At 51.4% G+C, this 70,859-nt stretch overlaps 2 protein-coding genes and 1 non-coding gene across 5 annotated transcripts; 2 read left to right on the top strand and 1 right to left on the bottom strand.

Annotated features, from left to right (window-relative positions):
* Nucleotides 1-14,234: 14,234 nt before the first annotated feature.
* On the bottom strand, nucleotides 14,235-50,444 carry LOC116749844 (cytochrome c oxidase assembly factor 8). The gene is given in 7 exon segments (XM_032624642.1): nucleotides 14,235-14,550; nucleotides 14,552-14,561; nucleotides 17,657-17,703; nucleotides 17,705-17,747; nucleotides 25,626-25,693; nucleotides 26,420-26,617; nucleotides 50,197-50,444. Coding segments are annotated over 7 exon segments (705 nt in total). The 5' UTR covers nucleotides 50,440-50,444; the 3' UTR covers nucleotides 14,235-14,454.
* TRNAE-CUC lies at nucleotides 18,181-18,253 on the top strand. The gene has a single exon. It is a non-coding gene; the product is annotated as a tRNA-Glu (tRNA).
* On the top strand, nucleotides 50,425-55,883 carry BAG5 (BAG cochaperone 5). 3 transcript variants are annotated; one of them, XM_032624639.1, is made up of 4 exons: nucleotides 50,447-50,688; nucleotides 51,118-51,152; nucleotides 51,678-51,810; nucleotides 52,153-55,883. In XM_032624639.1, exon 4 carries the CDS (start codon nucleotides 52,181-52,183, stop codon nucleotides 53,522-53,524), a length of 1,344 nt encoding a protein of 447 aa, XP_032480530.1. In that variant the 5' UTR covers nucleotides 50,447-50,688; nucleotides 51,118-51,152; nucleotides 51,678-51,810; nucleotides 52,153-52,180; the 3' UTR covers nucleotides 53,525-55,883. The 3 variants fall into 3 exon arrangements, with proteins under 3 accessions (XP_032480528.1, XP_032480530.1, XP_032480529.1); XM_032624638.1 differs by lacking the exon at nucleotides 51,118-51,152 and having other exon boundaries at nucleotides 50,506-50,688; XM_032624637.1 differs by lacking the exons at nucleotides 51,118-51,152; nucleotides 51,678-51,810 and having other exon boundaries at nucleotides 50,425-50,688.
* The last annotated feature ends 14,976 nt before the right edge of the window (nucleotides 55,884-70,859 follow it).

Raw genomic sequence — 70,859 nt, 5'->3', positions numbered from 1 at the left:
AAATGCACGCATCTTAAGGAGACCATCTGATGGGTTCTGATAAATGCTCATACCTGTGTAACTGAAAGCCCCATCAGTAAATGGAAAGCTCCCATCACCCCACAAAATTCCCTCATGTGCCTTGTCAGGCAATCCCCCAACCATTGTTGTATACCGTTGTTTCCTTTGGTTTTACTGTAGATTCGTTTTGCGTGTTCTAGCACTTCACATAAACGGAACCATACAGGAGCTACCTTTTTGTGTGGCACCTTTCACACAACTAGTAGATTTGCACTCATCCGTGTGGTTGCATGTTTGTTTGTCCCCAGAGATGGGAACCTGGGCTGCTTCCATTTTGGTTAGCATGAATAAAGCTGATCTAAACTTTCTCATACAAATCTTTGGGGAACCTGTATTTTCATTTCTCCAGTGAATACCTAGGAATGGAACTGCTAGGCTATGGGGCAGGGTTATGTTTAGTTTTATAAGAAACTTCCAGACCTGCTTCCTACGTGACTATTTTACACCCCACTAGTGTTGTATGAGCATTCCACACATGGCAATTCGCTATACCAGAATCCTTGAAGAGACGGTCTGGAACAAAGGACAGCCAGTACCGCCCAGCAGGTACCACCAGGGGTGCCACACTTGGATTATGGGGGAGGGTGGTGCTGGCTGAGCAGAGGTGGTTGCTGGAAGGCCTCAAGCCTCCTGCAGGAAAGGGACAGAGTTCCTCAGTGACAGCCCAGCAGCCAGGTGCAAAGTCCCATCACAAGACATCCTGTACGCCAACGATTCTGCTGTTCAAAAAGCAATGATTAAAAACACTGGAACATGCGCTCCAAATGTGCAGGAACTGGAGGTGTGGTGAAGAGTGAGGAAGGGACACCAGCTGTCATCTCTGGGGAGAAGGCAGGTAAGGGGTAGGGTAGGTGGCCTTATGACCACCCCCCGCCCCGCAGAGCCAGCTTACAGTTTCCAAAGATGGCAGCTTCGGTACGTCCCTCCCATTCTTCTTACAAAGTGACTTTGACACTCCTCCCAACAAAAGGGGAAGTCTCTGCCCCCTCCCTTTGAATCTGGACAGGCCTGTGATACAGTGGAAGTGACACCGTGTGACACTACGAGCAGCTAGGTCTTAAGAGATGATTCTGCCTCTACCCGGCTCTCCTGGGAAGCTCCCTCTTGGCACCCGGCTGCCATGCTGTTGGGAGGCCCAAGCAGCCTCATGGGGAGACCACGCAGAGAAGCCTGTGTAGACAGTCAGCTGACAGCCAGCATCACCGTCAGACATGTGCCAGCCCCCAGCCCTGGTGTCACCCCAGCCTCTGAGACACGGAGGAGCACAGATGAGCCACCCCGGGTGTGCCCAGGCCAGACCCTTGACCCACCCTTGACCCCATGAGCACAGAACACTCTGTCGTGCCGCTGAGCTTTGAGGTGGTTTGTTCCCTGACGTTATGGCGGTTCCCCCAACGTGGCCCCATTCCTCTAGTGCTCATGGCCCTTTGGGAGGCCCTGACACCTGGGGACGGAGGGGCACAAATTAAGAGTGCAGCCCCTGCAGGACCCTCCATCCCCACAGCTGAGGTGAGGTCATCCTCGCGGCACACCCATCCTGACACACGTGCAGCAGGAGGCTGGCACAGAAAGCGCTGAAGGGGGAGGGAAGGAGGGAAAGAGGAGGAACTGAGTTCAGTCCTGAACTATGGCCTGTGAGGAGCCACACCGTCCCGCAGTCAGGAGAGCAGGACCCAGCCCCGCTCCACTCCAGTGCCGGCTCAGTCTATCCACCTGTCAAGGGGGCATAAACACTGTCCATCTGGCCCCAGAACCCTGTGAGGAGCTGATGGGTGAGAAAGGGGCTCATGAGTGCCAATCCCATGTTCCACCCCAATCCCTACGGGGCAGCTGACCGACGGCAGAGCCTGGGGGCATCTCCACCCCCAGGGGAAGGGGCTCAGCCAGAGTCTCTCCCACGGCGACCACACCATGCGGCGAGATCCCTCTGCTCCTCTCTCCTTCTGGGGGGCGTCTACAGCAGTGCCCAGAGCTCGAAGGGCTGCAGGAGGTTCCAGGCCTGGGCTGCTGTCCCGGCTGCCCTGTGCCCCCAGCCCCCAAGGTCACAGGTGGATTCATGGCCTCCACTGACCGTGTCGTTCTCTCGCCTCCCTGCCCCTGTCCACCTGTCTCCATGTTCTATGGCCCAGCGCAACTGGCCTCCTCCAGGCAGTCCTCTGGTCCTTCTCTCTCTCAGGGACTCTGCTGCTTCAGCTCTGCACTCCCCACGCAGGTGTGCCCTGGAGGCAGGTCGCCAGGTCCTTCCAGGGGGAGATTCTCTTGACCCTCCCCATAAGGCCCTGCTTGTGCAGAATGCTGACAGCCCAGAAGCCCACATCTTGGCCACCCCCCCCCTTTTCACCTGAGACAGCTGCAGTCCCGGGGGTGGCGGTGGACTTGCTCAAGGACGCAAATCTGGGGCTCCTCAGATGGCCAGATGGGTAGCTTATTCGTTTTTGGACAAAAATAGCCACGCAGGTGCCCAGTCTGTCCCGGAATCAGCACAGGCTGCAGGCCCCCTCCACCAACAGGAGTCTGTCTGGGGACTTCAAGCTCTGGAGGCCTGATGGCGCCGGCCTCGTGCGTGTGCCCAGACGCGCCCCCTAGGACTCAGCCTCCTCCCGTCCTCTCCACGGCATCAGCCTCGTCTGGTAAGACCAGGCTGTCTCCAAGCTGTTATGGGCACTCTGGGAGCACAGACCCCACCTCGATCTCTTTCCAGCCCCTCCTCCTTCCCACACACCCCAGGCCTAACTCAGGTTCTTGGACACAGTGATTCTCAGTCAGTGGGGCTGAATGCATGAACAAGTGAATGAACAAACGAGGAAACAGTCAACACCCCAGGTGCTGATTTCACACGCCCCAGGTGGGAATCCTAGTCGGCTTCGCCCTTCCCCTGCTCCACCTGCGGGTGTCCCTGGACGTCTGGATCCCACCATCAGGCAGGGGGCTCTGTGTCCTGTGGCTTTCTTCCCTCTGCCTCTGTTCGGGGTGTGATCAGGCCTCAGCTTGGCTCTCTTCGTAGGAGCAGAAATGGCTGCACCAGTTCCAGACATCACACCTTTGAACCTCACAGTTCAGAAGGAAAGAGACCCTCACCTTCCACCCATCAGCAATGCCCTGGGCTTCACTGGGATTCCACCTCCCAGGTCCCAAGCCCCCCAGGACGCACCCCTAGCCAGGAGAACACCTCACACTGCTTGGCTTTGCCTATGGGGGCTGCCCTGGGAACATGCTACCGCAGGATGGGGGATGGGGACTGGAGGCTGGGGGCAGCTGGTCCCCTCTACGGGGGCTCTCTGAGCTCACACAGGCCCGTCTCCCCGGGGTGGGGGTGGCGTACAGTGGGGAACCTCCAAGCAGACCTTCTGCACGCAAGCCATTGGCTCAGCCGGTCAGGCTTGTTGAACCTCCCAGGCCCCATGAACCACCCTCCAGACTGACTTCCCCCTTTCCTCCCCCAAACCCCCGGCTGCCAGACAAGACTGTGTGTATACGAAGTGCAATCGTGAGCACTGGTCACGGTGGTTTTCCCTCTCTTGGTAGACTTCTTGGTCCCCATGTGATCTGGTGCATTCACAGTCACCTTTGGGAGAAGAGGGTCAATTATTTCCTCCTACCAGAATCACCTGCGTGTTGGCCCAGCTGGGACCACGTGACTTGAGAAAGGGAGCTGGGGGCGGAGGCTGGCCAAAGCTGGGCTTAGAGGGTCTCCCCCAGGAGCAGAAGCAACACACTCCCACCCTGCCAAGACGTCTGTTGCGCTGGTCACCTGTACAGAGAGAAAGGCCAAGCCTGAGGAAACCGGCGAGCACGGCAGACCCAGGCCGCCCACACCCAGGGAGGGCTCTCAGCCCTGCCTGCGTTCGGTGCCCTGGGATGGGCCTCTGACGGTGTCAGGCCCCACTCAGCTCTGCGGGACAGAGTGGAGAGGGGACAGGCGCTGAACAAGGAAATGTGCAAGTGGATACGTCACGGCCACGGGCTAAAAAGGAAAACACCCGGCCTTCAGAAGATCCGGGGTGAGCCCACCTGGGCTGGGCTGACCTGGTCCATCTATGCTGCACCCTTGGCCTCTACCTTTGTTCAGCACCCGTGACCCCCATCTGTAGAGAAGCTTGGCAACCACAGACCACCCTTATCCCATGTGCTGGCACACCCTTTCCCCAAGAGCCAGCCAGGGCAGGGAGCACCGTCCCACCCTGCAGCTGGAGACACTGAGGCTCGAGTGTGGAAACTGGCTGCGAGGCCTCAACTCAGGTCTAGTCCTTGGACCCAAGCCGAGTGCCCACTTGGGTGCTGCAGTGAGGAAGACTGAAGCCTTTACCCACATTCTCGCCTCTGGAGAATAGATTCAGGAAGAGGCTTTTAGCAGGGCCTCTGGAAATTTTCATCTATCGGTTCATTGTAGAATCTGCTGATCCATCAGACATAACTCTCTTTCTCCTTTTCCAGGGCTGCACACCGACCCAATCTCATCCAAAGTGCCATGCGTCCCTCCTGCTGTTCTCCTCGCTAACCCTAAGTCTGGAGACCGTCAGCGTGTGACTCCCATGGCTGCCGGAACAAGAGACCACAAACCTGGGCCTTAAAACAACAGAAGTGTATTCTCTGGAGGCCAGAACTGGAAGCCAAGGTGTGGGCAGGGCTGGTTCCCTCTGGAGGCTGTCGCAGGCCTCTCTCCAGCCTCTGATGTCTCCCAAGGTCCTTGGCTTGAAGACACATCACTTCAACTTTTGTGTCTGTCTGTGCATGGCCTTCCCCTTTGGGTTTCTCTGTCTCAAGTATCCCTCTCCTTTCTAAGGACACTTGTCAAGGGACTGAGGGCCCACCCTAAATCCAGGATGATCTCATCCTGACATCCTATCTTAATTACTTCTGCAAAGCCTCTGCTTCCAAATCAGGTCACAATTCCAGGTACGAAGGGTTAGCATGTGGACACATCTTTGGGGGGTCACCAGGACGGTCAGGCTCTTCACAGAACCAGGAAGCTAACATGAGCCACAATGTTACTTAAAGTTGTCCAGTAGCCACAGTAAAAAAGATGAAAAGAAGCAGGGGAAATTTACTTTAATAAGATATATACAGGGACTGCCCTGGTGGCACAGTGGATAGGAATCCACTTGCCAATGCAGGGGACACGGGTTCGAGCCCTGGTCCGGGAGGATCCCACATGCCGCGGAGCAACTAAGGCCATGTGCCACAACTACTGAGCCTGCGCTCTAGAGCCCTCGAGCCACAACTACTGAGCCCGCGCTCCACAACAAGAGAAGCCACTGCAATGAGAAGCCCGCACACCGCAACGAAGACCCAACACAGCCAAAAATAAAGTTAAATCTTAAAAAAAATAAGAAAAAGATATATACATATATTGTTGTTGTTTCTTCAGCAAATTTTATCAGAAAAATTTTTAAATTATTTTTAATTGTGGCAAAATATACATAAAATTTACTATTAGCTACTGTAAGTGTACAGTTCAGGAACATGAAGTACGTTCACATTATTGTACAACCATCACCACAGAACTTCTTCACCTTCCCAAACTGAAATTCTATACCCATTAAACAATAACCTCTCCTCCTCCAGGCCCTGGCAGCCACCGTTCGACTTCCTGTCTCTATGAGTTTGACTACTCCAGGTACCTCATGTAAGTGGAATCATACAGGATGTGTCCTTTTGTGTCTGGCTTATTTTACTTTATACACTGTCCTCGAGGTTCATCCATGTTACAGCAAGGGTCAGAATTTCCTTTTCTTTTCTTTTTTTATAAATTTATTTATTTTTGGCCGCGTTGGGTCTTCGTTGCTGTGCGCGGCTTTCTCTAGTCCCAGCGAGCGGGGTCTACCCTTCGGTGCAGTACGCAGGATTGTCACTGCGGTGGCTTCTCTTGTTGCGGAGCACAGGCTCTAGGCGCGCGGGCTTCAGTAGTTGTGGCTTGTGGGCTCTAGAGCCCAGGCTCAGTAGTTGTGGTGCACGGGCTTAGTTGCTCTGCAGCATGTGGGATCTTCCCGGGCTGGGGCTCGAACCCGTGTCCCCTGCATTGGCAGGCGGATTCTTAACCACTGCGCCACCAGGGAAGTCCTCTTTTTATTTATTTATTTTTGGTTGCGTTGGGTCTTTGTTGCTGCGCTAGGTCTTTCTCTAGTTGAGGCAAGTGGGGGCTACTCTTCGTTGCAGTGCATGGGCTTCTCATTGCAGTAGCTTCTCTTGTTGCAGAGCACGGGCTCTAGGCACGCGGGCTTCAGTAGTTGTGGCTCGTGGGCTCTAGAGCACAGGCTCAGTAGTTGTGGTGCACGGGCTTTGTTGCGCCACGTCATGTGGGACCTTCCCAGGCCAGAGATCGAACCCATGTCCCCTGCATTGGCAGGCGGATTCTTAACCACTGTGCCACCAGGGAAGCCCCTCTTTTCTTTTTAAGGCTGTTTAATATATCTTACTGAACCCAATATATCTAAATTTTATTTCAGCATGTACCTATATAAGAAATTATGAGGTAGTTTGCATTCCTTTTCTCACACTAAGTCTTTGGAATCTGGGGTGCAGCTTATGCTTACAGATAGCTCAGCTCAGACAGGCCACATCTCCAGTGCTTACAACCATGTGGCCATGGCTGCAGTGCTTCTTGCCAGACATCCTGGGAAAAGCCGGAGTGGCCGTGCCTGGCTTGGAGCATCTTCTGGATCCCCTCCCCGCTCAGTCAGGTACTGACTCACCTGGATGGCCCACCTGTCCTCCTGGGGACACAGCCTTTTGCATCCCCCTCCTCAGTTCTCAGCTCTGTCCTGCCCCACCTGCTAACCAGCCCACACTCACACATTCCAAGCTCCCCTCTGGGACCACAGAAGGAAGAACATGCCTTACGGCACCTCCTAGGCCAGCACTAACAGAACTTCTGCGACAGTGGAAATGCTGCACATCTGTGATGCCCAACACAGTAGCCACGAGCCACACGTGGCTACTGGGCATTTGACAGGGGCTAGTGCAACTGAGGGACTGAGTTTTCAACTCCACTTTATGTTTACTGAAATGTAAATAGCCACACACGGCTAGTGGCTCCTGTACTGGACAGGCCACTTCTCACCGCCTTCCTGGCTGCCCCTCTGGTCAGAGCCACCCGAGTCCCGGCAGTAGCCTACGTGGGGTCCCCCCCTGCAGACTGACCTGGCCCCCCGGCAGAGTGATGAGGCCATGGCCTCCCTTGCACAGAGTCCTCGGTGGCTCCCTGGAGCACTCAGGGGAAAAGCCAGGGTCTGCGTGCTGGCCTGCCAGGCCCTGGCGTATCTCCTCGCACCCTCCTCCTCCGTGGTTCCCGCTGTGCCACCACGCTGGCCGTCCTGCTGCTCTTGGCTCTGCCGGGCACACTGCAGCCCCAGGGCCTTAGTCACTCTTGCCAGATCTGGGTCAGGTGCCCTTGCCATCTGCTCCTTCCCAAACTCCCTAGTCGGCTTGCCATTTTCCCACAGCACCGAGCATCTGCCGTGATTTACTCTTCACTGCATACACGTCTGCCCCCTCTAGGATTTCTGCCAGTTTTATTCACGGACGACCCCCAGCGCTGCAGCAGTGACTGCAAGCCTCCGCGCATTGCTGACCTAACAGGACACCTTGGAACATGGGCTCCGCAGCATCCATCCTCCCTGCCAGCATCTGATAGGCCAGGGGGCGGGCCCAGGACCTGGCCGGGCCAATCAGAGCAGACCTGATTACAAATTGCCCCTGGATGCAGGGGCCTGCGCTGGCCTGAGCCGCCTGGCCCTGTGCTCTGAGGGGCCCCAGAACCCTCCAAGGGCCGTTCTGAGGATGCTAGGAAGCCACCTGAATAATGCTGCAAGAGCCGTGCCTGGCAGACAATAACCCTCGCTCACTATTACTGTTATTATTATTCGGTAAAGGGGTCCAGGGCGCTACAAGTGCAATCATTAGCGCACTTGTGTCCAAGGCCTACTCTGCACCAGGCAGCATGGCGAGCACCGGGCGGGGCGGGGGCGCGACGACAGGGATGAAGGTCATCTCCCCAGGCCGGGCAGTCATGTCCCTTGGTGACCTCTGGGACCCATGTCTGCATGACCAGATGTTCAGATTCTGGAGTCTGCGGCCAGATGCAGCAGGACCCTGGCTGATGCGAGGTCTTGCTTTCTACGTAAAAGGCCCCCAGCCACGGCAGGGGAGCTGGGTCTGTGCCGGTGGCCCTGCCAGGTGTCCTGCTACATCCCTACCAGAGTGGGTGCTCCCCAGGCCAGGGCCATGCTTGACATATGACTACTGTGGCCAGGCCTGGGAGGCACCAAGGACACATTAGGTTGCTCTGCTTTCTTTTTTTTTTTTATAATTTATTTACTTTTGGCTGTGTTGGGTCTTCATTGCTATGTGCAGGCTTTCTCTAGTTGCGGCGAGCGGGGGGCTACACTTCATTGCGGTGGCTTCTCTTGTTGTGGAGCACGGGCTCCAGGCACGCAGGCTTCAGTAGTTGTGGCACGTGGGCTCAGTTGTGGCTTGAGAGTTCTGGAGCGCAGGCTCAATAGTTGTGGCGCCCGGGCTTAAGTTACTCTGCGGCATGCGGGATCTTCCTGGACCAGGGCTCGAACCCATGTCCCCTGCATTGGCAGGTGGATTCTTAACCACTGCTCCACCAGGGAAGTCCCTGCTTTCTTTTTAAAATAAAAAGCTCGTTTGCCTACTTGTTCTCCTGGCAGACGGGCCAAATCTTCACAAGCCAGTGCCCCCAGCTGTCTGCTCATTCGTCCGGCTGTGGCTGGTGGGCCCCGGGTGCGTGTGCCTGCGTGCGCACAAACAAGCAAGCAAGCAGCGCCTCAAGGGCCTCTCCACCACAGCTCTGGCTTCCTTTGTGTTTATCTTCCCACCCTGCACCACACTGTGGATCTGTCTGGACGGTAAACTCAAGTCTTCGGGTGTGTGTGCTGGGGTGAGGGGAAGCGGGGATGGGCCTGGGGGAGCTTAGAGCCCCCAGTTACCTGGATAGAAACCACCTCGAGACACCTACCGACCTCGTCCGTCCATCTCATCCCCTCCTCCTGCAGCTCTTCCGGCACTTTTTCCACCCAAGGACCGACTCGGACTCAGTGAAGAGAATCATCACCGCAAATCAATAGCCAAGCAGCTCCAAACGCAGCCTGAACATTTCTGGAAGATTCATCAACTCATTTTCAATGGCACGAAAAGAAATGACTTTCCTGGAAGACCAGTGAGGTGAGCTGAGTGTCAGCAACGAGGGTGGCTGTCCTCACCATGTGGGCACAGGGCACTGGGGCCACAAGGTGGGCAGGGCGGCCCATGCGGGCTGCTCCATCCCCAGGGCTGAGAGCAGGGCCTGGCGCGCAGCAGGTGCTTCTGAGCATTTGTTGAGTGAATGAATGAATGAATGAGCAAGGACCCCGCTGTCTTCACAGGACCCCAAACGGAACACCATCACGTGCCCTTTGCTGGAGGGCTCACCATTCTCGGTCTACAGTGCATTTGAGGCTCAGAGGGCTTAGATGCCAGAGCTGAGACGGCAAACAAAACCGTCTTCACTTGCTACAACATGGATGAGCCTTAAGGATGTCACGCTAACGGAAATAAGCCAATCACAAAAGGTCAAATACGGATGAGGCCCCCAGGGCAGTCAGACTGTGTCACAGACTGCTGGGGGCCAGGGGCTGGGGGTGGAGGCGCAGAGTTAGTGTTTCCTGCAGACAGAGTTTCAGATGAAAAAGTCCTGGAGACGGATGGTGGCGATGTGAATGTACCTTATGCCACTGAACTGTTCACTTAAAAAATGGTTAACTTAATGTTATGTGTATTTTACCACACATACTCACACAAAATTACTCTTCATTCCGTTTGGCCTCTGGGCCTTGTGGTATCTCTGAGGTGAGGCTCGTCCACTCCGAGAGGAGGGCACCCCGCACAGGGATCAGGCTTCCTAAGAGGGATGCCATAGAGGTGCGCCTCCCAGCAAGGGGTAGCGGGCACGTCCAGAGTCACCAGCACCCCAGCCTGACCCAACTCGCCTCTGCTCAGGTACAAGGGCTGCTTCCACGGAAGGTAAATGAGTGACAGGCCCTCTCTGGGCCTGGCCTGTAAACCCTTTGCTGCTCCTCCAGCCTCCCTCCTTTCCTGCGGGCACGGGGGGCAGTGCCCTGGGCCACTCGCCAGCCATGGACACGGCAAAGCTCCGTTCAGGTGGGCCAGTCTCCTGAGCAAAGCTGAGGGGCAGGCCCCCTGGGAAGTTTTTCTGGGGAGCCAAGTCTTGTAACACAAGCAAGTCTGCCAGCCAATCGGGGGGGTGAGGGCATTGTAGGCTGCGCCTGAGGCCCCTGAGGTCAGGACACGGACCGGGAGTGGGAGGTGCCTTCCTCGGCGAGCAGATGCAAGGTGTGGAGGGGACAGTGCCCTAGAAGGGCTCGCGCAGTTGTCTGTACATCCCCACTTGAAGTCCCGTGTTTTAACATTTGGCTATCCACTTTGCTGTACACTTGAAACTAACACAGCGTTGTTTATCAACGGTACTCCAACATAAAACAAAAAGTTAAAAAATAAAAAGATAAAAATTTGGCTATCAACTTTACGATGCTATTTCTTTGTGATACCAGCAAGAAAATATGTTAATTAACTAGCACTTAGATATAATTGCATTTTAAGGAGAGATGCTTCTGCAATGAAAGGAATGTAATTAAAATCTGTGGTTAACCTGGAATATAAACATGCAAATCAGATCAGGTGATTCCATTAAATATTCTTCACAGGTTCTTCATCACGTGACTAATTTTTTCTCCCACCTTACATCCTGCTAGTCTGTAAGCGCTGCAGCGGAAGCAACAAGTCCTCACCATCACAGCCCCTGTGCCTGGCACGGACAGGCACTCAGTATCTGTGGGATGAACGAGCGCTCCCACTCACCCACAGCCTTCGTGGGTGGGCAGCGTGCAGCTGGCCAAGAGCAGGCGACGTACGCCCGGGGCCCATGGGAAGCGCTGGGCTTTCCCAGCTGTGGCACATGCGACGCCACGATGCAAAAACCTTGGGAAGAAAGGGAGGCGCCAGAGCATGTATTCAGAAGGCCTGGAAGTCGTTAAAAGGCAATTACTTTGAAATAAGAATAACATGGGTGCAATGGAGTCTGAGAGGGAATCTAACAGGACTGAGGCCTCCCCAGTGGGCTTGGCCGCACCCCAGAGGAGGAGAAAGCACGGCCGGCGCCAAAACCCCAGCTCTCACCGGCCCCCCAGTCAGGCGGCCTTGCTGAACAAGAACGCACAGCCTCCCCTTTGGGAAACTGATTCCCCGTAAAGGAAGGCTGTTCCTTTGCTGTCTGCTCCTCCCTGCACCGTCCCAACTTTCTAACCAGAGGCATTCTTAAATTTTTAACTTAAAAATTGTCAACAGAATATGCCTATTTGTTGTTCTGTTTTCAGAAGCAGAATAAAAGCAATGCTAGTAGGAGAAAAAAAATCAACACACACAAAACTTTATCATACAAGTTCCCATGAGTTCTATGATCTCCCCACTAATCAGAAGTGTAAAATAGTCTTTGCAAACGTGCAGAAGAGGCCTGTTGTGCAGGCGCCTCCGTGGCTGTGCGCCCTCCTCCGGCGTGGAAGCCCTGCGCCGTGGAAGTGGCCTGAAGGGCTGGCTGGAAAAGGGCCCGCCAAGCCTGCGTCCTCGGGGGAGGGACGGAGGATCAGAACACAGCACAGAGCTTCTTGGCAGCCGATGCTGCGATGTTTCCTCCAGAGCCCGTGTGAGGTTGCCGGCCACAGGAGTGGTGTGCGGGCTCATTCGGGAGAGGCAATCCCCGAAGACCCCGTGTGCCAACTCCACCTACAGGCATCCCGCTTAAACTCCCACTGGTGCAGATGCTCAGCTCCCACTCATGACGGGCTGGCTTCCAGTCACCCCTCCCCCACAGAGGCCTTGAGGTGCTTGGGAACCAGACCCTTTGAATGTTATTAGTCACTAATTTCCCCATTTGTGAGGAGCCTGTTAAGTGCCGGACACTATCCGCGACGGGCACGTGGAATGCGCCCAGGGGTTCTGTCAGGTGTCATTGCGGCCAAGGAAGCCGAGGCCAGGAGATGGGCTTGGGTAGACCGGTCTGCTCTGGAAGGCTCCTCTGTGCAGGTCTGTCATAAAGACGCTCCTCTGGACCTCCCAGAGGCAGACTTTCCAATATGCTATTAGGGTTAAACAGCGAAAGAGGACTTCCCTGGTGGCATGGCGGTTAAGAATCACCTGCCAGTGCAGGGGACACAGGTTTAAGTCCTGTCTGGGAAGATCCCACATGCTGCAGAGCAACTACTGAGCCTGCACTCTAGAGCCCACGAGCCACAACTACTGAGCCCGTGTGCCGCAATTACTAAAGCCTGCGCAGCTAGAGCCCGTGCTCCGCAACAAGAGAAGCCATCGCAATGAGAAGCCCACGCACTGCAACGAAGAGTAGCCCCGCTCGCCGCAACTAGAGAAAGCCGGCGTGCAGCAACGAAGACCCAAAGCAGCCAAAAATAAATAAATAAAATAAATAATTTTTTTTTTTTTAAAAAGGGAGGGCTTCCCTGGTGGCACAGTGGTTAAGAATCCGCCTGCCAATGCAGGGGACACAGGCTCGATCCCTGGTCCAGGAAGATACCGCATGCCGCGGAGCAACTAAGCCCGTGCGTCACAACTACTGAGCCTGTGCTCTAGAGCCCAGGAGCCACAACTACTGAAGCCTGCGTGCCTAGAGCCCATGCTCCACAACAAGAGAAGCCACCGCAATGAGAAGCCCACACACTGCAACAAAGAGTAACCCCCGCTCACCGCAACTAGAGAAAGCCTGCGCACAGCAATGAAGACCCAATGCAGCCAGAAATAATAAATAAATAAATACATTTTTAAAAAAAGAGCTAGAAGGACTTCCCCGGTGATCCAGTGGTAAAGAATCCTCCTTACAATGCAGGGAATGTGGGTTCGATCCCTGGTCGGGGAACTAAGATCCCCCATGCTGCAGGGCAACTGAGCTCTCGAGCCTCAACTAGAGCCCGCATGTTGCAAACTACAGAGCCCACGTGCTCTGGAACCCATGCGCCATAACTAGAGAGAGATTCCGCATGCCACAACATGTGCCGCGTCTAAGACCCGATGCAGCCAAAAATAAAATAATTAATTTTTAAAAAAAAGAAAAGCTAGAGAACTGTTCATGCCTCCGGGATCACTCATATGGAACCGGGGCCCAACCTGGTCCCCTAACTCTGCTGGCGTTCCTTTGCAGACGCACACAATGTCACATGTGCTGGTGACACGTTGTGTTTAGCAGAGGCAGTGGCATGACGCGTGAGATGGGGGTTATTTCTGTGAAGCCTCGTGTCCCACGCTGCTTGGTGCACGCACTCCACTCCCTGGGGACCTCCATGGACACCTGGGTAACAGCCCACGGAGCTGATGGATCCGCACAGTGTTCGCAGGAATCACGGCGCTCAGTGGCGCCCAGCGCTCGGCTTTCCTCTTCAGCATCACCCTCGTCCATCCGCGTGGCCCTGAAGAGCCTGGGGTGGGGTGGGGTGGGATGATGTGCTTCCTCTGGTCTCTGGAATTTCTCCTTGGAGATCATCTTCGGTGGTAGCAGTTTACAAGCACAGAAAAACTCCAGCCTTTCGACTCTACTGTCACATCCCGTTTTGGAATAAAAACTGCTTGCCAAGCGGCTTTTGATAAAATCTAGATGTCTCATCTGTCCTCAGAGGACACCTTGTGCCCTGGCTCTGAAGGCCACTTCCCCGCTGCTCAGGCAGGTCCCCCACCCCTTCCCCACCACGGCTCCAGGACACAGTACAAAGTGAGCCTCATCATTTTATAACCACGTAATCCTATTTCAAACAACGCTGATTTTATAAGAATTGAAGCAGAGGGACACGAGCCACAGCAAGCTGTCCTGGAAAACCCTGGAAACAGGCTCTGCCTCCCCGGAATAAATTGGGGCCTGTTGGAGGAGCCGCACCTGCTTCCGGGTCTGTGTCCGGACGCCTCCCAGGACAGCCGCGCTTCATCAGGGCCTGGACCCGGGGCCCTCCAATAACCAGGGCCCACTGGTCAGGCGAGGCCGTGGCAACACTCCAAAACATTCCTATCAGTAGAGTCCATTTTTTCAAGTGAAATTTTATTAATATCTTTATACTGTTCTCTTTCAAACTGGTATAATTCACAACAACAGGAAACAGGCACACAGTGCTTGGGTTTCATTTATTAACATCACTTCCATGACCAAGAGCCAGCGTGGAATCCACAGTCAGGGACGGAGCCACATGGGCCACAGGCACCAGGACCCGCATCCTCCCAGACTGCCCTGCACACACAGCTCTTAGAGCCCTCGTAAAACGAGTTCCTATAAGCAGCTGCTTCTCGTGGAAACTTAGACGCTGGGCGGGTGGTCAGGGTGGGCTCCTAATTGCTGGTCTTCTTTCGTTTCAGTCTAAGCTTGTTCCAAATCCTCTCCAGGGCCACTTTTCCCATGAAGAAGGTGATGGCAAAATTACGCTTTGTACCAGTCCCTGAAGAAGAACAGCACAAGCACACGTGACCACGCTCAGGCATCCGACTGTCTCCTCTTCCACCCTTCCCCACCATCTCTGCCATTCCCCGCCCTCTTTAAAGGTAGACTGCCCATAAAAGCCTGCCTGCCTTCCACCTGGATTTTCATCAGGCTGATGTGCCCAGGGCCCCCCGACCCCGCTTTTTCCACTCCTGGAAGCTGCTGCAGCCTTCCTCAGTTTTTGCTAGAAGACACAGAAAGAGCTCTCGGAAGCCTCGGGGCCCCCAGAGCCCAGCGGCATTCTCTCGGAGACACAACTGTAGAGCGATGGGGCGTAACCTGTCAGAAAAGGACTGGAGGCACTGCAAGAACTCAGTGGGGACCCTCCAGGCTTCGGCACCTTAACTGCATAAGAAGCACATGAAAGTACTCCATCTTGAGAAGCTAACTTATCGCAAGTGCCAACATCATCAAGTTCCATATCTTCTTTTTCTTGATGATCTGAACTTCTAGGTGACTTGTGTCTCGAAAGGGATATTCCAGAACTTCTCATACAAATACTGGGATGGAGTTACATGCTGTCATAGGCTCATTTGCCTGTGAATTACTCTACAGGACACGTCAGAACTTGCAAATTCACCACATTGTCAGCAGCTGAATGGGCAAAACTTGGCAAGTTTCCACAATGGAAAGCACACATTCCAGACTCTCAGTGCTGAGCCCCTGGAAGCTGAAATGCCAGCAAGTGTCAGTGCTTTTCGTCCAAATGAGCTAATGAGGGAACATGGAACTGCTATTCCAGACTGGACTCAAATGGTTGACTGGATCTCAGCATAGAAGAATGGAGAATAACCAAGGGCTTGAGTGAAGCAGTAGCAAGAGGCAAAAATGCCCGTTTCCTGGAGCCTTTGCACAGCTGGACAGAAAACCCCTCTCCTTACGTTTCTATCCACTTCAATGATGCTATAAATGGGAAGCAATGCCCTAAAGAAATAAAAAAGGCTTCCAGAAAAAAGAAAACTGGTATCCCACCGAGATTAAAGTTCTTAGGTTACTAGGAAAAGCCAGATTCCACTCCACCAATACAGACAACCTGAACTGGGAGAGTGGAAAAGACAAACTAAGCTGTTCCCGCTTCCATAAGGAAAGCAGGGGCAGGAGGTGGTGCGGGCGCAGAGGGGGAGCGCGCAGGCTCCACTGCTGTCCGACCCTCTCTCTACTCTGAGTGCCACACGGAAAACATCAAGCTCACCAGAGAGGAAGCAAGATGCAAACATGCCGCGTCCACGCCAGAAATCAAAGGTCCAGGGAAAGCTAACTAATACTGGCCTGACTGAATAACTCAGCTAGCTCAGAGTGACACGTGACAGCATTAGCAACAGACTCTGGGCGCTGCAGGACTGGGCTTCATGCCTGAGTGTCACTCAAGAGCTCCTCCAGACTCCACGATCACCCCACTGTCTAGACCCTGCCCCACCCGCCCATCCGGCGTGGCCATTGCCCTATGAATGTCACAGCAAATCTCAAACGCCACGTCGTATCGTCACACCTAGGAATACACATCACTATGTATCGTCAAAACCTTTTTTAGGGCTTCCCTGGTGGCGCAGAGGTTTGGAGTCCGCCTGCCAATGCAGGGGTTACGGGTTCGTGCCCCGGTCCGGGAGGGTCCCACGTGCCGCGGAGCGGCTGGGCCCGTGAGCCATGGCCGCTGAGCCTGCATGTCCGGAGCCTGTGCTCCGCAGTGGGAGAGGCCACAGCAGCGAGAGGCCCGCATACCGCAAAAAAAAAAAAAAAAAAAAAAAAACCTTTTTTAAAAACACCTAACCACAATACCATCATTGTATCTGATAAAGTGAACAATAACTTATCTACTACAACCTAATATACAGTCACTGTTCAGTTTTCTTTGACTGATTGTCAAAAATACCTTTTTATAGGTGGTTTGTCTGTATTAGGATCCAAACATTGTCTACACACTGCATGAAGCCTCTTTATCCTATAATATTAGCTCCCCCTGTGTAGAACCCACTGTCTACGCACTAGGGGTTGCAAGCTGCTTTAGGGCTGCCATGCAAATAACTTTAAGCTGTCCTTTTTTTTTTTTAATCCTAGTTACTGGTTGAAACTGGATCGTCTGTCTTACAGAATTTCCAACATCTGGGACTGTATCTTCAGGCTACGATTTAAGCACAGTCTTTGTGACCTGCTCTCTCCACCCCCCCAACACACCCTTTTATCTTGTTCCTGTAACCTGGTATTAGACCCGGAGGACTGCCAGACTGCAGTCCCCTTGTTTGGTGAGGACACCTCACAGAGGTGCAGGCAGGCCGCTGCCCACTCCGCACGGTGCGAAGAGGAACCAGGGGTTCAGGTGCGATCAGCCCAACCCGTCCATTATGAAGCGCCCATCAGCCCTGCTGCCGAGCGGTTAGCAGCTGCGGGGTGATGAGGCCCAGATCTAACTCCAGCACTCCCGCGTCAGCTGTCATTCTTCTACCAAGAAAAATGCTCCTTCGTTTGGCTACCCTGGAATCCAGTCGGTGCAGGAAAGGCAGGAGAGGTGACTGTTCTTTGGAGGCGCTCCTTCACTAATGGATTTTCAGAACAATGGGTTGGCTGCCTAGCAATACCCCGCGGTGCCTGTGAGCCGCTCAGTGTCATGATCGCAAAGATGTTAGTGTATCTGATAGATTTTTAATCCACAGCCGTCATTTTCTTTGTGTGGCTGCAATGGCTTCGCCTCTGGCCTACGGGAGCCCCGTGAGTCGCCTTCTGTGCTGTTCTCACACGACCCCGCTGGGCTCCGAGCTTCCTCTCTTTCAAACACAAGATGTCTCGACTCCTCTCCTGCTGCTCCTGCCCCAGACTGTGCTTCTCCGTGGAGTCCAGGCTCCTTTCAGCGGGAAGTGCTGTGTAGAACCCACTGTCTAGGCACTAGGGTGCAAGCTGCTTTAGGGCTGCATGCAAGTAACTTGAAGCTGTCATTTTTATTTAAAAGTGCAAACACTAAGCTGATAGCAACTTCTACCTTTAATATAAACACAAATGTTAAATTCAGATAGACAATATGGTTGTGATATTCAAACTTTCAGGAAAAAAGCAGACACCCACCTGTTGTAATACATGTGCTTCTGAAAATTTTTACTTAAAAATTCCTTTGTAAAAGTCAGCCATTTCTTCTGCATTCAATGTTGCTTTTGACCTGAAAATTAATTTCAACTTAAACATTAAGACTTAAGGGGAAGGGTTCTCCAAACAATTATTAGAGTTAACAAATGAGTTCGGCAGGGCTGCAGGACACAAGATCAATATACAAATATCAACTGTATTTCTATACACTTGCAATAAACAATCTGAAAACAAAATTAAGAAAACAATTTCATTTAAAACAGCATCAAAAAGAATGCAAGACAGGATAAATTTAAGACAGGAAGTATAAGACTTACACACTAAAAACTACAAAACATAGAAGTGAAGGACCTAAATAAATGGAAAGACATCCCATGTTCATGGTTTCAAAGACCTAATACCGTTAAGGTGGCAACACTCTCCCATAATGACATATAGATTCAACACAAACCCTACCAAAACCCCAGCTGGCTTTTTTTTTCTCGCCCCAGAAATTGACAGGGAATTCCCTGGTGGTCCAGTGGTTAGGACTCTGCGCTCTCATTGCCGAGGGCCCAGGTTCAATCCCTGGTTGGGGAACTAATATCCCACAAGCTGCGTGGTGCAGCCAAAAAACCCAAAAAACAAACAAAAAAGAAATTGGTTAAGTGGATCCTAAAAATTTATATAAAAATGCAAGGAAACCCAGTAGCCAAAGCGACCTTGGAAAGGAAATCATAGTTGAAGGATTCACACTTCTTATATTCAAAACTTACTACAAAGCTACAGTAATCAAGACAGTGTGATACCAGCAGAAGAACAGGCTTACAGATCAATAGAACAAAGCTAAACCCAAACATTTATGGGCAAGTGATTTTCGACAAGGGTACCAAGACAATTCAATGGGGACAAATAGTCTTTTCAACAAACGATGCTTAGGACAACTGGATATCTACATGTAAAAAAAAACCAAGCTGAATCCCATCTCACACCATAAACAAAAATAATCTAAAGACCTAAGTGTAAGAGATAAAACTATACAATTCTTGGAAGAAAACACGTGCAAATCTTCATCACCTTGAATTAAGCAATGCATTTTAGATATGACACCTAAAGCACAGGCAAACAAAGAAAAAAATAGATAAATTGGATTCATCCAAAAAACTTTTTTTTTAATTTTATTTATTTATTTTTGGCTGTGTTGGGTCTTCACTGCTGCGCACAGGCTTTCTCTAGTTATGGTGAGTGGGGGCTACTCTTTGTTGTGGTGTGTGGGCTTCTCATTGCACTGGCTTCTCTTGTTGCAGAGCACAGGCTCTAGGCGCACAGGCTTCAGTAGTTGTGGCACATGGGCTCAGTAGTTGTGGCCCACAGGCTTAGTTGCTCCGTGGCATGTGAGATCTTCCCGGACCAGGGATTGAACCCATGTCCTCTGGGTTGGCAGGCAGATTCTTAACCACTGCACCACGAGGGAAGTCCAGATTTCATCAAAATTTAAACTTTTTGTGCTTCAAAGGGCACTACTGAAAAAGTGAAAAGACAACTTATAGAATGGGAGAAAATATTTGCAAATCATCCTTCTAATACCGGTCTAATATCCAGAGTATGTAAAGAACTCTTACAACTCAACAATAAAAAGAGAAATAACCCAATTAAATCCTTTAAAATAACCCGATTTTAAAGGATTTGAATAAACATTTCTCCAAAGGAGATATAAAAATGATAAATAATGGGCTTCCCTGGTGGTGCAGTGGTTGAGAGTCCACCTGCCGATGCAGGGGACACGGGTTTCGTGACCCGGTCTGGGAGGATCCCACGTGCCGCGGGAGCGGCTGGGCCCGTGAGCCATGGCCGCTGAGCCTGCGCGTCCAGAGCCTGTGCTCCGCAACGGGAGAGGCCACAGCAGTGAGAGGCCCGCGTACCGCAAAAAAAAAAAAAAAGTGTGAATTTTACAGTACGTGAATTATATCTCAGTAAAGAAAAAGAGATTTAAGGGGAAAAATACCTTCCTCTACCGTTGGACCCTAATGGTTACAGTGTAACTAGTTTTCTTCACAATTGATATACACATAGGTGTGGGATGTGTTTCAGCACACACAGGCCAATGGTTTCTGAAGTTTCTGAGTGGAGACTGTGAGCTACCAGTATATCAGCATAAGGGAAACGACGTGCTTTCTAAGTAGAACGCAGCCCGGGGCAGACAGCAGCCTAACCATGCCACTCCGCGTCAGTGCGCACACACTGAACCCGGTAACACACTAGGTGCTGGTGGGGACTGGCGACACACACGGACTGACCTGGTAGCCTCTGTGGTAGGAGATGCCAAACGTGACGCCCACCCTCAGGGCTGCCCCTGCCCTCCACACTCTCACGAGACTTGAAAGGCCACACAGGACAGGAACCACAGCGTGCCAAGCAGGCAGTAGGGCCCCTGTGACTCAGGATGGTACAGCAGGCCAGGGGCCAGCCTCAGGACACCCTGCAGCGGCTCAGGGGCGAATGAGACCACGGGGAGAGAGCCCTCTGGCTTAGAAGCCCCAAGCTCCAAACAGGCATCGCACCCAGAGTCCCTGCACTTGCAGAGCACCCCCATCCAGAGAGGCCCCCGCTCTGGCTCCCCCCGGGGTTAGTCCACTCTCTAGGACTCCAGACAGGGGCCACGTTTCCTGGCTGCAAAGCTGATGCTGGCACTTCAACCACACCAGGATTTTGGGGAGACAGAGACAGAGCTGGGAAGGTAACCCCAGGGCACATTTTTACAGAAACAGGAGGGAAAGTGGCCAACCCTGAACTCACACAGCACAAAGGCAAACGAGACCGCACAGTACAAGCGTGGCTGTCCCCCACGAAGACAGAAGGGCCACCTCCCAGCCAGCCTGAGCAGGGCCCCACGGGTCACCTGGACCCCCAGCGCCTGAGTGAAGAGCAGTCGATTCCACGTGTCCTCACTCCTCTGACCCGGCCTCCTGCTGGCCCTCGAGACCTCCATCTGCAAGACCCTCTCCCAACCTCCCCCGATGCCCCCGCTCTGCGAAAACGCCGCTCCTCCCCTCCCCCCGGTCGACACCCCGGGAGTGCAGAGTGCGTTCACCGAGATGCTTGTCTGCTGGTCACCCTCCCGGCCCACGCAAGGAGGTCTGCTCCACAAAGGCGAGGCCGTGGCTCTGTCTCGTCCCCAGCTGGTCCCCAGGACTAGCCTGGGATGTGGCAGGTGTTCAATAAATACCTGGAATCAATCAAGGGGTGGATGCCGATCAGGGAAAGAGAGGGACAACCAGCTGCCTGCGGCGGGGAGGGAAGCCAAAGGCTCCCAGGGAATGTGACAGCCAGCTAGGATTCCCACAGGGCGGAGAAGGGGAGCAGCATGGGCAGAGCAAATGAAGGGTTGTGGAGAGGCAGAGACATGGCTGAACAGAGTGAGGGAGGAGAGGGGCAGGCAGGGCTGGAGTGCGATGAGGGCACCACAAACAGAGCTCTCGCTTCAGGGAGCGGGGCCAGCATGCTGGCCCCAGAGCACGGCGTCTCCTAAGCTGCAAGCAGGTTCCGCCGGTCCTCCAGGGAGAGGCGTGTGTGCACCCTCCAGCCGGCCTCCCCTGCCTCTCACACTGACGAGAGGAGCTGAGCAGGTGGGCCTGTGTCCTCCTGGCCCCGCAGGCAGCGGTTCCACGGGCCGCGCTTCCGTCCCTCGCCGGCCCTGTGGCCGGGCTGTGGCTTCTCCGGGCTCCAGGACGCAGATCACAACAGCACACCTCGTAAGGCTGCTCTGAGACAAACCGAGTCGCGGTCAGGGCGGCAGGTGGGACGGGCCTGGCACAGAGAGGCGCACTCGTCACCGCTGCTGGCAGAACAGCAGGCGCCCCAGGGTTCTACGGACAGGTCGGGGTGCCACCTTCAGCTACTGGTCTAGTTTGGTGTCCTGCCTAAACATTCCCAGGTGGCGCTCAGCGTTAAAGCAGACGCACCATAAACGTTTGCTAAGTAATTCAGGTTCCACACCTGTCGACACTGCAATGTGACACTGAACTTTAGTAATACTAAGAACGACAGGCAGAACAATCTAATCTATTACACATTTACCGAAAAGCGAGTGGGTGCTTCTTAAATACCAGCTGACTTAAAGTAAATCCATCCTGATGGCACCCCACTCCAGCTGCATAAACACTTCAGCAGTAAAGAAACTAGAGGCAAGAACCCTCCCACAGCACTGCCTGCCTTACACGAGATTTAATCTGGGGGCAGGCAGCGCTGACGTCATGGCATTCTACCTTTCGCACTTGAAATTAAGTCAATAATGTCCCTAGACCGCTGCAGAATATTCCGGTGAACATCCAGCGCGCAGTGGGCCACTACAGCCTTATCTAATCTGAAGTGACCGGACATTTAGATACTTTCCCATACCGTTTGGCAATGAAAGACAACGCTGCAAGGAGCACAGAGTGAAGTCTTCCCATGTTTTCCTATAGGATGAATTCTTAGATATTCAGTGGTCATAATTTCCCCGCTTCTTGGCATATGCGTCCTTCATGCGACTGAATCCTTCTGGAAAAGGAGCTGGGAAAGCACCCTGAGCTCAGTGAGCATGAAACAAGGCCTAGGCGCCGCTCTAATACTCTGTGAAATTCAGCTGGAGGAGTTTTTTTCTTGTAGTCACATTATTCCTCTGCAGGTGTTTTGCTATTTCTACAAATTTGTTAAGGCTTTCATAAAGTCCACACGCCTCTTCATCTCTGCCACAAACGCCTCCCGCCACCTGCCATTTACGTTTAATGTGTTTCTGGACGCGGACCCCTTTGCCTGGCCCTCGGGTTTGCTGGGCACTGTCTGTGGAGCAGCCTCACTCCTTCAACAGAACCCCGCCTGGGCAGAGCCTCAGTCTGGCTACTTCCTTGGACCTGGGAGGTATAAACTGAGAGGTGGAAAAGCCTGTTTACAGCAAGAGAAGGCTGAAGCAGTGGGGTAGAGAGGAGGTGAAACGAGAGGAGGGAGGATGTCCTGGGTTCCCTCTAGTGCCGGCGTCTGAGTGCAGGCCATGCCTGGGCCAGGCTCTCCCTGGTCCTGGGTCTGAGCCACTTCGTGTCCCCTCAGCAAACTCTCCTTTCCAGGAGGACAGATCAAAGGGAGTCCTGACTAATCCAGACATTGTCAGTTTTCACGTTCCTGAATCTTTCTACCCTTACTGTCAAGCTCAGGGAATCATCACTCCTCCAGATAATGGAGGGTCACTTTTATTGTTAGACTTTCTACAACTAGGAGCGATGTACTTAACTTTTTACTCCATAAACAACTGATTTTTAATAATTAACTTTTTCACCCGTTTGGAATACATTTGTATTACAGGGAGCATGAATCTAAATTTATCCTTTTGGGCCTAAAATAATTAGTTTCTCCAACATCATTTATTAAATGAAACTCCTCTTTCCTGGGTTCTGTGAGACCCCTGCACTCAGGTATTACACATGCGTGCTCTGGCCCATGGGGGTGACACACCTGTCCCCCCCCGCATTTCCATCACTGCAGCCTGGTAACTGTTTAAACAGCTGACAGAGCGGGCACCTCCCTTCACGAGTCTTTTCCTCAAGATACTCTTTCCTGTTTTCTTACCAAACTAATCTGAAATCTAATTAAGGCCCATCTTTCAACACTCAGTAACGCCATCAGTAGGAACCCATGATACTCACAGAAGACAGTGGCCTGTGGGCCTCCCTGGGAACCCACTCTCCAGGTCAGGACCTAGGCCCCTCCACTTACTCACTCTGTGATTTTGGTCAAACAACTTGCCCTCAGGATCCTCATCTACAAAATGGTAAAAGTAACAGTACCTACCTCATTGGTTCACCATGGGAAATAAAACAGAACATATGTGCAAAGGGCACAGTCCTGAAGTCAGGGCTCTCATTCGGTGCTTCGGGATGAGAGCCTGTCCTCACCTCGATGCCCCGGCCCCCGGCCTAAGGACGGTGCTACCTAAGAAAGTCTTCCCCTCACCCCACACTTGCCTGCTCAGCGGCCAGCCAATTGGAGGAGGATTCAATGGGAGTGTGTAAATGGGAGATAAAATGTCTTGGTTGTACCTGTTTGTGGTTTAGCTTTGTATATAAAAAAAAAAAAAAAAGGAAATAAACTTGAAAATTGTCTGTCACCATAAAAATAAAACAAAAATTAAAATATTTACTGCTCCCCCCAAAAAAACAAACAAAAACAAACAAAAACTGATAGGACATAGCACCTTTTCCTGCTCACTCCTGCCCTCCCAGACCCTCAGCGGGCCGTGCAGCAGACAGCACACGACTGGGCCCAGCATGGGGCTAACTCCATCCTCCCCAGACCTCTATTCTAATGAGCCCAGGCAAGGCTACCACGAGCAGGTAGAGTCACAGTGCTTTAGCCCAACAAAGACCTGGCTTTGGGGGTCAACGATGTCAGATTTTCCATCAGAATGTTCTGACAGTAGACGCCTGTTTAACCAACAGAACAAAATCTAATTCAGGCCAAACATCAACAGCGAGAGAAAATGATTAAAGGTTATTCTGAGCACTAGATTCTCCATCCAAAAGAAAGGACAGCACGGTAGGCAGAGGGAACTGAATGCAGTCTGCACCCCTGACACATGAAGCGCGCAGCCTGGGGAACAAGACACAAAACAGGTAAAACAAGTAAAACAGGCAGGGGCTGGGCAGGCCTCCAATCCAGAAGGAGGAGCACAGCTGTCACTCTGTCGTCACAGGAAATCTAAAAACCTAAGCTGAGTGGCAACTGTCAGAACTGCATTTGGGGTAGAACAGGCTGGCTACACTGCAAAGAATGGTTTTTAGGCATGAGTTGCTAAACTACAGCCTGTAGGCCAAATCTGGCCTACCAGCTGATTTTGTAAATACAGTTTTATTGGGACAAGTTCACGCCCATTAATTTATGTATTTTCTATGGCTGCTTTCACAGAACAACAGCAGAGCTGACCAGTTGAAGGAGAGACCCATATGGCCCAGAGAGACTAAACTATTTACTATCTAGCCCTTTACAGAAAGTCTAATGACCCCTGATTTAAAGATTGGGGGCCAGGGAACCAATTAGGAAGATACTGCAATAGGCAGAGAATTAACAAGAGCCTGAATTAAAGCCATGTTTAAAGAACAGGGAGTAGGGACTGCCCTGGTGGCACAGTGGTTAAGAATCTGCCTGCCAATGCAGAGAACACGGGTTCAAGCCCTGGGCCAGGAAGATCCCACATGCCACCAAGCAACTAAGCCCATGCGCCACAACTACTGAGCCTGTGTTCTAAATCCCACAAGCCACAACTAGAGGAAGCCTGTGCACAGCAACAAAGACCCAACGCACCCAAAAATAAATAAATAAAAATAAATTTATTAAAAAAAAAAAAAAAGGACAGGGAGTAGCAAAGGTGCTGAGAAACACCTAAGAGGTAAATCTGAAGGATGAAGAGATGAAGGATGAAGGGGTGGGGAGGGGCTTCCAGGATGACTCTGCAGTTTCCGGCTCATGGCCAGTGGGACCATGAACTGCCATCAGGAAGCAGGGAAGAGAAGCCAGGGCAGAAGAGACAGAGGCTGCTGAAGCCATGGGACCTCGGATATAAGTCCAAAGGTCAGAAAGAGGTCATCGATCAGAATGACCCAAAATGACGAGAGGGCTGACCTCACCCGAAGACAGGAGAGGGAGCAGGAGGAGGACAGACGTGCGTCCCACCGAGGACACAGCCTCAGAGCGCCTGCCCCTGGAGCCATGGCCTGCCCCCTGAGCTTCTCTACTTCATTCAACATCCTTTCGTTTCTTTTTTTGGGGCTGTGCCGAGAGGCACATGGGATCTAGTTCCCTGACCAGGGGTGGAACCTGCGCCCCATGCAGTGGGAGTGTGGGTCTTAACCGCTGGACGGCCAGGGAGGCCCTAATACTCTTTCTTCACACCTTCTCGTATAGTTACTCAAACAAAACCAGTGTTGGCAGAAAAAGAACTCACTCACCTGATTCAGCTCTCAGTTCCAGGCCTTTGGCTTTTAGTCTTGAGTCAATAAATTTTTCTTTTTCCTAAAAGAAGACAGCTATCAGAATTCCCTTTCTTCATCTTTCCGTTTTTCCTTGGCTAGGACACAGCTCTTGTGTTCTGGAGAAATCTGGATGTGGATTTCCTGAGAAGTGGCCCATCTCAAAGCCTGTTTTAAACCATCTGAACTTAGTTAAAAGTTGCATGCTTGAAATAGGATTTGAAAATGAGATGTTTAATAACCTTTGGGAGGCACTGTTTGTTTATAAATCCACAGAATAAGATAAATGCAACTCCATTTGACTTAGCCTGCCCAAATGGATAAACATGTATCGCCTAAGTCTTTCTTCTGGATTAGAATATTTATACTCCTTTCTCGTAGTTTATTGATGAGTATGCTATTAAGAATCCTGAATTCTCAGGAAGAATGACAACACATCCCAGACACGCATAATTTCATAAACATACACACACACACACACACACAAGCGTATATAGATGTGGAACCTGAAGTTCTGGTTCTGGCTCTGCTACTCTCTTTACTTCCTTGAACGTCTCAAGATCCGTGATTCTGTGAATGATCAATATCTCTTCTTTACAGTTACATACTGACTTTAAAATTCTATGCATACATACACATATACATATGTATGGCGCGGAGGCAATGAGATGCTGCCAAATAACTGCAAGGCAAAGCAGATGCTAAAGATTCAGCACCCCCAAGTGGCCAACTGTATTATTTCTCATTCTGACCCGAAACCTAAACTTACCTTAAGAAAAGTCAAATTCTGGTTTGCCCAGAACTGTTGGTTCCATTCTTGTGTTTCTTGTCTTAATTCTCTTAACTTTTGTTCCAATGGTGATTCATTTTCAGGGATGTAGAAGTGAACAGGTCGAAGGTTTGAATATTTATCTGGGGGTCCTATCCAATCATGGCAAGATTTTCTTGGAGGGCAGAATCTTGAGACCTTTAACAAAACGCATGGCGTTACTATACAACTTAACAAATCTCTAGTACTATAAAATGAACAGTCCAGATCTATTAAAGACCCTTGTCAGCTTCCTCTTTTTAAGACTATGTGCCAGGGAATATCCAAATTAAAAGAACTATAATAAATAGCATTCACGTTAATACCACACCAAACATGTTCAACAATGGTGCTGGAATAATTCAACATCATAAGGCGAAAAAGAATGTCAACCTGTGCTTTGTATCATATACAAAAATTAACGCAAAATGGATCAAAGACGTAAAATGTAAAATCTAAAACTATAAAACTTCTAAAACACTAAAAATTCTACAAGCTTGGATTAGGCAAAGATTTCTTACGTACACCACCAAAAGCACAATCCACAAAATAAGAAATAGATGAACTGGACTACACCAAAGTTAAACTCTTCTGTTCTCCTAAAGACACTTAAGAAAATGAAAAGACAAGCCACAGACTGGGAAAAAATACATGCAAATCTGTAAAAGGACTTGTTTCTAGAATATATATAGACTTTTCAAAACTCCATAATAAGAAAACACACAACCCAATATAAAAATGGGCAAAGGGCTTCCCTGATGGAGCAGTGGTTAAGAATCTGCCTGCCAATGCAGGGGACACAGGTTCGAGCCCTGGTCTGGGAAGAGCCCACGTGCCGTGGAGCAACTAAGCCCGTGCTCCACAACTACTGAGCCTGCGCTCTAGAGCCTGCAAGCCACAACTACTGAAGCCCGTGCGCCTAGAGCTTGTGCTCTGCAACAAGAGAAGCCACCACAATGAGAAGCCCACGCACTGCAACAGAGTAGCCCCTGCTCTCCGCAACTAGAGAAAGCTCGCACACAGCAACAAAGACCCAACGCAGCCAAAAATAAATAAATAAAATTAATTTAAAAAAAAAAAAATGGGCAAAATATTTAAATAAAAGTTTCCGAAGAAGATATATAGATGACAAATAAAAGCACATAAAAAATGCTCAACATCGGGCTTCCCTGGTGGCGCAGTGGTTGTCGATGCAGGGGACGCAGGTTCATGTCCCGGTCCGGGAAGATCCCACATGCTGCGGAGCGGCTGGGCCCGTGAGCCATGGCCGCTGAGCCTGCGCGTCCGGAGCCTGTGCTCCGCAACGGGAGAGGCCACAACACTGAGAGGCCCGTGTACCGCAAAAAAAAAAAAAAAAAAAAAAAAAAGCTCAACATCATTAGTCATTAGAGAAATGCAAATCAAAACCACAATGGGATATCACTACACATCTATTAATATGGCTAAAAAAAAATCTGCCAAAACAAGTGCTGTCAAGGACATAAAACAATCGAGTTCTTAAATATTGCTCATGGCAATGCAAAATGATACAACCACTTGGGAAAAAAGTCAGCAGTCCATTATAAAATTAAACACACACCTAACATACAACCCAGCAACCCCTTCCCAGGTTATTTATCCAAGATGCATGAGTTCACATGTTCGCACAAAAACCTGCATATGACTGTTTAAAGTGGCTTTATGTATAACTGCCAAAATCTGGAATTAGCCGAAATACCCTTCCACTGATGAACAGAAAAACACAGCACGGCATATACATGTGACGGACACTACTCGACAACAGAGGAGACTACAGGTAACACAGATGAATCTCAAAGGCACTATGCGGATTGAAGAGGCCACACCAAAGAGGCTGCACACTGGATGGTTCTATTCCCAAGACATCCTGGAAAAGACACGTGCTAGGGTAGAGGAAGGGGGTGACTACAAAGGAATTTTCTGGGGTGGTGAAAGTGATTGATACCTTGAATTGGGGCGCACATGTCTGCCAGGAGTGAATTTTCCTATATGTGAACTGGACTTCAATAAACCTGATATTAAAATAAAGAGATCAGCTGAGTGAGTAAAAGACTATCCATTTGTCTGTTAAAAGGTCAATGTAACCACAATCCATGGGGGGAAATAACATTCAGTTTGGAAATCTCTTATACCCTATTTTTAAAAAAGAAAGCTCTACCTATAATGGAAAATGTATAACTAAATCACTTTGCTGTACACCCGAAGGTAACACAACACTGTAAATTAACTGTCCTCCGATTTTAAAAGAGCAAAAGCTCTACTGAGCACGACTTCTACCTCCGGAACATCGGAGTGCCTCCCGCCAGTCCTCCCTCCAGAAACAACCAGAAAACTACTCAGCAGCACAGAAGAGTGAGCCACTGACAGGTGGAACACGGACAGATCTCAAAACTACAGAGCGAAAGAGCCAGGCACCAAAGAGGACGTTCTATGTGATTCCACTTATGTGACATTCTAGAAAAAGTAACCAGATCAATGGTAGCCTAGAGTGAGGGGTGGAGGGGATTGGAGTGATGTTCTGGATCTTATTGGGGTGGTGATTGCACAGATTTACACATTTGTCACAACTCATCAAACTCGAAATGGGTGCACTCATTTTACTATATATAAATTATACCTCAATAAAGTCAATTAAAAGAGTGGTAAAGGGTTTCCCTGGTGGCGCAGTGGTTGAGAGACCGCCTGCCGATGCAGGGGACACGGGTTCGTGCCCCGGTCCCGGAGGATCCCACATGCCGCGGAGCGGCTGGGCCCGTGAGCCATGGCCACTGAGCCTGTGCGTCCGGAGCCTGTGCTCCGCAACGGGAGAGGCCGCAACAGTGAGAGGCCCGCATACCGCAAAAAAAAAAAAAAGAGTGGTAAAACTTACAAAGATAAAGAATTACTATATTGAACATAATTAACAGTTCTTCTGCATTTAGAAGGCCCTTCATTTAGGATACTTCAGTACTTCACTATCACCATTATAAGCTGCAACTTCCAAGGAACTAAAAATAGAGATGCAGGGTTTGCAAAGTTTAAGATAAAGCAGCTCTTTTTCTATCAGGAAGCAGCTTACTTATAATTTCATTTGAAAAACGTAGCTTTACTAGCTAATCATTTCTCAAATTAATGCAGATAACCAGGTGCAGCTGTGTGCTTTGCAATGGCTCACTTGGCAGGAGCACCACGGGAGGAAAGGAGAGGCCAAGCAGAAGCTCAGCTTGGTGTACAATCCTCAGCGTTCCTCTCCCTGGTGTGGGTCTGACCATCTTCTGGTCCCTGGACTCAACCCTGGACAATTAGAGTAAAGAGCCAAGTGTAGACTGAGAAAGGAAACCAAGTCACTCTTCAGGAAACACAGTCAGTTTTCGCTCTGACGGCTGCCACTAAGCACCACCCACCTACACCAAGCATCCCAAGAACTTGGCGTTAACCGAAGGAGAAGGCTAAATGCAGCACTACCCGTCGGCCCTCTCCTTGTCTTGGATGCTATGACCTTCCTAAGTCTTCTAAATTCCCAGGCAGTCTAAAAATAGGAAGAATTTAAAACGTGACAAGGATAGCAGCGGGTTTGGTCGGGAAGTGGGTTACAAAGCTCGGTGTGGCCACCTAGCGGGGACAGTTCAGACCACAGAGAACACCTGAGGAGGTTACATCAGCTCTGCCATCACCGCTCAGAGCTCAGCAGGTCAAGTTATATTACAAAATATGCAGGGACATCCACTCATGCAAAAAGCTTCTCCTTACACCTGAGAACACAGAGTTTCTGAGTTATAACACGTTACAGCTCTGCCTTTAGGACAACACTGGCGTTTATAATATTTTATTAAAAATCTGGGGCATGTTCAGCTCAGCGTTAGAATGCTTACTATTTGGGGGCTTCCCTGGTGGCCCAGTGGTTGAGACTCCACGCTCCCAATGCAGGGGGCCTGGGTTCGATCCCAGGGTCAATTCCTGGAACTAAGATCCCACATACCTCAACTAAGCGCCACAACCAGAGGAGCCCAAGGGCTGCAACAAAGACCCAGCGCAGCCAAAAATAAATAAATATTTTTTTTAAAAAAGGAATGCTTACTATTTAGAAAATTATTTTGAGTCTAGAATAAGTGAATGAGCAGGAAATGCTGAAAAGTACATGTGATTCCCTCAGACTCTCAAAACATTTCTAGAAAAGTATCTTCTAAAAAAAATTTCAAACTTTTAAGGACCCTTGACAGATTAGGTAAAAGAATACAGCATTTTTTTTTTTTTTTTTTTTGGTACGCAGGCCTCTCACTGTTGTGGCTTCTCCCGTTGCGGAGCACAGGCTCCGGATGCGCAGGTTCAGCGGCCATGGCTCACGGGCCCAGCCGCTCTGTGGCATGTGGGATCTTCCCAGACCGGGGCACTGAACCTGTATCCTCTGCATCGGCAGGCGGACTCTCAACCACTGCGCCACCAGGGAAGCCCAGAACACAGCATTTGACTGGGGAGAAAAAAAGACTGATAGAGGCCTTCCCTGGTGGCGCAGTGGTTAAGAATCCACCTGCCAATGCAGGGGACACGGGTTCGACCCTGGTCCGGGAAGATCCCACGTACCGCGGAGCAACTAAGCCCGTGAGCCACAACTACTGAGCCTGGGCTCTAGAGCCTGTGAGCCACAACTACCGAGCCCACGAGCCACAACTACTGAAGCCCGCACGCCTAGAGCCCATGCTCCGCAACGAGAAGCCACCGCAATGAGAAGCCCGCGCACCGCAACAAAGACTAGCCCCCGCTCACCGCAACTAGAGAAAAGCCTGCGCACAGCAACAAAGACCCAATGCAGCCAAAAAAAAAAAAAAAAAAAAATTGATAGAAAATGTCCAATCACTAAAAAGAACCTATGTAGTAATAATGACTTAAAGATTTGGTGACAAGTAGAATATGCCCTAAAATTCACTCAAATTTACACATCAGTAATGGAGCTTAAGAAACTGGAGGAGGTCCCAGGGGAATGCAAGGAAGGGTCCTTCAGGCCTGTTCTGGGGGGACATGACCACTCTGAGGGGGTGGAGAGGAAGAGCCATTCTCTGAGGCTGTGGCGGTATGGGGGCTGCAGGGACAGAGGAACGGGAGGAGGCCTGGGGACAGAGCCGCCCCCTGGGCAGTGGTGTGCCCATAAATGTTTAATATGGCTGGGGGACGCATGTGGTTATAACTTCACTGATATAAGGATGTGCAGCACACACTTTACAAATAATAATAAAACATACGATACCTTTCCTCATAAATTTTACATAGCCGATTGATTCTCACAAACTGCTTTCATTAATTTTTAACAACTTTAGTGATATATAATTCACATACTACAGGGACTTCCCTGGTGGCGCAGTGGCTAAGACTCCGCGCTCCCAATGCAGGGGTCTGGGTTTGATCCCTGGTCAGGGAACTAGATCCCACATGCCGCAACTAAGATCCTACACAGCCAAATAAATAAATATTTTTTTAAAAAACAGTATTACTATAAAATTAACCCTTTTGATGTATACAATTCAGTGTTTTTAGCATGTTCACAGTGCTGGGCAACTATTATTACTAATTCCGGAACATTTTCATCACCCCCGAAAGAAACCCCGTACCCAAGAGCAGTCACTCCCCATTCTTCCCCTCCCCCAGTCCCTGGCAACCACGACTCCATGCATTTGCCTGTTCTATATATTTCATGTAAATGGAATCATACAACGTGCTCTTTTGTGACTGGCTTCTTTCACCGAACATGTTTTCCAGGTTCATCCAAGCTGTAGTATGTGTTGCCAATACTTCACTTCTTTTTATGGCTGAGTGACAGTCCATAGTGTGGGTATAAACACATTTTGTTTATCCAATTATCAGCTGAGAACATTTGGGTTGTTTCCACTTTTTGGCTATTATAAATAATGCTGCTATGAACATTTGTGTACAGATTTTTGTGTGGACATGTGTTTTCAATTCTCTTGGGTGTATATACAGGAGTAGCATTGCTGGGTCATATGGTGACTCTGTTTAACACTTTGAGGAACTGCCAAACTGTTTTCCGAAGTGGCTGTATCATTTTACATTCCTCACCAACACCTGCTATTGTCCATTTTTTAAAATGACAGCCATCCTAGCGGGTACGAAGTGGTATCTCATTGCAGTTCCTTCACTGATTTTTGCTAAATTTGGTATTAATAGCCAAACCCTGGTTGCAGGTGACTAATTAGTAAGCGTATAATACTTAGGACACAAAGGTGATTTGATATTAAGAAGTAGGGTGGGGGCTTCCCTGGTGGCACAGGGGTTGAGAATCCGCCTACCAATGCAGGGGACACGGGTTCGAGCCCTGGTCAGGGAAGATCCCACATGCCACGGAGCAACTAAGCCTGTCTGCCACAACTACTGAGCCTGTGCTCTAGAGCCCGTGAGCCACAACTACTGAGCCGGCGTGCCGCAACTACTGAAGCCCGCGCGCCTAGAGCCCGTGCTCCGCAACAAGAGAAGCCACCGCAATGAGAAGCCCGCACACCGCAACAAAGAGTAGCCCCCGCTCGCTGCAACTAGAGAAAGCCCGCGTGCAGCAATGAAGACCCAACGCAGCCAAAAATAAATTATTTTAAAAAAAAAAAAGAAGTAGGGTGAACAAGACCTACTGACCTCATCTATTTGTCAAGGACACAAATGATTTTTTTTTGTAATTAATTAATTAAGGGTGAACAAGACCTACTGACCTCACCTATTTGTCAAGGACACAAATGATTTTCTTTTGTTAATTTATTTATTTTTGGCTGCGTTGGGTCTCCGTTGCTGCACGCTGGCTTTCTCTAGTTGTGGCAAGCTTGCCACAACTTCCCGGACCAGGGCTTGAACCCATGTCTCCTGCATTGGCAGGCGGACTCTTAACCACTGCGCCACCAGGGAAGTCCACAAATGATTTCTTTGATGAAATGGATAACAGCTTTCAAATACTGGAAGAATATTTTCTCAATTTGGTTTATTCACAATATGATGTCAACCGACAAGATACTTTTTTTTTTTTTTTTTTTTTTACTATTTATTTATTTATTTGGCTGTGCCGGGTCTTAGCTGCGGCACACGGGATCTAGTTCCCTGACCAGGGAGTGAACCCGGGCCCCTGCATTGTAAGCATGGAGTCTCAACCACTTGACCACCAGGAAGTCCCAAGATATACTTCTTAATTTAATCCACATTACAGTTGACCCTCAAACAACTTAGGGGTCAGGGTGCCGACCCTCCATACACTCAAAAATCTGCATACAACTTTACAGTCAGCCCTCCATATCAGAGGTGCCACATCTGCAGACTGAACCAACCTGAGAGTATACAGTACTACAGAAAAAAATCTGAGCGTAAGTGGATCTGCGAAGTTCAAACACGCATTGTTCAAGGGTCAAGTGTACTAACATTTCATCCTTCACTTTCCTAAGTCTGGACAATCAACAAAACAGTAAGTCAAGCCCTGATTTGGAAATTTTGCCAATTTCCATAGTGCAATGACTTCCACCATGGACAACTTCAAGCTAGCAACGTGATGTTACTGAACAAGGAGTTAGGAAAAGATGTGCAGAAATACCATTATATGTTATTTCTGCCATACAGGTATGGTAGAAATAGATACAAATAACCTCAGAAGCAGAGATAGTTATAATCCAACTTTTAGTAAGGGAGGCAAACTCTTCCTCTCCTCTCTGAGAGTCTCTAAACGGGCCTGAGAGTCAAACTAACATAAAACAGATTAACAACTTATAGATTTTTTAATGTACACATGGGAGCACCCATAGGAAAATGAAGACCCCATAAAGCAGATAGGCCCAACTGCCTATATACCAGGCTGAACAAAAAGTAGCCACTGTGGAAGAGGGACTAAAATCTATGGGGAGACTAAAGGAAGGTAAGAGTTATTTTACCAAGACCCGTTTGCACAGACCTCTTTCGCTCTCTGGTGATAAGAACACATTTTGTTCCTGATTTACGAAAGGCAGCTTTCACGCGGGAGGTTTATCTCCTGCCTAAAGGAAGAAAAGGGGGCGGTCACAGTGCCCTTCTTGCACCTGCTGTCTTTCAAGTGCTTTTAGCTCAAAATAATCTTTATGCCAAAGTGGCCTATTTCGGGGTGGCTTATTTTGTTACCCTTTAGTACTATTTATTTATTTTTATTTTAAAAAATATTTATTTGGCTGTGCTGGCTCTTAGTTGCAGTGTGAGAGATCTAGTTAGCTGACCAGGGATCGAACCCGGGCTCCCTGCATTGGGAGCGCATTGCCTTAGCCACTGGACCACCAGGGAAGTCCCTTCTGTACTCTTTAGAGAGCTAAAATTTACACCATTAGTTTAAATGCCTAAAAATGTTTTTAATTTTCCTAAAGATATTTATGAGGATATAGAAGAAACTTAATAGAACGTCCAAAATTATCAACATAATAAAAAAAGTTTGTTTCCTGTAGGTATTGTCGCCTAGAAACAAGCAAATATAAGTGTGTGTGTATTAGAAAACTAGTAAGGAAAAGAAATTTTTAAAAATATTTTCTAAAATTCTCTGTGTGCAGTTTTTGCCATAAGAATTCTAATTAGCCTCATTTCTGAGCAATGAATATTAGCAGGCTCTGCTGCTTCCAATACTTCATTTTACTTTTTCTTTTATTACCTTCAGACTTCTGGAGAACGAAGCTGCTAGAACTAAAACCTTCTCCGTGCTTCATGCTAGCTTATTTCACGATTGACGCAAACATTTTTATTAAGATGAATTTTTCTCACAGCTGCAGAAGATGCAAGAGCCTACAGCTGATGAAAGTTAAAGGGAGTCAAGTACTAGCTTCTGAGAAGCCTTCTTCTCTCTGGCCCAGGGAATAAGTTTACAGATTTCCAGGCCCAAGCAGCACTTAACGCTGGCACCCTCCCACCAGGCCCTTGAAGGGTTCAAACAGCTGCACCTGCAGCGGCTCCGACTACCTCCTGTGCCAGCTGCCCCGGGCCTCGGGCCTCCGCGGCAGGCTGAAGGCTCCACTTCAGTTCTGCAGTCAGCTAGTGCGTGCAGCTCTAACTGCCCCCAGAGGCCCGCCCTACACCCACCGATTCTCCAGACTGCAGCCAGAGCGATCGCTCCAAATCATTCAACCTAACCGTGCTACTTCTTCCCTTAAAAACCGTCAGTGACTACTCATTACCCTCAGGCTAAAGTCTAAAATCCTCACTGTGGTCTAGCAGCCCAGGCCTGCCCCATCTCTGCTTCCCCGTCCACCCACCGGAACTTCCTTTAATAACAGGACAGCTGATTTCTGACCGTCCTCGGGAACTCTACTTATGTCCTCCCTGAATCCCTCTCTCATCTCGTCCCCTTCACTGGCTTCAGGCTCCATGGCGCATCTCCAGGGCATCCTGAGCCTCCTGGTGACGTGAGGAAACACGTGTTTCCCCCACTAGACTGCAAGCCCACGGGGGCAGAAACTGCATCTCTCTGGTTGTAACAAGCGCTTGTTGGAGGAATGTTCTTCCCAGTTGTTAAAAATCTTTCCTGTTCACTTTCTCTATGATTATGCAGAGAAATCCCTTCATCTTCAAAAAGCTTGATTTACATGAACGATTTGGTGGAGAAACATCTAGCAAAGTTTTTTTTAACATTTATTTATTTATTTTGGGCTGTGTCAGGTCTTAGCTGCAGCATGTGGTATCTTTCGTTGTGGCGCACGGGCTCCAGAACGCGTGGGCTCAGTAACTGTGGCAGGAGGGCTTAGTTGCCCCGTGGCATGCAGGATCTTAGTTCCCCAACCGCGGATCGAACACGTGCCCCCTGAATTGGCAGGTGGATTCTCGACCACTGAACCACCAGGGAAGTCCCTAGCAAAGTTTAACTCGATATGGCAATCACTGATAACTAGCACCAGAATGCTGAGAAGTTCTGAGGGAGCCAGAAGCCATCACCGCCAAGAGTGTTCCTTATGTAACTGCTAGTTCTTGACGAGTTTCTAGGTTTTCCAGTAAACTCTCAAAGGCTGTATGATCAGAGAAGCAGAAGGACACTGAGTGGCTGAGTGTTCTGGAGTACGACTTACACATGGTGGAAGAAGAGAGAGGCACTGTTGCAGGTGGACACGTCAGAGCTGCAGGGGAAGTGGAAAGCCAGGCTGACCGGCTGCTGGAGAGGGACAGAGGGAGACGGGGAGAAGCCTAGGCGTAGCTGTCACCTCTGCGTGGCCAGCTCACACTCCACACCGGTCTACTACACCCTACTGACTAGCTCAGCATGGCTGTTTCATTTCTTCCTGCAGACTCAAACATCTTTATCTTTGACCATTTTTACTTTTGTCTAGTTCTTCTAAAGAGTGTCTCTCTTGTTGTCACTGGGAAGCAAAGTTGAGCCGTAAGAGGCACAGCCAGAGTGGAAAGTTCTAAATGAAGGGCCAGCAAGTCCCCAAGAAGGGACTGAACTCATCCTTCGTGTGTGAAAGTGATAGGGCCCCACTAGCAGAAAGGCATCCTGATCTGCTACCTAAGACCTGAAACTATGCTCCTCGCCAGCAGGGTTGAAATACACTGACTTGATACTAGACTGACTTAAAAATCCTTTTTAGAAAGTAAAGGCAGGGGCTTCCCTGGTGGCGCAGTGGTTGAGAGTCCGCCTGATGATGCAGGGGACACGGGTTCCTGCCCCGATCCGGGAGGATCCCACATGCCGCGGAGCAGCTGGGCCCGTGAGCCATGGCCGCTGAGCCTGCGCGTCTGGAGCCTGTGCTCCGCAACGGGAGAGGCCACAACAGTGAGAGGCCCGCGTACCGGAAAAAAAAAAAAATGGCAGGACCGTAACACATAGACCTTTAATGTTTTATCCATCATTCTAAGAATAATATATGGTTACCACATTTTCCTTTTCTTTTAAAAAAGCTTTTAAGAAAAAAACCCTACTTTTCTGCAAGTATTTCTGGACTTTTCCCACACAGCCTTTGCATCTGTTGTATTCAGATATTCTCAGAAACTGAAGGTGATTCACACAAAGGGATCCAGTGAGTGGAGACAGAAACGGAGCCAGCCTGGGTCCCCTGCTGTGAACTTCTGTTGCAAGATGGGGTTCCTTCCCCTCCTCCAAGCTGGGGAGTCTGCACAACACCCCTTGGAGGTCAGCTCTGCCAGCAGCAAGGAGACAAAGGGGCAGGTTCCACCCTAACTGCACCTGTTTACCTGCCTTACTATCTCCCAGAACTGTACCCCATCTATTCTTACAGGTTCCCTATCAAGAAATGCTACAGAAGCCACCCCAGCTGCCCATGCGTAACAAGGCAAGCTCAAAGGAGCCGGGGTATTCAGTTACTTCCCCATATGCATCTTTTAGTTATTGCTTAAAACTACTGTACAGTTCATATGTGAACTCTGTGAACCAACTCCTTCAATCATCCTCAGTTTTCCACTATAATTTGAGAGACTGCATCTTCAATTACGGCAGAAGTAGTTCTTCTACTCTCCCCTATAAACATATATTCTGCCTTTGTTCACCCAAGAACTGCTATTTAAAAGGGAGAAGAAGGGGCTTGGGGGAGGAAAAGAAAGAACCCCTTCGAGGTTTGAATAATTACCATAATTTACCGTTCTTACAGCAAAGCATACAGCACAGCTTCCTGAGGCCTGGAGTGGCAGGGACGTGCGTGGGAAGGCGTGCTAGACCTGACAGTTCCGCGGAGGACCACACATGTTCTTACTGGTCACACTGAGTTTTCATTACTGGGGGGTGGGGTGGTGATGAACCTTCCAGTTTTTTCTCTGTAACTGTAAACTGCCAAGCTGGGCAGCCCCACACCAGGCCTCTCCTTGTTCAGCTCTGCAGGTCCAGCCTGGCTCTCCATCCCTTCTGCCTTGCAGCAGGCTCCAGAGCTCTGCCAGCACACTCCCACCCTGGGGCCTGTCCCTCTAGAAGCCGGGATTTGGAGTGGGAGACCTTTTTATCCAGTGCCTTCCTTCCCAGAAGTGCCTGTACACAACACAAAGCTCCTCTCTGAGTTAAAGTTTCACTGCCAGACACTGGGGAAACCAACGGGCAACAATGAAAGGAACAAATGTTGGCCAGATCCAGCGTTCTCGGCGTGTTTCCTGGTCTAGAGTCCTAACCCTCCCGGGATGGGAACTGAAAGCCTTTCCCTTCTGGAGAGGTGGAGCCCCCAGCCTGTCGTTCTAGGCGGACGCTAGACAAAGCAGCACACTGAATTCAGCAGTACACAAAAGGGCCACTGCATCAGGACCAAGCTGGGTTTATACGGGAGTGCAAGGCTGGTTTAACGTCCGAACATCAACAACCAATGAAGCAGTCTTCTCAGAAATAAAGAAGTCAAATCCACATGAGGTCAAGGCTGTAGAGTGCAGCTGTCTGTTTACAGGAAACACACAGGGCAGAGGACCACGTTAAATTACACCATGGGAATGCAATCAGCAAAATCCAGACTCTGAGAAACTCCAAAGGACAGACTCCCCTCAGCAGCCCCAGATAGACTGCGTCAAAAACAGGAAGGGGACCGGAATCACAACTAACTGCTGAACAATCATCGACAGGAAGACACTGGAACTCACCAAAAAAGACACCCCACAACCAAAGACAAAGGAGAAGCCACAATGAGCCGGTAGGAGGGGCGCAAATCACAATAGAATCAAATCCCATAGCCGCTGGGCGGGTGACTCACGAACTGCAGAACACTTACACCACAGGAGTCCACACACTGGAGTGAAGGTCCTGAGCCCCACGGCAGGCTTCCCAACCTGGGGGTCCAGCAACGGGAGGAGGAATTCCTAGAGAATCAGACTTTGAAGGCTATCGGGATTTGACTGCAGGACTTCGACAGGACTGGGGGAAACAGAGACTCCACTCCTGGAGGGCACACACGAAGTAGTGCGCGCATCAGACCCAGGGGAAGGAGCAGCGACCCCATAGGAGACTGAACCAGACCTACCTGCTAGTGTTGGAGGGTCTCCTGCAGAGGCAGGGGGTGGCTGTTGCTCACCGTGGGGACAAGGACACTGGCAGCAGCAGTTCTGGGAAGTACTCATTGTCATGAGCCCTCCCAGAATCCTCCATTAGCCCCACCAAAGAGCCCAGGTAGGCTCCAGTGCTGGGTCGCCTCAGGCCAAACAACCAATAGGGAGGGAACCCAGCCCTATCAGCAGACAAGCGGTTTAAAGTGTTACTGAGCTCCGCCCACCAGAGCAACAGCCAGCTCTACCCAACACCAGTCCCTCCCGTGAGGAAACTTGCTCAAGCTTCTGAGAGAGCCTCATCCACCAGAGGGCAGACAGCAGAAGCAAGAAGAACTACAATCCTGCAGTCTGTGGAAGAAAAACCACACTCACAGAAAGACAGACAAAATGAAAAGGCAGAGGACTTTGTACCAGATGAAGGAACAAGATAAAACCCCAGAAAAAACAACTAAACGAAGTGGAGATAGGCAACCTTCCAAAAAGAATTCAGAATAATGATAGTGAAGATGATCCAGGACCTCAGAAAAAGAATGGAGGCAAAGACCAAAAAGATGCAAGAAATGTTGAACAAAGACCTAGAAGAATTAAAGAACAAACGCCTAGAAGAATTAACAAATGGACAGAGATAGACAATACAATAACTGAAATGAAAAATACACCAGAAGGAATCAATAGCAGAATAACTGAGGCAGAAGAACAGATAGTGACCTGGAAGACAGAATGGTGGAATTCACCGCTGTGGAACAGAATAAAGAAAAAAGAACGAAAAGACATGAAGACAGCCTAAGAGACCTCTGGGACAACATTAAACACAACAACATTCAGATTATAGGGGTCCCAGAAGGAGAAGAGAGAGAGAAAGAACCCGAGAAAATATTTGAAGAGATGATAGTCGAAAACTTCCCTAACATGGGAAAGGAAATAGCCAGCCAAGTCCAGGAAGCGCAGAGAGTCCCAGGCAGGATAAACCCAAGGAGAAACATGGCGACACACATAGTAATCAAACTGACAAAAATTAAAGACAAAGAAAAATTATTGAAAGCAGCAAGGGAAAAACGACAAATAACATACAAAGGAACTCCCATAAGGTTAACAGCTGATTTCTCAGCAGAAACTCTACAAGCCAGAAGGGAGTGGCATGATATACTTAAAGTGATGAAAGGGAGGAACCTACAACCAAGATTACTCTACCCGGCAAGGATCTCATTCAGATTCGATGGAGAAATCAAAAGCTTTACAGACAAGCAAAAGCTAAGAGAATTCAGCACCACCAAACCAGCTCTACAACAAATGCTAAAGGAACTTCTCTAAGTGGGAAACACAAGAGAAGAAAAGGACCTACAAAAACAAACCCATAACAATTAAGAAAATGATAATAGTAATATACATATCAATAATTACCTTAAACGTGAATGGATTAAATGCTCCAACCAAAAGACACAGGCTCACTGAATGGATAAAAAAACAAGACCCATATATATGCTGTCTACAAGACACCCACTTCAGACCTACGGACACATACAGACTGAAAGTGAGGGGATGGAAAAAGATATTCCATGCAAATGGAAATCAAAAGAAAGCTGGAGTAGCCATACTCATATCAGATAAAACAGACTTTAAACTAAAGAATGTTACAAGAGACAAGGAAGGACACTACATAATGATCAAGGGATCAATCCAAGAAGAAGATATAACAATTATAAATATATATGCACCCAATATAGGAGCACCTCAATGCATAAGGCAACTGCTAACAGCTACAAAAGAGGAAATCAACAGTAACACAATAATAGCGGGGGACTTTAACACCTCACTTACACCAATGGACAGATCATCCAAACGGAAAATTAATAAGAAACACAAGCTTTAAATGACACAATAGACCAGAGAGATTTAATTGATATTTATAGGACATTCCATCCAAAAACAGCAGATTACACTTTCTTCTCAAGTGCACACAGAACATTCTCCAGGATAGATCACATCTTGGGTCACAAATCAAGCCTCGGTAAATTTAAGAACATTGAAATCATATCAAGCACCTTTTCCGACCACAATGCTATGAGATTAGAAATCAATTACAGGGAAAAAAAGGTAAAAAACACAAACACATGGAGGCTAAACAATACGTTACTAAATAACCAACAGATCACTGAAGAAATCAAAGAGAAAATAAAAAAATACCTACAGACAAATTACAACAAAAACACAACGATCTAAAACCTATGGGATGCAGCAAAAGCAGTTTTAACAGGGAAGTTTATAGCAATACAAGCCAACCTCAAAAAAAAAGAAAAATCTCAAATAAACAATCTAAACTTACACCTAAAGGAACTAGAGAAAGAAGAACAAACAAAACCCAAAGTTAGTAGAAGGAAATAAATCATAAAGATCAGAGCAGAAATAAATGAGATAGAAACAAAGAAAACAATAGCAAAGTTCAATAAAACTAAAAGCTGGTTCTTTGAGAAGATAAACAAAATTGATAAATCTTTAGCCAGACTCATCAAGAAAAAGAGGGAGAGGACTCAAATCAATAAAATTAGAAATGAAAAAGGAGAAGTTAGGGCTTCCCTGGTGGCACAGTGGTTAAGAATCTGCCTGCCAATGCAGGGGACACGGGTTCGAGCCCTGGTCCGGGAAGATCCCAGATGCTGCAGAGCAACTAAGCCCGTGTGCCACAACTACTGAGCCTGCGTTCTACAGCCCATGAGCCACAATTACTGAGCCTGTGAGTCACAACTACTGAGCTCGCGAGCCACAACTACTGAAGCCTGCACGCCTAGAGCCCGTGCTCCGCAACAAGAGGAGCCACCACAATGAGAAGCCTGCGCACCGCAATGAAGAGTAGCCCCCGCTCACAACTAGAGAAAGTCCGCGCGCAGCAACAAAGACCCAACATAGCCAAAAAAAAAAAAGGAGAAGTTACAATGGACACCGCAGAAATACAAAGCATCATAAGAGACTACTATAAGCAACTCTATGCCAATAAAATGGACAACCTGGAAGAAATGGACAAATTCTTAGACAGATATAATCTTCCAAGACTAAACCAGGAAGAATTAGAAAATATAAACTGACCAATCACAAGTAATGAAATTGAAACTGTGATTAAAAATCTTCCAACAGGGCTTCCCTGGCGGCGCAGTGGTTGAGAGTCCGCCTGCTGGTGCAGGGGACACAGGTTCGTGCCCCGGTCTGAGAGGATCCCGCATGCCGCGGAGCGGCTGGGCCTGTGAGCCATGGCCGCTGGGCCTGCGCGTCCGGAGCCTGTGCTCTGCAACGGGAGAGGCCACAGCAGTGAGAGGCCCGCATACCCAGCCCCCCAAAAAAAAAAAAAAAAATCTTCCAACAAACAAAAATCCAGGACCAGATGGCTTCACAGGTGAATTCTATCAAACATTTAGAGAAGAGCTAACACCCATCCTTCTCAAACTCTTGCAAAAAATTGCAGAGGAAGGAACATTCCCAAACTCATTCTGTGAGGCCACCATCACCCTGATACCAAAACCAGACAAAGATACTACCAAAAAAAAGAAAATTACAGACCAATATCACTGATGAATACAGATGCAAAAATCCTCAACAAAATACTAGCAAACAGAATCCAACAACACATTAAAAGGATCATACACCATGATCAAGTAGGATTTATCCCAGGGATGCAAGGATTCTTCACTATATGCAAATCAATGTGATATACCATATTCACAAACTGACGAACAAAAACCATATGATCATCTCAATAAATGTGGAAAAAGCTTTTGACAAAATTCAACACCTATTTATGATAAAAAATCCCCAGAAACTGGGCATAGAGGGAACCTACCTCAACATAATAAAGGCCATATATGACAAACCCACAGCAAACATCACTCTCAATGGTGAAAAACTGAAAGCATTTCCTCTAAGATCAGGAAAAAGACAAGGATGTCCACTCTTGCCACTCTTATTCAACATAGTTTTGGAAGTCCTAGCCACGGCAATCAGAGAAAAAAAAGAAATAAAAGGAATACAAATTGGAAAAGAAGAAGTACAACTGTCACTGTTTGCAGATGCCACGATACTATACATAGAGAATTCTAAAGATGCCACCAGAAAACTGCTAGAGCTAATCAGTGAATTTGGTAAAGTTGCAGGATACAAAATTAATGCACAGAAATCTCTTGCATTCCTATACACTAACAATGAAAGATCAGAAAGAGAAATTAAGGAAAATATCCCATTCACCATTGCAACAAAAAGAATAAAATACCTAGGAATAAACCTACCTAAGGAGGTAAAAGATCTGTACTCAGAAAACTATAAGACACTGATGAAAGAAATCAAAGATGACACAAAGAGATGGAGAGATATACGATGTTCTTGGGTTGGAAGAATCAATATTGTGAAAATGACTATACTACCCAAAGCAATCTACAAATTCAATGCAATCCCTATCAAATTACCAGCGGCATTTTTTACAGAACTAGAACAAAAAAATCTTAAAATTTGTAGAGAGACACAAAAGACCCCGAATAGCCAAAGCAGTCTTGAGGGAAAAAAACGGAGCTGGAGGAATCAGACTCCCTGACTTCAGACTATACTACAAAGCTACAGTAATCAACACAATATGGTACTGGCACAGAAACAGAAACATAGATCAATGGAATAAGATAGAAAGCCCAGAGATAAACCCACGCACCTATGGTCAACTAATCTATGACAAAGGAGGCAAGGATATACAGTGGAGAAAAGATAGTCTCTTCAATAAGTGGTGCTGGGAAAACTGGACAGCTACATGTAGAAGAATGAAATGAGAACACTCCCTAACACCATACACAAAAATAAAGTTAAAATGGATTAGAGACCTAAATGTAAGACCAGACACTATAAAACTCTTAGAGGAAAACATAGGAAGGACACTCTTTGACACAAATCACAGCAAGATCTTTTTTTTTTTTTTTTTTTTTTTTTTTTTTTTGCAGTACGCGGGCCTCTCACTGTCGTGGCCTCTCCCGTTGCGGAGCACAGGCTCAGCGGCCATGGCTCACGGGCCCAGCTGCTCCACGGCATGTGGGGTCTTCCCGGACTGGGGCACAAACCCGTGTCCCCTGCATCGGCAGGCGGACTCTCAACCACTGTGCCACCAGGGAAGCCCCAGCAAGATCTTTTTTGATCCACCTCCTAGAGTAACAGAAATAAAAACAAAAATAAACAAATGGGACCTAATGAAACGTAAAAGCTTTTGCAGAGCAAAGGAAACTACAAACAAGTCGAAAAGACAACCCTCAGAATGGGAGATAATATTTGCAAACAAATCAATGAACAAAGGATTAATGTCCAAAATATATAAACAGCTCATGTAGCTCAATTTTTTTTTGCGGTACGCGGGCCTCTCACTGTTGTGGCCTCTCCCGTCGCGGAGCACAGGTTCCGGACGTGCAGGATCAGCGGCCATGGCTCACAGGCCCAGCCGCTCCACAGCATGTGGGATCTTCCCGGACCAGGGCACGAACCCGTGTCCCCTGCATCGGCAGGTGGATTCTCAACCACTGCGCCGCCAGGGAAGCCCCGCAGCTCAATATTAAAGAAACAAACAACCCAATCCAAAAATGGGCAGAAGACCTAAACAGACATTTCTCCAAAGAAGACATACAGATGGTCAAGAAGCACATGAAAATCTGCTCAACCTCACTAATTATTAGAGAAGTGCAAATCAAAACTACAATGAGGTATCACCTCACAGCAGTTAGAACGGGCATCATCAGAAAATCTACAAACAACAAATGCTGGAGAGGGTGTGGAGAAGAGGGAACCCTCTTGCACTGCTGGTGGGAATGTAAATTGATACAGCCACTATGAAGAACAGTATGGAGGTTGCTTAAAAAACTACAAATAGAATTACCATATGACACAGCAATCCCACTACTGGGCATATACCCAGAGAAAACCATAATTCAAAAAGACACATGCACCCCAATGTTCATTGCAGCACTATTTACAACAACCAGGACATGGAAGCAACCTAAATGCCCATCGACAGATGAATGGATAAAGATGATGTGGTACATATATACAATGGAATATTACTCAGCCATAAAACGGAACAAAACTGGGTCATTTGTAGAGACATGGATGGATTTAGAGACTGTCATACAGAGTGAAGTAAGTCAGAAAGAGAAAAACAAATATCGTATATTAACACATATATGTGGAACCTAGAAAAACGGTACAGAATAACCAGTTTGCAGGGCAGAAATAGAGACACAGATGTAGAGAACAAACGTATGGACACCAAGGGGGAAAGTGGAGGGGGGGTGGTGGTGGTGGTGGGATGAATTGGGAGATTGGGATTGACATATATACACTAATATGTATAAAATAGATAACTAATAAGAACCTGCTGTATAAAATAAATAAATAAAATTCAAAAATTCAAAAAAAAGGAAGGGGATAGAGTCAAACCCTATAGACTGAAAGAAAACTAAAAGAATATTAATCAATCTCAATGTGTAGACCTTATTTGGATGCTGATACAAGCAAATTGTAAAAGAAAACATTTATGACATTTCTAAAACAACTGAAGAAATCTGAACATTGGAAATTTGCTGGGATTAAGGAATTATAATATTTTTAGGTGTGACAATGGTATTATGTCTTTTATATATATATATATATACACACACACACACATATATGTATATATATTTAAGTCTGTATCTTTTAAAGATACATACTGAAATACTTACAAATGAAATATGTCTGCTATTTGGCATAAAATTATCTGGGAAGGGGGACTGGATGGGGCTAAAGATGAAATAAACAGCCATGAGTGGATAACTGGAGAAGCAGGGTACTGGATACACAACAATTCTTTATATTCTTCTATCTTTGTACATGTTTCAAATTTCCCGTAAGTAACAAAAAGAGAAAATCAATAAATCAAAGTAATTCTCCACATTAACAGAACAAGGGGAAATCATGTAATTGTTTCAATAGGTGAAGGAAAAGCATTTGGTAGCGTTAGAACACTGGACTGAGTGGGAAAACACTGCTTTCAATCCTGACTCTGCTCTGTGATTAGCAGGCAGTCACTTTACATCTCTGGGTCCCAATTTCCTCACCTTTATGATAACAGAGTTAAATTGCATGGTTTTTAAGTCCTCCCACCCCAGCTTTGTTTTCCAACTATTTATTGAAAGCCTTTTAAATACTAGAAATAGCCATGTTAACCTTAAAATTCAGTGACTGGCTCTCTCACCAGTTTCTCATTTATCCTGAGTTTCAACTTCTTCCTATGAGGTTTATTCCAAATCTAAACTTGGGGATTTTGGAGATCATTCTCCTTAATGGAAATGTAAGCAAAACGTGACACCAGTAGTTCCATTATCTGTTGTTACTTGCAAATATTACCTCTGTATGCTGAGGGCCTGTTTCTCTGTTTTGTTCATCTAAAAATTACTAGAAGAAAAATTTTAATTCATTATCCTTTGGATAAAGGAACTATAACATGTATATTCCTTATGTGCAAGCATTATGATCTTGAAATTGTTTAATCGTACTGTAAAAGTAAGTAATTATTGAAAAGTAATTATTCAATCTCATCTGTAAAATGGGGATGATAAAAGCACCTACTGGACAGAATTCTGAGGCTTAAATAAGGTAAAATATGTAAAGTTTTCAGAACAGTGCATGCAAGTGCTTGATAAATGTTTACTATCAGTATAAACGTGAATGGAATTCAGGACTATAGCAAATATTAATGCATATCATGTAACCGTGGTTCCCTAACTTGTGAACTTATTGGACTTGCCCTTAAGAATCCTGATGTTTGGGGCTTCCCTGGTGGCACGGTGGTTAAGAACCTGCCTGCCAACGCAGGGGACACGGGTTGGAGCCCTGGTCCGGGAAGATCTCACATGCTGCGGAGCAACTAAGCCCGTGCGCCACAACTACTCAGCCTGCGCTACAGAGCCCACGAGCCCCAACTACTGAAGCCCATGCGCCTAGAGCCCGTGCTCCGCAACGAGAGAAGTCACCACAATGAGAAGCCCGCACACTGCAACCAAGAGTAGCCCCCGCTCGCCATAACTAGAGAAAGCCCGTGCACAGCAATGAAGACCCCATGTAGCCATAAATAAATAAATTAAAAAAAAAAAAAGAATCCTGATGTTTGGACTTCCCTGGTGGCACAGTGGTTAAGAATTTGCCTGCCAATGCAGGGGTTCGATCCCTGGTCCAGGAAGATCCCACATGCCACGGAGAGCTGCGCCACAACTACTGAGCTTATGCTCTAGAGCCCTCGAGCCACAACTACTGAATCCCACACACCTAGAGCCTGTGCTCCACAACAAGGAAAGCCACCGCAACGAGAAGCCCACACACCACAACAAAGAGTAGCCCCCTCTCGCCGCAACTAGAGAAAGCCCACGCACAGCAACGAAGACACAACACAGCCATAAATAAATAAATTTATTTATTTTTAAAAAAATAGTAGCCAGGGAATTCCCTGGCCGTTCAGTGGTTAGGACTCTGCGCTTTCACTGCTGAGGGCCCAGGTTTAATCCCTGGTCAGGGAACTAATATCCCGCAAGCTGCACGGCATGGCCAAAAAATAAATAAGTAAATAATAATAATAATAAACTGGTAGCCAGAGATTAGAGAGGGAAATAAATTGTGTAGGTCCTAAAAGCAGGTCTCCTTAACGCAAGTGAAGAACAAAGAATGAGGAAATACATAGGGTGAACTAGAAATACAGGATTAAAATATATCTCTTTAGATAAAGAAAACAAAAGGTTTAGGACCTGTGACTTTTAAGAAGACCTTTAAAAATATTTAAAATCACAGCCTGAAAGACAACAATCTCCCTCTGCTGTAGGAATTTAATTCCCTGGAGAACCGGCTGCGTGCTCAGGAAGCACACAAAGATGGGGCCAAATACATAGGAAACACAAACTGCCCTGAGGAAAGAACCGCTCTTTAACGTCCCATCCAAAACCTAGCGTAACGCGGAACACATTCTAAAAAACAACAACAAGGGCTTCCCTGGAGGCGCAGTGGTTGAGAGTCCGGCTGCCGATGCAGGGGACGCGGGTTCCTGCCCCGGTCCGGGAAGATCCCACATGCCGCGGAGCGGCTGGGCCCGTGAGCCATGGCCGCTGGGCCTGCGCGTCCGGAGCCTGTGCTCCGCAACGGGAGAGGCCGCAACAGTGAGAGGCCTGCGTACCGCAAAAAAATAAATAAATAATAAAATAAAAAACAACACAAGTCGTAAGGCTAGAACGGGGAAGGTCTGACTCATGGGTCAGCTGCTCCACTTTCGGCCTCATCGGCATCATCGCCTTCACAGGTGTAGGCAGTCCAACAGCTACGCAGCACTGGCTCCTTGTCACTTGGACCGCAAAAGGCAGAGGTCTCAGCCCGAGGATCAGACCCACAGTAAGACTTACTTTAACAAAAGGCTGTATGTCGACAGAGAAAGCCCTGTGTGGGTGCTGTTCTTTTTTCCAGCACTTGTTCACAAAAGAAGCTGGGCGAAGTCCTCACCGTGGGGGCAGCTGTTGGCTGATGTTGTTTGCCCTCCCAGAGCATTTTCAGATACCTGTTGAGTATCTTTCTGCCCAAAGACTGAGATGCTGGCGGGTTTCTGTGTTCTAGGAACATAAGTCAGGGCTGCGGCCACTGTATGAGGGAACTGAGCCAGAGGCTTGGGGTCTAGGCGCCCAGTTGCCCTGGTAACTCCCTGTTTACACTGTAAACCAGACAGAACTTCAAAGCTGCATTTATAAAAGCATGCTAATAGCAACAGACCAAAATAAATGAAAATTTACAGGCAGGCACGTTTTGGAATTCTTAATAAGCTCTTTTTATCCGTCTTTAATTATCGTTTAAAGGATGCTTGCCAGCCTCACTCCTTAGCCTGCTGGCAAATGAAACGTTAGTTTTTGTATGCTTTTTTTTTTTTTTTTTTTTGGTGGGGGGCGGGGGCAGGCTGCACAGCGCGGCATGCGGAACTTCCCCGACCAGGAATAGAACTCGCATCCTCTGCAATGGAAGCGCGGAGTCTTACGCACTGGACCGCCACGGAGGTCCAGTATTTTTAGGCTTCGTTTAAATATTCTATCTGCAGTCCATTCCACACCGTTAGTCCAAATTTTCATGTGACAGTTGGAATGAAGGCCTACGGCTCCCTCAAACAAAACATCCTGCCCCAAAGCAGTGCAGTTTATAAAAACTGCTCGCCACCCCTTGCTGCTAAAGATATTCATCTTTGTGCATCTTTGGTCAGTAACACGCATATATGCACACACAGTTTCCAAACCAGAAAAAGCGTTCAACGTGAAGTCCTACAAGATATGACGATAGTTTGTCATCACTTGACGAAAAGCACTAATAATTTGAACGAGGCCAAGCGCGCGCGAACACACACACACGCTGTGCTTATCAACAGCTCTTTAAATGTAAAGACTAATTACCCTCGACGAGAAATAAGGTACGTATAAACTTCCTAGCTGACTCTGCTCTACTTAACAGAAGTTCTGTCAACAGCCCCGGGGTGGCGGCGACGCAGAACACTTGGGGGCTCCGGGGCCTCCCGACTCTCCTCCACCCGCCCGTCCCCCCACGCCGCGTACGCTGCTCCGCGCCAGGCCCGTGCCGGCTCGGGGACCCTGCTCCCGGGTAGCTCAGCCGAGGCCGCCAGTGCGGCAACGCAGGTGAGCGCCCACGTGTGTCCCTGAGGTGCGCGGCTCGGGTCTGTCGCCCCTCGCGGTCACTCCCGGCCCAACCTCTCCGGGAACCACGCTCACCCGGCTCGGCGCGGCATCCCTGCGCTCACCGCCGCGCTCAGGGACGCGCTGGCAGCTGCCGCCGGAGAAGGCGCGGCAGAGAAGAAGGAGGAACCTCCTCGGGGGTCGCAAGGCCGCCATGGCTGCCGTCCGGCGGCTACCGCACGCACGGCGGAGTCGCGACGGTGCGAGGGGCTGCCTTACGGCACGGTCGCAAAGTCCGCGGGAGGGGACGACTCGGCCGACCATGAGCTTGCCCGGCATGTGACAGGCTGCGTAGGCGGCCGAACGGCGCGAGCGCGCCTGGGTGGCAGCTTCTCGGGCGCGGGCATTCCAGGGGATTGCGCTAGGCGGCTAGCGGCGGGCTCAGCAAGGGTCGAGGTGCAGCGCGGACGCCGGAGGACGTTTTCCCAGGGCGGGGGGTGTTCGGCCCGGGGGCGGGGCTGCCGGGCCGGGCGACTGCAGGACTGAGGGGCTTTGGCGGCGAAGCTTGCGATGGCGCGGGCTGCGCAGGTGAGCGAGGGCGGAGGCCTCCGCGGGGGAGGGGGGGGGCGGTGCGCGCGGCCTCCCTCGGCGCGGGCTGCCAGCGGACGACCCCTGTCCTGTCAGACGCCGCCGGGCCTGGTTTCGGAGCCGGGCTCCCCGCAGCCGGCCGGGCCCGAGTTCCCTCCCTTCTTGCCTGCTCCCCTGGCCAGGCCGAGCGCGGCCGTCCCCTCCCCCCACGGGCCATTGTGAGGTCAGGCCGGCCGGCGCGTCGTGGGGCCGGGGCGAGACGCCCGGAGCGGCCGCTGCGGCCGGTAGCTGCCGCTGCCACCGCCGGCCCCTTCCCTGGCTGCCCCGTTCAGACCTAGCCGGGACGGGGAGAGAGATGCAGCTTGGGGCGCAGCTCCGGTGCCGCACCCCGTAAAGGGTCGATCTTCCATCTGGCCACTTCACCCACAGGAAGCCAAGACCAAACCAGCTGAGACCGCTGCTGGGTAAAGTGCTGGGAGGGCCGGGCGAGAGGGGAGGAAACAGCAGAGGCAGCCTGCTCTTCTGGGCTTCCAGAGGCGTGTTCTGGGCTCGGCCACCCACAGGGGATTAGTTTCGGTTGAGCATCCATCCCCCTCCCGTGAAAGAGCGTAAAAAAAAAAAAAATGCGTTAAGCCCTTCTGGACCCTTAAAGGGAGGCTGGTGAATGAATTAGTCATAGTTGTCTCATTCTCGTGGGGTGTGGTTTGGAGGAGGAGAGGAGCATGATAGGGCCCAGGGGTACTAGGCCTCCGAAGCCCAAGGTGGTGCCTTTAACGTAACCCCAGTCGCCTTCCCTGTGGAATTTTATCCCTGTGCAGGGAGGATTTGTGAGGTGTGAAAAGGGTGGGGCGAGAAACAGGCTATCTTTACACAAGTACTTAAAGGGTGGAGAGGAAGTAGAAGCGGGGACTTTTGGGAGTGTCTGCGAACCCCTGGTGTTTGTTTCAGTGGCTCAGCTCCTTTTGTTTAGTTTCTTTTCCTGAAACTAGGCATAGCACTTTGGCCTGATGGGGTTGCTTCAGTGAGCCCATGTCGTCTGGAAGGTTAGGAGAGCTGCTGTTTCACATCCCGCAGAGGTGCCCTGCTCTTGCCAAAAACCAGCTTCCAGTATTAGGACCTAAGGTACTTGTGCTTTTTCCAAGCTGATGGTTCAGCCTCGTGGCATACTTATGAAGGCATATGCCGTTTTCTTTGATGACTGAGGAAACTGAATTTCCCAGGTCCGGAGCTCTGGCTCATATTCCCCACGGCAGTAACCCCGGTCTCAATCACTGTCATGTTTAGGTTGTTTTCAGGAGAGGGAGTTGATTAGTCACTCTAATTTCTGTACTTGAGCGTGACTGTTCTTGGGATCGCAATAACAAGCCGTATTTCTTAAGCATATCTTTGTAGAATGAATTAATATATGATTACCATTCTGCAGGCTTTGTGGTGTAATAAGTTATCATGTTTGTCATCTTTTAGTGCTTGTGAAACTGAACACAACAAAAGTATGGAGATGGGAAACCAACATCCTTCTATTACTAGGCTTCAGGAAATCCAAAAGGAGGTAAAAAGCATAGAACAGCAAGTAATTGGTTTCAGCGGTCTGTCAGACGACAAGAATTACAAGAAACTGGAGAGGATTCTAACAAGACAACTATTTGAAATAGACTCGGTAGATACTGAAGGAAAAGGAGATATTCAGCAAGCTAGGAAGAGGGCAGCACAAGAGACAGAGCGTCTTCTCAAAGAGTTGGAGCAGAATGCAAACCACCCACACAGGATCGAAATAGAGAACATTTTTAAAGAAGCCCAGTCCCTAGTGAAAGAGAAGATTGTGCCATTTTATAGTGGAGGCAACTGTGTAACTGATGAGTTTGAAGAAGGCATCCAGGATGTCATTTTGAGGCTGACACACGTTAAAACTGGAGGCAAGATCTCCTTGCGGAAAGCACGGTATCACACTTTAAGCAAAATCTGTGCAGTGCAAGAGATTATCGAGGACTGCGTGAAAAAGCAGCCTTCCCTGCCGCTTTCTGAGGACGCGCATCCCTCAGTTGCCAAAATTAACTCTGTGATGTGTGAAGTGAACAAGGCCAGAGGCACTCTGATTGCCCTTCTTACGGGAGTGAACAGTGATGAGACTTGCAGGCACTTATCTTGTGTGCTGTCGGGGCTGATGGCCGATCTGGATGCTTTAGACGTGTGCGGCCGCACAGAAATCAGAAATTACCGGAAGGAGGTCGTGGAAGATATCAACCAGTTATTGAAGTACTTGGATTTAGAAGAGGAAGCAGATAGCACTGGTGCGTTTGACCTGGGGCAGAATCATTCCATTTTAAAAATAGAACAGGTCCTCAAGAGAATGAGAGAAATAAAAAACGAACTTCTTCAAGCACAGAATCCTTCAGAATGGTACCTGAGCTCCAAAACAGAGCTGCAGGGTTTGATTGGACAGTTGGATGAGGTAAGTCTTGAAAAAAACCCCTGCATCCGGGAAGCCAGGAGAAGAGCGGTGATCGAAGTTCAGACCCTCATCACTTACATCGACTTGAAGGAAGCCCTCGAGAAGAGAAAGCTGTTTGTTTGTGAGGAGCACCCCTCACACAAAGCGGTCTGGAACGTCCTGGGAAACTTGTCAGACATCCAAGGGGAAGTTCTCTCATTTGATGGCAGTCGAAATGATAAGAACTACATCCGGCTGGAAGAGCTGCTCACCAAGCAGCTGCTTGCCCTGGATGCCGTTGACCCACAGGGAGAGGAGAAGTGTAAGGCTGCCCGGAAGCAGGCAGTGAAGCTTGCACAGAATATTCTCAGCTATCTCGACTTGAAATCCGATGAATGGGAGTACTAAAACGCCAGAGAGCCCACGGTTGATCATTCTTATTTTGCACTTTATATATATGTCTGTGTATTTATAGAGAGCTTTTAGTTTGTTGAGCCTGGATGTGATTTATACATGCATATGTCAATCTCAGTATTTATGATTTAAGCAAATTCGGTATCTCTGCTGCTTTTGATGTTGAAAAACAAATATTACGACATACTAACTTTTCCATTTGGATCACTATGTTGTGGTGTGGTTTTCTGTTGTTTTTTTTTAAATCAGAAAATGGAATAGGGACAGCTTTTAGAACAGTTTTAATAGGTTGTTCAAGCATTAACATGCAGATGTTTCAGAATCTAGAATAGACATAACCTTACATAATAAATACCAGGACAGTTATGAGGAAGGGGGAAATTTTTGGTTAAGTGGAAGTAAGGTCCAAGCACAGACACAGTACAATGAAATGTTTTATTATGCTAAATAAAGCAGAAGGATTTTTTTCATTTATAAAACCCAGTTGGTTCCACCCAATTTAATAGGGTGGGAGTCTTCTTGTTTTTTTGGATGGTGGGTTTTTTCATAAACATTTTTTGTTTGAAATACAGTGTATTTTCTCCTGTACTCTGCATTTAGAGGGGGAGTCTTATTTTTGTGTATGACATAATAAAATTATGAAAACGAATAGCAAAAACACCTTTGAGACTGCATTGAAGAAGGGATAAAACACCAGCTGATACCTTCAAGTTGTTTTTGTTTGTAAAATCTAAACTTAGAATTTCCCTTAGAAATTACTAAGGATGGGAACATTTAAATGAAGTTAATGGACCTTGAAAAAAAAAAAGGAAACACCCACACCCATGGTAAGATAATGAAAAGAAGTGGAAATTACCCATCATCAGGTTATGCTAAAATAAGCAAAAATGTCTGCATGTAGCACGTAATGGGCTTCTTCTGTCGTTCAAGGCGGCATAAGGGATAAACTTGTTAAACGTTCCCGATGCTGTTTTACAGTGTATGGGAGCAGAAACTGTCAGCAGCCCTGCAGGACCAGCTCTTTGAGGCTGGTTCAGAGGAAGCGAGCATCAGCTCCCTGCGCCTGCAGACACTGCACTCCGGGCACCTGCTGCATTCCTTAGCTCATGTTATTGGCACATGGATGCTTCCCTAGTGCCTGAAAGGGCCAGTAAGGTCTGTCAGTGCAAGAAATTTTTTTCTTCTGCTAAAGGGTATACATATTTCTGTACGTACTTTTTGAGGATGCAAGATTACCAGTTGCCTGTTAATGTGAACAAAAGAATTTCCCAGAGTTCTGAAGTGCCTTGATAACTTGCTGCCCCAGTATTCTAACTAACAGACCACTCTGTAGTCAGCTCTCACAAAATAATCATATTAGAGTACATCTTTTGAGCTCTATAGTAATTTGTTCTTTTCTTTCAGAGATATTAATTTGATAACTTTGGAGACAGCTAAAAATAAGATGGATAAAGGAATAGCCCTAAATACCTAAAAGATTATAAACGTGTAGCCCTAAAAATTTTTCATTTTGTCTCAGTACTGCCCAATGATTAAAAGCCCTTGATATGTCTTTCCTACTAGAAATGTTATAGATTCATCGGACAGTGGGGTCAAAGGGCAATCAGAGGTCTTTGGGCCGTGAGCCTTCCCCCTGCACGTCCAGCGGGCTTTCAGTGCAGCTTATTGGTAGCTCATGCCAACCAAAGTCGTTCCAGGATTGCTATTCTGTGTCATAACTTTAGGGTGCTCTTAAAATCTTGAGGAGTTTTTAAGTTCGACCACTGTTGGCGTTATATCACTGGGCAATCAAGGCTGGGCTCTAACGCACTTCAGACGTACACACATCCTGCACCAGGCCCCACTGCTTCACGTTAATTTCAGATTTGAAAGTTAAATGTTAGCCTGTCCTTTCAGAGTATCCATTGTTGTTTGAAAGCAGTTCTTCCTCTAGCATTCATTTCCAGCAGTGTTTTCCGTGACTCGCAGAGATGGCTCAAACTGTTCCATCTTTGTGCATCGGGGCTGAGCATAGGACAGTGAGCCCACCCACGGTCACGTTGGATCTCTCACGGGGATTATTTTGGTCATTGAAATAATCAAATCAGCCTTCAGTGCCGAGGAGTGACGCTCCCTGTCTTCAGTCTGTTCTAGTTCCTTGTACCTGATGATTCGGTTCCCAGGATGAGCCCTAGCGATCCTGGCTTTAGCTGCTACTGTCCCTCGCTGGGAGGCATGCATTTTGGGTTCGTCACTTTGTATTGTATTTTTATGATCTCACTTGAAGAGAATCTGTACTGGAAGTAAAACCTACCCCCTAAAAATGTTTGGCCTTGGGTCTGCATTAAACTGTATCATCCATGTTCATGAAAAATTGGCTGGGAATGTTTGCTTTCTTTACCTTCCATTCAGTCAGCGTTGCTTTCAGGTCATTCTTTATCCGAACAGGTTAATCAGCCTACTGTGAGGTAGTTAAGAAAATAAATATAATGACCATGTCCACTAAGTACAATTTAATGCTTTATTTTGCTAAACTGCCTGGGTATAATATATTTGACATAATTTAGTATATTTGAAAAGTTGAACCAGTTTTTCTCATCTGTTTTACTTTGGAGGGTCTAAGCTTATCCTGTTCACACAGGTTTTTTTAAGCAAAGCTTTTTAGCTTTTAACTCGTGCAGTGTTTTTCTCAAGAATAATTGGAGGACAATTTGCCACACTGATTTTGATGTATAATTCAGGTGTGTCATTCCAGCGTGTTGGTTCTCATCCCTGCCCCATGAACTGTGTGACTACTGTAATACCGTGTCTTAAATAATTCAGCATTATTTTGAGGTAGACATACTAGTATACCCTTAATTATTGATGAAATAAAAAAATCTCTTAGCTTCTCTTTGCGGTGGAGAAAGGACGTGAGTCTGAGGCGTGAGTCCTGTCGTCATGTTTTCACCTTTGGGTACTGTCTGACTTGGGTGCCCCTGAGCAGGCCAGGCCCAGGGGAGGGCTCCTTGGCTCCAGTCAGGGGCAGCGATGTGAGGGGGCCGCAGCGCAGAGCACAGACGGGGATCCAGTGGCGGGTGAAGGGGTAACTGTGCCGCCATAAACAACCCAGGAAGTGGGGGGGCCAGGGAACCTGGAGCAGATGTGGCCTCACGTGCTGCTTCCCTGGGGAGGGTGCCCGCGGGCCAAGCACACAGGAGCTGCCCTTACTCGCAGGAGGGGAAACTCGAGGCGTTCTGGAAAGGTCCTCTCCCCGGAGGAAAGGTTTGAGGTAAGGTGTTGTGCTATTGAAGCTCGTCTTAACGGAGATGTTTTTCTGGCCACTTGAGAGTCTCGTGCTCTGCCACCTGAGCTAGTCGGGCGGTGTGTATCTCTGACCATCTAGTCCTTCCAGCATTCCCAAAATGCTCTGCTCTGCCTCGGGCTCCCTCACCCACCTCGCAGCTCACCCTCGTTTTGGCAGTTGTCTGTCACAAACCCATTACCTGGTGGCAGCGACTGGTTTTGCCTTTTCCCCGCCTCCTCCTACAGGCCCTCTTCTGTCTTCTCTGCCTGCGTGTTCCGGTGATCCAAGTGGAGAAGCAGCGCGGCCAGCCCCGCCGTGCAGGTGTGTGATGCGTAATAGGCCAGCCGCCAGGAGAAACAAATCGTACAGGTTAAAAAGACAGGAAATTTGACATTTTTAATTCTCTGCCACCCACCAAGATGCGCTCTGCCCCGTTAGGCTTGGGTTATTTACGCACGTTAGAAACTTCTCAAGGACTTCCCTGGTGGCGCAGTGGTTAAGAATCCGCCTGCCAATGCAGGGGACACGGGTTTGAGCCCTGGTCCGCGAAGATCCCACATGCCATGGAGCAGCTAAGCCCGTGCGCCACAACTACTGAAGCCCACGCACCTAGAGCCCGTGCTCTACAACAAGAGAAGCCACTGCAATGAGAAGCCCACGCACCACGAGGAAGAGTAGCCCCGCTCACTGTAACTAGAGAAAGCCTGCGCACAGCAACAAAGACCTGATGCGGCCAAGAATAAATAATTTTTTTAAAAAAACTGTTCTCAAGCTCTTGCTGTGCGCTCAGGTTGGGAAATGTCCATCCTATTGTGTCTCAACCAGCGTGGAGGTGGTAAAGGACACGCTTGTCCCGCATCCGTCTCGGGCATAAACTCCAGGATGTCAGGAGAGCAGGGCAGGTCCTCCGTGAGCGCTGGAGAGAGACCGTGAGTGCCATAGGCCGGGGAGGCTGAGGGACAGGGCTCAGGGACCCCCCGAGGCTGGTCAGGAGCAAGACAGGAGAAACCCCAGCGCAGGGCAGCGATGTCGCACAGGGGCTGAGCAGCACAGCACTGGCAAACTTGGTTCTTACTTCCAGGGCGCAGAAGCGCTAACTGGAGGGCGAGCGAGGCCCGCCTCAGGGCCCGGATGCAGGTCAGCGGGTGCCCGGCTGTCAGAGTGTGTCTGACGCGGGGCGGGGGGGGGGGGGGGGGGGGGGGGGTCCTACGTTGATTCCGCTATCATTTAAACATTTTTCAAGCCATCGTTGAGTGAACGTTCCTGCGTGCCAGGCCCTGGGCGAAACGTCTCATGAGCATGTTAAACTCTGCGAACCATTCCACGGCAGGTTTTGGTAAGTGTATTTCACAGATTTGGGCTCTACAGCAATCACTTGCCCAAGGCACTGCCCGAGGCCGCATGGCGAACCGGGAGGACAGGACAGCCCAGTAGGGTACATGCAAGCACAGGGTTTACCTGGAGGGTCCCACCCGAGGGGCTCTGATTTCATCAGCATGGGTGCAGGCTGGACGGTGGGAAGGCGTCCAGAGCACTCAGGGTCGGAGAACTCGGCCAGTTAAAGCGTAGTTGGCATTTCCCCCGCTTAGGATTCACAGACCTTCGGAGCTCCAGGCACCCGTGACTCCCAGCTGGAGAAACACCGGAGAAACACCAAACCGGTCACAGCAAGTGGCTGACGTCGTCTGTATACTAACCCTTTGAACTCCTGAACCACTTCCCTGCAGCCTCCACCTGGTCCTCACACCCACGTGATTGTCCCGCCGCATCCTCCGGAAGACGCAGGATGTGGAGTTGGGTGGAGGGGCGAGCCACCATTGGTGGGTTCTGTCACCTCAGCCCCACCCCTGAGACAGCGGGCGTGGCCTGGTACTGGCCCCCTCCCCTGCCGCATCCCTCGGGGCCCACGGGCTGGTCACTCCCACGCCAGGCTTTGGTGCCTTCCGAGGCAGAACCTTCTCCTCATCCTTGAAGCCTCAGGCCCAGGCAGCAGTAGGCGCTCGGATACCCTCTGGCTGAACTTCTCTTTAGAAACAGTGTCCTTGTCTCCTGGCACATAATACATATTCCCCAAAAAACTTGCTGCATAAGTAAATGGAAAACCTCAGACCTTCACATGGCTTCACAAAGTGTTTAGAATCAGGGAGATTCCCTGGCGGCCAAGTGGCTAGGACTTGGCACCTTCACTGCTGACGACACGGGTTCAGTCCCCGGTCGGGGAACTAAGATCCATGTGGCGCGGCCAAATAGTTAATTAAATAAAATCAGCGGCCCTTTTGCTCATCTGGATCCAAAGAAGCTTGGTCTACTGCACCTGCAGCCGAAACCCTGCTATCCCCATCAGGAGGTCACCTCACGCCCACCTCGCCCGCTGGGTGGGATCGGCAGCGGCCGTGCCCAAGACCCGCGTGGCAGGAAAGCCAGCCAGGCTGGCACGTCGCCACCCTCACCTCTGACTGCACTCGGCCGAGCACCCGGCTGGGTGAGAAGCCCAAGGGACACGTCAGCCCCCACATAAGGGGACCTCAGGGGCACGCACTACGGCCTCCTCCCTTGGTCACCTCGTCTTGCCGGCCAGGCTGGCGGACGAGTCCAGGGGAGCGGGTGCGCATGTGCCCTGAGCTCCTGTGCAGGGGTCTCTGAGGATGCTCTAGGGGCACACCCTTTACACGGAGACCCCCGGGGTGGGAGGGCCTCCCAGGTGAGGAGGCATCGGACATAGAGGCCCAGAGTCTGGTGCCAGGCGTACCTGAGGGCCTGGGAGAACCTCGGCAGGGAGCAGGGGTCAGAGCACGGGTGCTGGGGGGCCCTGGTGAGCCAGGGGAGGATTTGGGTCTTTGGACACGAGGAGTTTTGTTGAAGGCTCACCCCGGTGGCAGATGTAGGGACTGAACTGGGAGCAATGGGGCCAGGGCAGCAGGGCCCGGAGGGAGGGTGGGGCAAGAGAAGCTGGCAGAGGGAGGGACCCAGGGGGAGGGTTTACAAGGACGGTGAGGGTGGCACCAGGGGATGGGGGCTCCCAGGGGTCTGGCCTAACAGCAGGAGGGTCTACTCAAGGGGACAGGGTCACATAAGCAGTGCAAGAACCCCCTGGGTCTAGCTAAATAACAAAATGAGCTGGTTATTAAAGGTGCAAAGAGGGACCTCCCTGGCGGTCCAGTGGTTAGGACTCCACGCGCTCACTGCCAAGTGCCTGAGTTCAATCCCTGGTCGGGGAACTAAGATCCCACAAGCTGCACGGTGCGGCAAAAAAAAAAAAAAAAAAAAAAAAAGAAAGAAGGATGCAGAGAATTTAACAGGCCGGCACAGAAGCCAGCCATGTCCCATGGGCCTGGCTCCTGAGCCTGAGGTCTCGGCGGCACCGTCCACAGCCTCATCATGCTGCCCTCCCCCACAGGCCAGCTTAGGCAGGCCCAGGCCACTCTCAGGGTCCCATATGCCTTATTTTCTCTGGGAGGCCCAGGTTCCATCTTTTCAGAAAAAGGCATCTTTTGGCACTCATCCCCGACCCAGCCACTCAAAAGAAAGGCAGGTGTCCCAGGGCCAACTTGGACCAACAGGGTTATCCGGGTGGCCCAGGAGGTAGGGGCCATGCGAGGGCCGATGGAAGAATGTGAGGGCAGACCAACAGCTGTGCAAAGGCCCTGAGGTGCAGCAGCTCCTGTGGTTGTAGCCGGGTGAGAGTCTGCAGGGCTGGATCCCACAGGGCCTTGCTGGCTATGGGGGGAGCCATGTGTGCCTGGCAAGGCAGGATTGCATCCTAGACCAGAGGCTCCCCAAAAACAAGAGAGCCAGGTTCAGGTGGCCTTCTGGGACTGGGTGCTTCTGGGGAGACCCTGCCAGGCCCAGCCCACAGCAGCTCCACCAAGCCAGGCCCCGTGACTTTTGCCATGGATGGCCGTCCAGGTGCTAGGCCTGTGCTTGGGCCAGCTTGAGAGAGCGCCCCTTGTGGTGGTGGTGGGGGGGTCCCTCCAGATGAGATCCCTAGGGGCCTGTGTGAGACCCACTGTGCGCGGGGCCTGCCCGGCTGGGTGGAAAAGGATGACCTAGTTAGACCCGCCGCACGGCCCGGCCCTCCGCATGGCCCGGCCCTCCGCATGGCCCGGCCCGCACTGTGGCGCACCTGCTCCCACGTTGGGCCCCTGACCTTGGAGGGCGGTCTTCCCCTCCGCGGCCCGCCCTCCGGTCTTGTTTTGCTGTGCGGCCGCCAGGCGGCGCCCGCGGCCCAGTTTCACGGAGCCCAGGACCCGCCCGGGTGGAGGGAGCAGCAGGCAGCGGGCAGGGGTGCCGGCCGCGCAGCTGCCCTCGGGATGCTGGACAGGTGGCCGCGGCGCCACTGGCTGCGGCTTCTGCCCCCGAGCTGTGCGTGGTGCTCGTGCTGGGTGCCATGACCCATCACACCGCGACCACGCGCTCTGATGGGTCCTTGTGGAGGCCTGTGGATCTCGCTTCTGACTCACCCCTCGGAGTTGGGGGTCCAGCAGGACCGTCTCAGGCCGGGTCGGCCCACCTGCCCACAGCTCATGTGGCATCGCACCATCAGGGTGGAGCTGGGTGGCCTGGCAGGCAAGGCAGCCCTGCAGTCCGCCCCCATCTCTACACAGGCTGGTCCCTCCCTCCTGGGCAGTTGAGCTCCACCTTCACGTCCAAGCCAAATGCCACATCCTGCCCCCTGCCCCGAGTGCTGACCCTCTGGGCCCCAAGGCGCTCTGGCCTGGGACAGATACCCACCCCCCGCTCCGCCGAACTGGCTGATCCTAGCCCCATCCTCTGTTCCCGGGCCCCACTGGGGCTCCTGTGTTTTGAGGTCTAGGGCAGGAGGGCCGAGGAAGTCAGTGGAAACCGAAGAGAAGGGAGGAACTGGAAATCAGTAGCAGGTGGGCGAGCCCAGGCGGGGAGTCTGGGCCCTCGGGGTCAGGAAACACTGCTGTGGGCAGTGGGAAGGGAGGGCTGGTCCTCGCCCTGCCTGGGCCTCCCCCGGTGCTCCCGGGGCTCAAGGAGCCCTGTCCTTCTCCAGGCCTCCGTTCCCCCCTGCAGGCCTCCCAGGGCCTGTGTTGGCAGCAACCAGGGCAGCTCAGGTGACGTGCGCCAGGCAAAGGCCTCTGCCCCCGTGTGAAGCAGGCCTCTGGCCCCATGCCACCTGCAGCAGCAAGGTGGGGCAGGTGTGAGGGCGACCGCAGCAGCTCCAGCCATGGGGCCTGGTGGGTGGCCCAAGGTGCAGGGGTCCCTCCCGGCCTCCAGCCTGGCCTATGCCCAAGGCAAGCCTCTGTGCCACTGTCACCTCAGCGCCAGGAGCAAGATCCTCTCCCCCGCCCCCTGCCCCTGATGTCAGACGCCTCCTGCCCTTTCTCCCTCAGGACCCCCAGCATGCTCCCAGCTCCGGCCCACCCACTCGCCCCTCCACGAAGCCCCCTCTCCCCCTGCTGCCCCTCCACCACGCCCCTGCCCAAGGAAGCTTTTGGGGGCCTCTCAAGAGCCCCTCTCCTCTGCCCTGAGCCAGCTCTAACTTTTGAGCACTCCCTGAGCGCCTCACACAGCTTCACGCGCTGCTGGCCGCTGGGCTGGGGAGGCTGCAAGGGGCGCAGAGGTAGGATCCCCATCTGAGAGCCTCGGCCTCCTGGGCCCGAAGGCCGTTGTGCTGAAGGGCCCCCGCTGCTAACAGCTCAGGGCCTTTCCCCGGGCCCTTGGGATTCTAACAGACAAAGCGCTCACCCCAAGGACGCGGGTGCCCACGGGGCCACCGCCACCGTGGGACGCAGGTCGGAAGGACGCAGGCCCTCCTGTTGGCGAGGAGCCAGCGCCTGCACAGACAGCGGGCGGGCGTGAGGACCCCTGGCGTCAGACTGGGAGCGGGGAGCTCACAGGGCCCAGCTGTGACCCTAAAGGGCGGCCTGGGAGTCCTCCCGGCCCCTCCCACCTGGCCTCCCCAGGGAACTCGGCTCCCGTGCCCCCTCCCCGCCCGCCCTCGCTGGGGTCCTTGCCGTCTGGGCTTCCGGGACCCTGGGGTCAGCCCCCTCACCGACGCCTTGACGTCAGCTGACGTCGGGAGGGAGGCGGGCGGGGCTCCGGCCATGGCGGCTGCCCACCAGGGCCTTCCTGGGCCCCTGCCTGTGCAGCGGGCGGTGAAAGCCGATTCATCGCGGGGCTGAGTCCAGCAGGCACACACGGGGCCCGGGGTGGGCACGGCAGCCGCCGTGGTGTGTGGGGGAAGCCCAGCGGGGCCCAGAGGCAGCCCGAGCCAACGCGTTGCTGCTCGGCTCAGTCTGCCCCTTAGGCCCAAAGAGCCCCGCCCCTCCCCGCTCCTTGAGCAGGGCAGCCAGGCTAGAGGAGGCCCCTCGCCAAGGCCGCTGAGGCCCAGCTCCGGGCTTCGCAGCCCCTCGGAGTCCGGGGGCGTCTTGGAGCCGAAGCTCTGCACTGCAGCCCACCTCCCACTGTGAGGCGGAGCTCCTGCAGTTTCACCTTTACCGAGTGCCTCGTGTGGCCGCGCGTGTGTGCTGTGAGTGTGTGCACAGCTGTGTGTGCCGTGTGTGTGACGAGGTGGAACAGACGCTCTGCCACGGCTCCCCCCGTTCCCCGGCAGCCTGCGGGTGGGCAAGGGGCCCGGGGGCAGAGGAGGGCTCGGAGACTGGGAGCAGCCCCTGAGTGGCGATGGGGCCTGGCCGGGCTGGGGAGGGACGCCTGGCAGCTAGCTCGAGGTGTCCTGGGAACAGGGCCCAGAAGGAAGCCTGCGCAGCAGCGACGGCGGCGCCATAGCAACGCTGCACAGAGCGCTGGCCTACTTACACCCCGCCCCCGCCCTGCTCGCTCTCTGTTCCAGGGAGTCGGTGAGGGGCTCCTGCAGGCTGCGCCCCAGCCTTTGGGGGCTCAGTGTCCTGGAAGCCTCAGGCCTCCTCCTGGTCTCCTCCGCAGCCACAGAGACTCAGTTTCCTCATCCATAAATGGGGGTGATGGGAGGACAGAAATGTCCAGCACCCAGTCTGTGCTCAGTTGCATAAGTTTCCTCCCTGTCTCCTGCTGGGCTCTGGCCCCAGTGGTTGCAAAAAGGCTTTGGGAGTTTCCGGACCAGGAATCTCTGTGCTGCTGGAGTGACTGCAAGCCCCGAAGTTCTCGGACCCCAACCAAACAACTCAGGCCAAGTCCCCCAAGTCAGGACAGCATCTGGGTGAGAGGCGGGGCCAGGAGCCCTGGGGACAGAACCCGGAGCTGGTGCCCTCCACACGCTCAGACACCCTCTCGGCCTCTGTGCTCAGTGTGGACAGGATGCAGGGCCAGATCCTACTCATGGCTGGTGGGGGAGGTGGGGAGGGCTGTCACTCTTTGAAGGAGACCCCCTGGGTCTGACATAGCCCTGCTGACAGTACCAGGTCTCCTGTGCATGCCTCCTGGACCCGGCCTGACACTCAGGGCCATCTGCCCTGTTGCCTCCGCCTGCAGGAAGCCCACCCGGCCTGGGGCCCTGGTGCACTCAGAGCCTCGGGGATGGGGGCAGGTGTCTCCGATGCCCAGTGGGGCTCAGCAGGCCACAGAGGAGATCTGGGGCATCCATGGGACAGCCCAAGGGGCGCTCTGGGTGACCTGTGCCGGCCGGGCACTATCTGTGATGTCGACATGCCCTGCTACCACCGGCCACCCTAAGCCACCTGACCCAGCAAGGCCTCACCCAGGGGTCATCTCTGGTGCAGGGGAGGTGCCCTGAAGAGGGAGGGCCGCGGGCCAGCAAGGCAGTGAGGATGCTTGTGGAGCCCTGGGCCCCACAGGGGGCAGATGTCACCCGACACCACTGATCTCATTGAAAACCAGATGTCTTCCTGACCTCACCTGGGGAGCTGGCCAGGCTGAGAGGCTGCTCTGTGACCTCAGGCCCGGCCACCTGCTGGGCTTTGGTTTCCCCACAGGGACAGACAGGCAGCTGTGGGTGTCCCGAGCACCTGCTTGGATGGACTAGCTCCCTGCTCAGCCCTGGAGCCTGGGGACCACAGTGACTGGCTGTCCCAATTCCCCCTCCAGACTGGGAGCCCCAGCCATCACCCGTCCATTCACTCCTTCCTCCTCCGGATGCTCTTCTGCATCCCCAGGGCCAGTGCCCAGTGGCCATGTGTGGAATGAAGGAGTAGAGATGAATGAATGAGCCTCAGAGGGGGGCAGCTCGTGCACCGGTGTGTGGCGGGGGTTCGGTGGCCGTCTGTGCGCGCCTTCCTCCAGGCACCAGCTGCAGCCGCCCTGCCCTCCCCTCCCCCACTTCAGCCCCCCTAATTTATGCCATGGGGGGGCCAGCCCCTCACTGGTCCCCTGCCGGGCAGCCGCTTTGTCCCCAGGCAGATTCCCAACGGCCGCCTTGGGAAGAAAGGGCCCTTCTCTGGGCTGCGGTGAGGTCACCAGGAGGGGCCCTGTGCTCACAAAGGCCGAGGCCCCCAACCCGCCCTGCTGCCAGCTGTCTCTTTGTCCTCAGCTCTGGCCTAGAAGAGACCCTGAGGGGCCCCTGCTCGGCCTTGGAGACGCCCAGGCTGCCTCCCTGGGAAGTGGACGGAGTGGGGGAAGGGAGGGGAGCGGCCTCTCCCCTGGCTTTGCTCCTGATAAGCGGCAGCACCTGTTGAGGTGCAGACTCCACCCCGGACGCCTCGCTGGGCCCAGGCAGCTCTTGGGGGGGGGGGGGGGCCGCGGGTCTTGGCCTGGTGTGGGAGGGTCTGTGTCCAGCTGTCTGTCTGGGTCACAGGGCAGGCAGGCAAGCTTCAAGGATGAGGGCTGCAGGAGGGGGAGGGGAACCATGAGGCCGGCATAAGGAAGCACCCTGGGGTGGGCTCGGGCATGGGGGCGGGCTCGGAAACTACTATCTCCCTGGATCCCACGACGCCTAGCACGTGCACCTGTGCATTCATCTCTGTGCATGTGTGTGTGGTGGGGTGAGGGGCTTGCAGGCCTGGGCACATCCCCATGCGGGAAACCGCCTAAGCCCAGCCAGGGAGCTCCTGGGCATACCGTGTTCCACAGGGGGTGGGGGGCTGAGGCTCAGAGAGGGCAAGTCTTTTGCCCCAAACCACCCAGCCCCCAGCCGGTAGGGCTGGGAGAAACTCTCACCCTTCTGCCAAGCGTCCACAGTGAGGGTGATTCACCCCCCTCCAGACTGCACTGGGCACCTCCTCGGGCAGGGGCCGGGGGGCCGGCCCGGCGGTGGGGTCAGCAAAGACAGGGTAGCAGAGAACAGAGACAAAAGCTGAGAAAGTGCAGATACGGTGCCTCGTGGACTCCGATGCCGTAACTGTGGCCGCAGAGCTTGGACACGGTCGGGCCCACTAGGACTGTGCAGTATATCTGGGGCCCCGGCACTGTGCAGGGGGAGACAGGCCTGGGTGGGGTCCTGGGATGTCTGCCCTCGGGGCTGCAGGGGACCCGGCGGCTCGGCCGCCCTGGTGGAGGGGGCTCTGGGCCGCTGGATGCGGGAACTGCGAGGGCCAAGGCCCGATGGCCGGACCGGGAGCTTGATGACCATCAGAGGTGTGGGAAGGGCCGCCGAGCCCCCGCCGCTGGGCACCAGCTGGCGGCCCTGGGCCCAGAGCTCCTTAGCAGTCTCTCCACGGAGGGAGGAAGTGGAGCCCAAAGGGAGCCGACCTACCTCTTGTCTTGTCCCAGGCAAACAGAGGCCGCGCTGGACACTGGGGCCAGCCGCCGGGGGCCTGGGGCCCTGCCGGGCGTGGCCACCAGCAGAGCCAGCCCCGGCCAGGTGTGGCCAAAAGCGGAGGTGCCGAGCCTAAGGGCTTGGGGGGGAGGCCCCCCAAACCCTCTGAGCTCTGCCCGGGACTCCGTGAGAGCCTGCACTTGAGCCTTGGGGGGACCGGCCAGGAAGCACGGGCAGAGGAGACAGAGGCCCAGAGGAGGTGGCCGGCACGGAGGGCTGGGTCAGCCTGAGCTGCAGAAGCCCGTGCTGGCCACCCTCCCCAATGGGTGCCCGGCTAGTGGGCCTGGGTGTCGGAGGCCCCGAGGGGCCGGGCAGCGTGTGCCTCACGTCCTGGGGGACAGCAGAGCTGGGGGTGGGGGTGGCCTGGGCCCCCCGTCCTCCTCCCGCCGAACGGTCTCTGTCCCAGTTGCCTGGTGCCCGGAATGTCCATTGTGGCTGTAGCTTAGCAACAAGGCTCTGTTGCCCCCGCAGCCCCCGCAGCCCCCGCCCCACAGGCAGCCACCCGCATTCCTCGGTAGGGCCCTCGCCTCCGCAGGCCCGGGCCTTGCTCACCCGAGTGTGTCCAGCGGCTCAGAGCCTTCCCATCGGCGTGCCCAGCAGCCTGGGTCCTGCGGAGCCGTGTGTCCGCTGCTGGCCCTGTCAGTGCTCCCTGACACCACGGAAAAAGGCTGTGTTCAGACCTTGTCCCATCCCCTGGTTCACTCGCCCGTTTAAATGACAGTGATAGAAGGCAGCCGAGTGTCCGTCTGGGATAGGCGCGGAGACAGACTAGGGAGGGACAGCGGGGGTCCAGGGGTGCATACGTGGGTTCAGCACTCCTGGAGCTGGACTGTTAAATGGGTCCATCCTTGTATGGGAATTACACTGCAATCGAATGAATCCCTTAGCTACCTTCTGGGGGCATGGCATGAGGTCAGGCCTGTTGGTGGCAGCAGGGTGGACAAAGGGGGTACAGGGCTACAGGGAGGGTCTGGAAGCCAACACAGGGTGGCTGTCTGGAGCTGGAGAGGCCAGAAGAGCGGCCGTCTCCTGGAGCGGGCAGCACCCCCTCTGAGGCAGGAGGTGAGGGCGTCCTGCAGCCCTCCCCCTCCCACCCTGCAAGGCTGGGAGCTGCTCCCAAGGCCCAGGCTCCACCACAGCAAGCTGGCTCCTGGGTCTGTGGCCACTGGATCCACGCTGAGGGGAGCAGAGAGTGGACGGCTCACCGCTGCCCCTGCCGGGGACCAACCCTCTGTGTCTCTCTCCTGCCCCACAGCGTGTGAGCTGCTGCCCCTGCCCCCAGTGCTGGAGAACCCGAGGGACACACCACCGCCCTCGATGTAGGAGAAGCCTGGTGGCCCTGGGAGGGGAGGATGGGGCTAGTGACCCTGGGCACTGATTCTTGTTGACCTCCTCCAGGGCTGGGGAGTCAAGAGCAAAGAAATGGTTAAGTGGCCTGGAGCATTTCTCCTTTAAAACAAAACAAAACAGACCAAAACTCTGTATCATGGAAAAGGTCAAAGAAAGGTGAAAGTAGAGAGAATCCCATAGGCTTCCTGGTCCCACGGGACCAGGGTTTCGGATCTCCCTCCCCTTCCCCCCACCCAGGTTATTTTGAGGCAGATGGCAGCCACCCTACCATTTCATAGTATTGTTAGCACACCTAAAAAAGCTGTCATTCCTAAACCCATGAAACATCCACTCGGCCTTCAAATGGCCCAGCTGTCTTATTTTGTAAAATAAAACATTTGGTTTGTTCGAATCAGAACCAAAAGAAGCGCCCGCACTGCGTTGCCTTGTTGTCCCCTGCTGCTGTCAATCCGGGAGCCCAGGGGCCTCTGCGATGGAGCCACTGGGAGACACAGTGATCCCAGAAGGGCCTGGGGCGTCGGCACAAACAATCCAACCAAAGGGAGGGAAAACTAAGCTCTTGTTGACAACAGCGCAGCCTCGAAAAGAGCCGGGAAGCTGGTGCTGGAAGCTTCCACAGTTGTTACTGCGCTGCTTAGGCTCATCAAGGCGTGTTTTTGTTTTACGAAAGAAAAGAGCAGTTTGAGGGATTCCAGTTCCTCTGGCAGGCCAAGGGGCTGCACTCCACGTTGGGCCCAAGTGGGGAGCAGGATGTCAGAGCCTGAAGGCTGGAGAGACCTGAGCCTCCTGCATCCTTGGAGAGGGGGGTCGCGCACTCCCCACCATCACCTTTACCCAGGACAGAAGGAAAGAGAGCCCAGGAAGGAGTCAGGGCAGGAGGGTGGGGGCACCCTCAGAGCTTCCTCACATCATCTGGCCCTTGGCAGGGGCTGATGGGCCCCGGGGAGTGGGGGAAGTGGCAGGGTGGGCAGGAAGGGTGGAAGTGGCCTGCCAGGCAAGGGACATGAATGGAGCGGGGTCAGCAAGGGAAGCGGGGGAGGGAAGGAAGGGGCCAGCCACTAACAGACTCCCTGCCCCGTCCGATCCCCTCCGCTCCTTCTAAGAATGTGCCCGCACCCAGCCTGCCCTCCTCTTTGAAGGGACAGATGTCAATGTCGGGGAGAAAGCTGATTATCCTCAAAGGCTGGAGGCTGTGACCGGAGCTCTTGGGGAGCGTGACCCAATTCTGAGCTATTCTCAGCCTGGTGGGAGTGGAGTTATTCCCTCCCGCCAACACTGCTGCTTCGGAGGCAGGCTGACTTTGAAATGCCCTCATCCTGCGGCCGGGCCCAGACAGACAGACAGACACACACGGAAATGCCCTCATCCTGTGGCCGGGCCAGGACAGACAGACAGACACACACACACACACACAGGAGGAAATGCCCTCATCCTGCGGCCGGGCCCAGACACACACACACACACACACACACACACACACACACACACACACACGCACGCAAGAAAGGCTGGCGAGCCTGGCTGTCTCAACCCCGCTGGCTGAGGACCTGCAAGCCCCAGCCCCCATGCCCTGTGCCAGCAGCCCTGCAGCTCCTCCCCTAAAATCACAGGGTCTCTCTCTCCACCAGGATCTGAGGTTAGGCCACGTGACCAAAGGCTTGAAAAGCACCTGCATGACCAGGCTCGCCCCTACTGCGCCTGAGCCACAGGACGTGATAAGAGCCACGGTCCCAGGAGGAAAGGGTGGAACAGAGCAGAGTTTACATCAGCTCAGCCCCCACACATGGACGAGCCTGGCAGAGGTCAGCCAAGAGCAGTCAAGCTACAGACCCAACAGAGGAACTGGCTGCTGCTTTAAGACTCTGAGTATTGGGGGGGGGGGGTTATTTGTTATGCAGCATATCTGTGGTGACAGCTAACTAGTACACCTACCGCAAAAATTGTGGAGGTCAGTTGAGTGCCATCTGCCTGTGCACAGCCCAATGTTCTCAGTTTTTAGTTTTATTATACAACTGACTATAAGCACAGTGACTGGATGACCTGGATTTTCCCGAAAAGTCTCAACGTCAAGTCTTCTGATGAACTATTCAAGTGCCCCTGAAGGTGCAAAAAGCTATTCAAGTGTCACAAAGTGCAGAGGACATTCCTCAGATTCGTAAGTGGCCCCCAAATTCCGGCCTCGGAATCTGAAAGGCCAGGGGTCTTCCTGGAAAGGGCGGTGTTTCCCACTAGCGCTCATAATCATTGAGACATTCTGTGGACACCGACAGTCCAAACGTTGACACGACACTTAATCTCACGGTGGCAGCTTCCCCCACCCCCATCCCCCCACCGGGCAGGCACTGTGTTCACCTCTGCACGAAGGAGGGAGGGACTTGTCAACGTGGCGCCAGAGGGAGGATGTGACCCCGGCAGACCCGGCGCCTGAGCCCTTAAGTGCATCCTCCCGAGGGCAGAGCAGGGTCTGGTTATCCCTGCTGAGGACAGGCTGACTGCCGGGCCCAGTCCAAAGTCCGTGTTCCCCCGTGACCGCAGAGGCCACGTCCTGGTGAGGCCTTCCTGTCCCACCCCACCCCCTTCCCTGCTTTGCTCCAGCCGTGCACATCTGTGCCTCAGGCCAGGCTGCCCTGAAGGTCTGGGTCCTCAGCACCAGCGGGGTGCTGGCCCGTGCTCGACCCCCATTTGCTGCATGAGAGCGCCCGAGGTTGGTGAAGAGGACCGACCTAAGGATTGGGCCCCCATCTGCACGCTCCCTCCTCGGGGCATCAGGAGCCCAGATCTCCAACAGGGCCAACCCAGGGACACTCACCTGAGCCCCACTAGGAGGCAGGGACACCCCCAGGCTGGCACGCGAGCCCGAGAGCCCCCGCGCAGAGCAGAGCACTGGGCCCCGTGACTGGCCTGTACTCAGAGCAGCCTTGCACACGACAGGCACCACCAGCCTGGGGCTCCAAAGCAGCCTCTCCTGACGCTTTCCCTCTCATCCTCCTGGGCCTGCAGAAAGCTGTCCTGCCTGGGGCCTCCTGCTGCCCCCTGGGGAG

The sequence above is a fragment of the Phocoena sinus genome, chromosome 2 (genome assembly GCF_008692025.1).
Source record: "Phocoena sinus isolate mPhoSin1 chromosome 2, mPhoSin1.pri, whole genome shotgun sequence".
NCBI classification, from domain to species: domain Eukaryota; kingdom Metazoa; phylum Chordata; class Mammalia; order Artiodactyla; family Phocoenidae; genus Phocoena; species Phocoena sinus.
This window is presented reverse-complemented; position numbering and strand designations above follow the sequence as displayed.

What these genes read in the sequence shown, in the direction of transcription:
- BAG5 (XM_032624637.1), top strand. Translation starts at nt 52,181, where the DNA reads ATGGAGATGGGAAACCAACATCCTTCTATTACTAGGCTTCAGGAAATC.